Genomic DNA, 60,948 nt, shown 5'->3' with positions numbered 1-60,948 from the left:
TGGAGCTAAGGGAGTGCTGTCTGCTGTGTATCTGTGGCAGCATGGCCCTGTAGTAGAGTCAGTTCACTGCGATGGGTCACAGTATGGGAGGGCGACTCTTGTCCCTGAAGCAACATGATTTCAGCAAGTGTTAAGAGTTCAGAAGAGTCTCTCTATCAAAGAGTGACAGAAGTGCAGTGTTAGTGTCAAGCACTGTTTGATGTCAATATGAAGCTCCTGGGTCACAGTTAAAACATGTCACACTGTGTCACCACAGTACAGGCAGTTTCCATCATCAGTAATGTGTCTTGTGGAGGTAGTCAAGGATGCAGCCATACCTCCTTGATTTCGACCCCTCAGAGATTCCCATCATGCCCAGGAGGTTGTTCGCAGCTCCAGTCCCCACAGGCATCGTTAAGTTCCCGTTCTTCTTACTGAGCCCGAAGCAGACAGAGGCGGGGGCGGAGGCCGGGCGCCCCAGGGAGGCGGGCAGCGGGGCGGTGCAGCCGGCCCGGCCCGCCCTGCCACCGCCTCTGCTCAGCCGACCCGGCCGCACGGAGCGGTAGGAGGGGGTCGGGGCGCCACGGGAGGGAGGTGAGGGGAGACGGGGCCGGGTCGGCCGTGGCGCTCTGAGGGCTGCTCTCGGCGTCGGACGGGGGTCGGTCCCCGGGCAGCCCTTCCCCGGGGCCGGGAGCAGGACCGGGAGCAGGCGCTTCAGGGCGCCCCGAGGCGAACGCCCGGGTGTAGCGGCGCTTCCTGCCCGCCCGGGGAGGCCTCGCCCCAGGCCCGGGGGACCCCAGGGCCGGAGCCCCGCTGGGCCCAGGAAGGACTGAATGGGGAGGCCCATCAGGCTGTGTCAGGAGCCCAGGCCCTCAGGATAGGGCAGGTCCATGGTGACACCATGGAAAGTCAGCCCACGGTTGTTTGTCAAGCTCTGGCCCAGCGAGGGCAGCTGGGATCAGACATAGCCCCGTGATCAGCAGGCAGGGCCACGGTTCCTGGGGCGACGGCGTTGCTGATGGAGACCGGCACTCCGGCAGCCCTGCTGCGGCTGGTCCTGGGCCGAGCTTAAACACACTCGGGAGAGGCCCAGGCTTGGCTGATTGGGACCATCAGGGCCCTGACAGCAGCCTACCCCCTCTGTACTCACTCCCTAGAGAGGTATGGGCTCAGGAGGGACTTGCTGTATTGTGATTTAATTGCTGTGTGGTCTTAGAGGGCTTTTTAAGGGAGCAGATACGCAGGATAAGTCACTTGGAAGGGGATATGACATGAGAGAATTGGAGATAGGGATAGTCAGGTTTCCCGTGGCTTGGGGATAAAAGGGAAATGTTTAAACCACCATTGGAGGGTTGCCAGAGGCTGGGTTCACTCAGGAGCTGGTGCTCGAGCAAGGGTCTGTGATTGCCAGGTGGATGAAATGGTTTGAGGTCGAGCAAGTGCCTGGTAGGTGTGGCTCTGTATCCCATGCCAAGACCCCTGGCCCTGGGGGGTGCACAGGCGGGTGGCAGCCGTGACCTGCTGTGCAGCACAGAGCCAGCTGCTCTCACAAATGTGCCAACCAATTGTGTGAAAGAGAAGCACCAAGGTAAAAGGGGACAAGGTGGTAACAGTCTAATGCTGGAGGCAGCATCCTTATTCCCCAGACTGTCTTTTTGGTACAGGACAGGTGCATGGCTGACTGCAGCTAGCTAGGGGAATTCTACATGGTTCCCTCTTGCCAGATCTCCTGTGCCTTCTGGTTGAGTTGCAGCTGCTGCAGAGACAGAGAGAAGGCTTTCTCCTTCTGCATAGGGAAACCTTATTTCTTCCTAGGAGCATAGCTAGTACGTGCTGGGAGGAGGATTCCCCAAACAGGCAGCTTGGGATGTTGAATGGGGAGCTATAAATCAGCAAGCTGCTAATTAAGACCACAGGAGACTGGTGAGTTACTAAAGACCTGTATTACTCTTTTCAGAGCTCTAGACCATTAACAAGACCCCTGGGATCTGCTCCAACTACGTGACTCTCCAAGGACATCACCCTGTTTTGGGCATGTTCTCAGAGCTGAAGTTCCCCGTGCCCTGGGGACATGTGGCAGCCAAGGCCTGGGGACCCTCGGAGGGGCACCCTGTGCTGTGTCTGCATGGCTGGTTGGACAATGCCAACACCTTTGACAAGCTCATTCCATTGCTCCCCAGAGGTAGGTCTGGCTCATCAAGATGGCTTGTGTTGTGCGGCCAGGCTGCACATCTGATACTCTTTCCATTTCAGGTTGTTATTATGTGGCAATGGATTTTTCTGGCCATGGTTTGTCATCCCACCGACCTGCAGGCTGCCCCTACCATTTCCTAGATTATGTGACGGATGTGCGCCGGGTGGCAGCAGGTGGGTAGTTGAAGGAACCCTCGAGGGGGTGCTGTATTGGTCCTGCTCCTTCCAACAAGCAAGCAGCACTTACTGCCAGGAAAGGAATCGGTTCCCCCTGCTTCTCAGTTTGATGTAAGCCAGTGCTTTGTGACTGAATAAGCATCCCCCTTTCTCACTGTTTTGGGAAAGGAAGAAGCTGTAAGCCCTGGGTGTTTCTGTAGTGTTCCTATACTAAAAAAAAAAGCAGTAGTGGTAAAGTGGGAGATGCAACTAAATAGTTTTGCCAGACTGGCTTTTTGTAAGTAGTCGGTGACCCCCTAACCAGTGTTAGGACGAAGTTGGAAACTTCTGGTTCTCCCTGATGGCAGTTTGCTACTTGCTTTAGTATCATACTGAGAAATCTGAAAGTCAAAGTGTCTTGTAATAACTCCTGATGTAACTGTCCATTTGTGTACTTGGCATGTGTGGTTTTACATCCCCCCTTCAGTACACAAAAGAGCATCTAGAAGCTCTCAGATGTTCCCATCTTTCAGTGAGGTATATTTCAGATGGGCAGCACTGATAAAGCTGTATTTTCCTGTAAGCCTCCCAGAGTGCCCTAAAAATGGACTGAAGAGCCTGATGTGCTAAATGGTGCAGAAAGCTTTCACTTGGAATCATACTTCCCTCAGTGCAGCAGATGTGGCTCTGTGTCCTCACACGTCTTGCAGAATGCCCTGCAGCAGGATGCTCTGTCAAGGTTTCTCTCTTCCACCAGATGCTACCCAGTCAGGCTCTTCTGCTTCTTGCCAGTCTCAGGTCTGGCAGTGAATGGGACTTTGCTGGAGTTTGTTTGACATACAGAGAGAGCTTGAGAGCTGAATGACTTAACTACCACGGAAATGAGGTGGTGAATGCTCTTTTTCTTCAAAACCGGCCTACTTGGCTGATTAGTTTCTGGATTAAGAAGAGAATGTAGCAGTGCAAAAGCCCTCCTGGGAGAAAGGGCCCCTGTCAGTGGAGTAGCAGCAGGATGCTGCTGCTCTGGTTTCTAATGTAGCACTATCTGCTTTTCTCTGTTGCCATTTAGCCTTGCAGTGGAGACGGTTCACCCTCATGGGTCACAGTATGGGTAAGTGTTTCCAGTCCTCGCAAGTGGTGAGACTAACAGAAATCAGTAGATAATTAACTTCCAAGACATGCTGTTAGGAGCTGGGTTGGAATATTTATTATATTATGCCAAGTACGAGGTTCCTGCATGAGTGATTCAAAAATCTGTGCCCGTGTTTGAAATGCCTGTTTTCAAGATCCTGTAGTATGGACAGTGGTAACTCTTGCTGTGAGCATTTCCCCCACTCACGGAAGGGAACAGAGATTGGCAAAAAGGCGTGGTCTACACGGGAGAATTCACAGCAGGCCTTCCTCCCTGGTCCCCACAAAGCCTGGAAACAGACAGCCCATTTGGTGGGCTATAAAGCTGGCTGAGGGGAACTGGACTCCAGGATCCATCCCTTTGAGTCTGGAGTATGATTTGATTTTGCCACAATTTGGAGTTTGCTACCCAGGGCTGCTCTGGTCACAGCTAACAGGACCTGCACACCAAGGCATTTTAAACAGTAACTCCTCCTTGGCCTTTGCTGCTTGTGGGATGTGGGAATGGCTCAAGTTGGGGAATACCGCAGGTCAGCAGCTCTGGTCTCTCCCTACCTATTGCGGGCTGGGAGAGCTCTCCTCTATGCTGGGGTTTTATCCCATGATACAATGCACATTTTTATTTCTGAGGCACCTCCTACTGTGGGGAAGGTGAATCTCTGTTACCAGGGGCTGTTCTGTGCATTACTGAGCACCCTTTTCTCCTTTGCAGGTGGGGCTGTGGCAGGAATGGTGAGTAAAGCATAATTTCTTCATAGGGTTGTGATTTCTGCAGCTGCAACAACAAATGGGATAGGAATGAAGGGACAGACCTGGATCTCAGGGGAGGAGAGGCTCTTCCCTGACCCCTCTCCTATACAGTACAATAAAGACATCACTCGGTGCTCAGCTTTTCGTTGTTATTGTTTCATCTCTCCTCAGTTCTGTTTCCTTTATCCTGAGATGGTGGACAAGCTGATCCTGCTGGAAAGTCTTGGCTTTCTTCTAGCTCCAGAGGTTAGATCTCATGTGTCCTTCCCTTCACTTTTTAAAAATACAAAAATAGATGCTTTTTTTTTTTTCCCCTCACTTGTTCAGAGAAAACACTGATGTGACCACTTCCTGCTAGGTCAAAGTCCCTTGTTGCACAGACTGAAGTCTGTCCTTAGGGTGGTCCTTGGGGCACACTTGGTAGAGATCCACATCTTGTAGTCCCTTAGCACTGAAATTTGCTTGTCTGTGCCAAGCCCTTGTACAAAGGAAACTGGAACCTCTGTCCAGGCAACTGCCAGCTGAGGTTATCTTTTTGCCAACAGCTTGTTGGATGACCTGGGTACAAGATTGGTGGATTTCTTTTTCTGTTCCTGGCAGCTCATAAAGCTACATTTCCAACTCGCCATCATTGCTACCAGGTACTGGAGCTTTTGTTGGCAGTAGTGGGACAGAAGCCATAGGTTAGATACAAAAAGTACCAGAGGAGAGTTGTCCTCAACTCGGAAGTGAGGTAGGAAGGGTTAGAAAAGATAGCAAGGATAAGAAATTATTAAGTTCATTACAGCAGTATTGATGTTCCCTTTCTCCCAGAAATGGACATTTTTAATAAGATACCCATAACTGGTACCACTTCTGAGGGATGTTGAAGGGTGAAATTCCCTCTTGTACTCTCCAATAAGGGGGAAAATCATTCAGAAGAAAGGGTTACTCCTCTTCCCTACCTCTCTGTGTTTCAGGACACTGAGGAATGGCTGAAATCAAAGCGGAATGTGATTGACAGACTACTGAGTCTGGAAGCAAAGCAGCAAACTCCCAAAGCACGGAGCCCCGAAGCAGCATTGCAGAGGTGGGTTCCCATCCATCCTCTTTATTTACTGCCTGCCCTCACCTCAACAGAGTTACAGCTGCACAAATGAGAAAGGAAAACTGTCCCTGCATTTCACCTTTCAAGTCCTCTTCTGGAATCCCAGCAAGACCTTTTGCTTCTGCTGCCGGAAGCTGATGCTTCTTCCTGAAGCAGCTTGAGAGCTCACTGTTGCCTTGTGATGCCATTTTTGCTTCATGTCCTCCCTTTTCCCAGCATCACAATCTCTCTCCCATGTCTCCCTCAGGCTTCTAGAAGCAAACAGCCATCTGACAGCAGAGGGTGGGGCAATCCTGCTGCAGCGAGGAGCAACTGAGACACCCGCTGGTAAGGGGCTGTGTGATGCTGGGCCACTGCTGGGTGTGGGAAGGGACTGGTGCCAACAGCCATTGTCTTCTGCAGGGTACAGGGTGCCCTAGCTACAGATTTACGCAGCCTGAATGGCATCAATTAAGTCTGGAGGCAGAGTTCTCCATTCCCAGCAAGTGGGTTTGGTGTTCAAATCCTAGAACAGCTAAACGAAAGAAATTTAAAAAAGAAGAAATCTGTATCAGTCCTATTCCTCGCATCTCAAAGTCTTGGGCAGACCCCAGAAGCAAATTAAAACAGAACAACTCCTGCTCCTATGAAACATGAAAATGTTTTGTTTTTTCTTTCCAGGGCTGGTGTATAACAGAGACATGAGAGCCCGTACGGTGAGCACTGCTCTTCTGATGTGCCCCCTTGCTACTTTGGAGCCCTGAGCTTACAGAACATCTAAATAGAGGATGCCTGCTCACTGAGCTAGGCCCTGCCTCCACCCAGCCACTTACTTTCTGCTTTCTTAATTCCCATGTGTCCTTTAAATGATGCTTTTAAAAGAGTCTGCACTTGATCATGGATTCAGCTTACAGAGTCACTGGAAAATGTTACCATTTGTTTTTTTAGAAGTTCCTCTGCCCCAGGGCCTCCTGGCCACATTTTCCTGCTGTTATAACTCTTCAGGCAGCAGATGGATGGGTGCTTTCTGTCAGCTTCTTTGTCAGATGACCTGAATAAGAAGGGGAGTGGAGCAAAGTCCTTAGGTTTGATATTTTGATAGTTTTGTGCCACTTTTGAGCAAATAGGGCTTCCTCTACCTGTGCTACTGCCAGGATATGGAAGCCAGGGTAACGTACTCTCTCCTTTTTAGTAAAAGGATTTTTAAAGCTTTTCTCCATGAGATCATTCCCATATGTGCTGCAGCTCAGCAGGCAATGTTGTTGGCAGCCCTGAAACACAGCTGGAGAGAAGGAGCCTTTGCAGAGCCAGCTACTTCTTTGTGCAGCCTGGATGCTTGTCATGTCCCAGCATGGAAGCTTCAGCTACTTCTACCTTCAGAACCACTTGTGCAGGAGGGCTTGGGGAGGCCCCTCCCCCAGCTGCTGTCCCTGACCTTTGAAACTTTCCCTCTCTTTGCACCTGCAGCAAAGTCGAGAGTTCTTCACAGTGGAGCAGTGTGTGAAGCTCCTGCAGAAGATCCAGGACCGTGTTCTCATCATCGTGTGAGTGAGGCACAAACCAACCCTTGATTTCTCTCAGTGGAAGGAATGAAGGCTAGGAAGGAGTCCTCTACTACCCCTTCCTCTGCACCAGTCATCCAGACTTTTGGCCAGCTAGGGTAACAACTACAAATGTGAGAAGTATTTGCCAGTTCCTCACCACTGCCCTGAGTTGGGCAGGCTCCTGGAGAAGGCAGAGAGCAACTGGAACATCCACCCAGCCTGGCACTCTGCTTTCAGGCTGGGACTCCCTGGTGGAAGGCTGACTGAGGATACAGTCCTGCCCCATCTTCCCTATGCTTCACAATCCCACCTCTCAACTTCCCATTCCTTGGCACTACAGCAAGGGACCATCCTGGCAACTACATGACCCTCCACAGCACCACCCATACTTGCTATCCTCCTGACCTGACTACTCAAGTCAGCAACCCAGCCTGCCCCCTTCTCCAGGCCCAAAAACCTCTTGCCTGAGCAAACAGGTGAAACTACAGCTGTCTCCATCTCCTCCAACGGCTCTTGAAGCCCCTGGTCTGACTGAGCTCCTGCAAGCTCTTTTGTGTGGCACCTGGAGCAAGCAGCTTTGGGGACATGGCCAGTAGCTTGCAGAGTCCAACAAGCTGTTAAGCTATCTGGGTGCACAGCATGTTCTATGAGTTGTCCTCTGCCTTTTCCCATCTCCTCGGAGGGCAAGGTGTGCAGGGCTCTTGGCTGGTGGGGTGCTGTTAAAAGATTGTCTAGAAAACAAGAGGAAGTGCTAGCAGTTGAGAAAAGAGGTGCAGTTTTGGTTTCCCTGACCTGTTTTAGTATCATAAGAGGTTCAGGTTATTCCTGCTTGTCCAGAAATGTAACATTGTGATGAGGTCAAGTCCTCTGGGCCATAGAAATGCCTTTGAGCCTGGGATGTCACCTTGTCCCATCACCAGCACAGTAGGAGACAGCATCATCAGCTCTGCGGGAGATCTAATGCTGACTTCAGGGCAACTGCCCTGGTAGCTCCCTCTCTGAGCAGGACAAAACTTGGTTAAATAAGCAGGAAAGAGAGGCAGAAGGGACTGAAGGGAGATATGAAAACTCTAAGGAAGGAAAAAGTAAAGATCACTAAGCAGAACAGGACAGGAAATTATGTTCTCAGACCAGTTACAGAGCCAGCCCAGGGAGGACAATATTTAGCCAGTCTCCACTCTGATACCACTAGGCAGTCACCCAAGGTTTTACAGAGTCTGACAGAAAATAGCTGCTTATGCAAGCTGTGTGGTGCATTCTGACTGCCACCTAAGACCCTGCCACCCACCTTTTAGCAGCAGCCTGGAAAGAGCAGTTGGGTCTGTCACCCTACTGTCTTGTGGACACTGCTTCTGCCCAGGACAGCCACAAAGAAAAATGGAGGCACACTGGGTGCTGTACTGAGCCTCACTGTTGTTTTTCAGATCACAAGATGGACTCTTGGTACCACACAACCTACCCAGCAGAAATCACTTTGTGAAAGCTCTGCAGGAGGCATTTGAATCTACCCTCAAAGAGGTGAGAGCAAACTTCATCCTTGCATCTTGATTTGCCACCAGCCTGGGAACAGCAGCTGGGAAGCAGCTGACCTTGGTGGGCACCATCCACTGGGTGATTTGTCTTGAACATCACAGCTCTCACATCGGGTGGAGAGGGATGAAATGGGGGGAGGAAAACAACTTTGTCCTTGCTGCCTAAGTCCCAAGTAAGTACTGCCCTCTGGACTCAGCTCTTCCCTGGTTCTCCCGTCTCTGTCCTGCCTCACTTGCCCTGTCCCTTCCCACAAGTGTTGTAAAGCAAGCAGTGTGTACCTGAGGGAACACTTTCCTGGTCCACATGTTGTGTCCTTTCCCTCCAGCACATCCAGTTAGCAGAAGTGCCTGGAAGTCATTTTGTGCACCTGAACGAGCCCAAAATGGTATCTGGAATCATCAGCAACTTCCTGACATCACAGAACACCAGGGCCAGACTTTAGGAAGCGCTCACAACTGCAGCAGTCCAGGAAAATTGGGAGCTAACAAGCAAGCTCCAGATTTATCACCATTCCTACCTCGCATCCAACATCAGATTGTGATAATCTTTCCTATGCTTAGCTCACTGCAGGGTGGAAGCAGGTCTGCCAGGGGTTCTCTCAAGGAGAGCTGAGTAAAGTACCTCATTTGCCAAAGGGAGAAGGAATCCTTGCTCTACTTCCAGCTCTGTGAGTACAGGGATAGAGGCCCAAAGTGGCCTTCCCCTTGGCTTATTCCAAACTTGCACCCTGAAATGGAGCAAACACAGGCAGAAGCATCCTCTGTGACAGCAGCAGCAGCTTTGGCACTGCAAGAGAGGAGACTCCTCTTGCCTCCTCCCTGCGGATGGTACAGACAGGCTGCTCCTAGGATTTAACCTGCTGAAAAACAAGAAAAGTGTTCTGCTTCTCTTCTTACTTCCATAGATGCATGAGCTCAGAGGGCCTCAGTGTCTCTGTTCCGCTGTGAGAGCTACTGGGTTTTTTTTAAGAATCAGCTTAAATAAGAGCTCACCTGTGCAGAGAAGGCCATTTTAATGAATGCTAGAGAATGTCCCTATCCTCTAGCTGAAGCAGCTGGGAGAACTACAAATTACGGAAAAGTTGGCAGAGATGATTTCTGTTCTAAATAAAGATTAATGTTCTAATGTTAAGTATTTCTTGACACTACAGAAGAACAAACCTCCTTTCAGGCCATTCACCCAAGCAGCTAAAATGCATCTTGGGAGGCAGCAATTTTTACACACTGTGTGCCTTAGGTAAGCCCTACCAAGGATCTGCCTCCCAGTTACATTGATGCAAACAGCTCACTGAAGCAGCCAGGCCTGTCATCTCTGCAAGCAATGCAAACTGTATGTGCAGTTGGTTTTTTAGGAGAGGGTAAATCCATTTTATCTCAGCTCTCTGGAATTTACCACCACTTCCACCTTACATTTATGGTCACATCTCTAATGAAGTTACAGGTAGTAAAATAAAAGTTTAAAAGCCTGGGGCTGGGTGGGTTACTTTGATCACAGAGCTACCAGTTACTTCTAAAGGTGCACAAATGCTATAGGAGCAGTACAAAAGCACTGCCCCACACCTAAACATGCCTGCTGCCATCCTTACCTGCCTTCTGTGGGCTGGGGACAGGTTAAGTGGAAACAGGGCGTGGAGAGTCTAGTTTCTCTTTCCAAACCAGGCTGCTCAAAGTGGCATTTGTTCTTGCAACAGTTCTGGGTATCAGGAATTTCCCATGGCCTAGACATAGCTGCAGACTCCATGCACACAGCTGGATGACTGGGCACCACGATACTTGGCCAGGGAGGGAGTCACCAAGATAAGGGGTAGAGCTCTGTACCAAACCACTGATCTTTCCTTGTGACAACAGGTCAAAGTTAGTTTTTTTCCTAAAGTTGCTTTCCTCCTCGTTCCTTCAATAAAATGTGCAAAGGAGCATTAGGTTACAAGCCATAATTTTTAGCACCACCCCAGCACACAAGAAGCCGTTTCCCACAGGGGACTGGGGGGAAGAGAGAAGCATTCCCATGTTCTGAAAACAGTAGCAGCAGTTTATTTACAGTTCTTCAGCCATTCCCTGCCCTTCCAGAGGCTGCACTAGGTCAATCCCAGTTCTCACCAAGCTTTAGGAGGTGTGTTTTTGGGTGGCAGGTTGTCACAGGATGTGCTTCAGCCCCTTGACCTGAGCACCGTGAGAAGTGCTGCCATGGAGCTGAATGACAGAAGAGCAGGATACGGGTGCAAATAAAGGGAACTCTCCTCCAGCAGCAGTTGCTGGGATCTCCCATTTCAGATCCAAAGGTAAAGGCAAAGGCAATCCAAAGCTGCCTCAATTCCCCAAAATCCTTTGGCAAATGGAGTCAGTAGGGATCTCTCCTACCCAGCGCAGGCACCTGAAGAACAGCTCAGCACAACCTAGTATGGCCGAAACTTGCGCTGGGCTCGCATCAGTGCGATCCTCTGCTTGTCCTCCTCAAATTTCTTCCTTAACTGGGCAATGTCTAAAACACAAAGAAAGAACAGGTCACACGAGAGCAGCAGACCTCCCTCTACTGGGAGCTTCACTTCCACACACCGGAGGGGCTCAGTCCCAACAGCCATACAGTTTCCAGAGGGAGTCCTTTTACACCTCGGCTGAGTGCCAAGCTGGGGCTCCAGCCGTTCATCTCTGGCGGTGGTGCTGCAGCTCCCTCTTGGGGAGGAATTGGCTAGTTTCCCCCTTCAATCACGGCCTTTGTGCAGACTGAATAAGCACCTCTTGGAAAATCACAACCTACACACCCTCCCACAAAATATTCCATCAGCCCTTGCTAGGACAGGTGGTGGCAAGAGGCCGTTCAGATCCAGCCAGCCAATTGCTTACTGGCAGCAACGTAGCCTCCCCTGAAGGCAGAAGGACGCTCTTCGGGCCACAGTGTGACACAAGAGACACGGGCAGGGGTAGGAGGAGACTTGCACACTCACGCTCTCTCTTGGTCTCGCGGTGCTGCCAGGCATAGAAATTGAGCAGCTCTTTGCGGGCCCTTTTCTGTTTCTCCTTCTCCAGCACGCGCAGGTTGGCAGCCTCTGTCCGCGGCAGGCCAGGCTTGCGGCCCTTCCGGGTCACCTTCACCCAGCCCTCCTCATCTGGAACACCCTCCTCCTTGGCTGCTTTGGCTTCTTCCTGTAATGGCAGGAGGGTGAGGCAGCCCAGTGCAGATGTACAGCCTAATGCACAACTCCCCCGCAGCCCTCCTTTAAACAAAGTTACAGCTCCTGCTTCCACACGAGATTTAAAGGAAGCCATGGGATCAGGACTACAGGCATTCTCAGTCCTCCATAACTCTCAGTCACATTGCATGTCAGCCACAAACCAATTTATCTGGGGATATCCATTGTAAGCCCTAGGGGAAGGGTCAGGTGTTACAGACCAAACCACCAGCAACTGGGAGTAAAAAACCTCTGCCAAAGAGAGGGATCCTCAGCCCTTCCCAATATGGCCAGAGCACTGAGAAATCTCTCTTCTTTCCCTCTGCCCCAAGAAAACTGCTTAGCTTGGTTCCCTCCCTAGCCTGGCCTCACCTCTGCCATCTTTTTATCATAGTCTTGCATGTAGGCATCCACTTCAGCCTTCAGCTCCTTCGGATTCACAATGGAGGCCTCATAGCTGGCGATCCACTCTGGAAGAGAGAGGGCACAAGTCAGCAGTAGCTGCTGTTAGAAGCAGGCTAGCGTGGTACTTTTGGGCAGCTCTAGAGTGAACTCGAGTGGGGGAAGGACACGTTGTTCCCATTTATGTTCAGCTTCCCTCCACCACAGCTCAAACCAACTTGGCTGCGAGCACAACCAATACGCGATGGGAAGACTTTGCAACTTGCCCAGGCAGAAGTGGGCTAGCCTTATAAGCCCAGGGGTACAACATTCAGGGCTGTGCTTCTGTCAAGGGGTTATATTGTGAAGTGCTGTCAACTTGACAGACATCTGGTGCCTGCTGCATGAGTCTGGTCTCCATTTTGAGGACAAGATGCAGACAGTATCTCTGAATCTATGCAATACTGAAAAGATGTCAGGAAAAAGGACCCTTCCAAGTGTCCCCACTCTCCCATAGGGTCACCGGACCAGACTTCAATACCTGGTTCAATAAAATTGCTACCATGTAAATAATAAAAGCACACAAAACACTGAACATTCCTCAGCTTAGGACAAAATGGGACATGCACGGTAGAACTCAGCAAACAACGAGTATAGTTCTTCCCTGGCATTGGCCCATGGAAAGATAGCTAGAGCTGACATACTGCTAATGCCGGTTTTCACAGGGTGGCTCTTTGTTGATATTAGCAAGGGACCTTCCTTTGATAGAGCCTTGGCTGCCTGGACAGCTGCTGCTTTCCTGAACACCACATATGCTACTTGAAATCCCTAGAAGAAAAGAAACACCCAGGTGACTAAGATATGTTAGAGACACTGGTGATGGTGCAAGCAACTGCAGTACAAATAACTTTAAAAAATAAAATAAAAGTCAAACCACAAGTGGCAGTAGGATACCAAAAAAAAAAGACAGTGTCAATTTAAGTAAGTAATCATGTCACCCGATGTCCCATACGGTTTCCCATGCCTCATGTTCTGAAGAGAACCATTTAGTATTTGCCATCTTTTCCCACTAAAGCATCAGTATTCCACTCCCCTGTCCAAGCTTTACCTTCGGAGTTTTGTGATCGAAGAATTTGGACGTCAGTTTATCTTTTTTCTCTCCTGGACCTGGCTTATCACACATGTCCACAGACTGCACATGCCCGCAGCGAGAGAACAGCCTAGACAGAGCGTCCTTAACACGAAGAGAAAGTACACAGTAAAGCAGGAGCGATGCCTCCCTCAAACAGCCTGCAGAGCTCTCCGGGCAGCTCCCCGAGCCCCAGCCCGGCCCTCCGCCCGTATCAGCCCCGAGGCACGCCAGCTCCCGGGCCCGCAAGGCCCTGTCCTCGGCGCCCAGCCGCCCCCACTCACCGGGCCGCAGTACGGGGGCACGTTGAGGACGAAGAGCGTCCGGCGAGGCGGGTGCGCAGTGTCGGCCCCTTCCCGCACCTGGTGCTCCTTCACCAACAGGCAGTGCGGCGAGCGCTGCCGCTCCGCGAACTTCACCGCCAGAGCTGCGAGGGACGCACCGCTCTGAGACGCCGCTGCCGCCCCGGCCCCGTTTCCCGCGCTGCCCCTCACCCGTGTATCCCGCCGGCGCCGCTCCCGGTACCCCGCGCTGCCCCTCACCCGTGTATCCCGCCGGCGCCGCTCCCGGTACCCCGCGCTGCCCCTCACCCGTGTATCCCGCCGGCGCCGCTCCCGGTACCCCGCGCTGCCCCTCACCCGTGTATCCCGCCGGCACCGCGCCCGCCGCACGCCCCGTGGCGGCCGCCATCTTCTCTGTGCGCGGCGGCGCGGGGGCTGCCGGGAATTGTAGTTCCCAGGGCGCCGCGCGGCCCGGATAATGGCGGCAGCAGGGGGACGCGCTGCAGCCCTGGGGTTGAGTTTATGTTTTTGTAAAAACAGTGTAAAACTCAGGCACTGTCCTTAATCTGAGAGAGGCAAGTAAATCTTAAAGAGATGTAGAAACATTCAAAGGCAATTGCTTTTAAAGACTGTTATTAAAAAAAAAAACAAACAAAAAAACCTTTACAGACGAATTTGTAATGGAAGACAGGACCATTTCAAAAATACTGAAGCGAGATTAATGTAGGAGGTGACAAAATATGACATGATATGGAGAGTTGATCCAACCAAATATCAAGTTAATGAACATTATTGGAAGGTACATGCAAAAGCCATGAAAATATACCAAACTTGCACATTGTGGCAGCATTTCAGATGTCCTCACATTTTTGAAATAAAAGAAACCCAAAACAAACAAAAGAAACACCGTTACAAATAACCTACCACCTGTCCCGGCCAGGCAATTTAATGTCTAAATTAATGCACATTAATTCAGAGTGCAGACAATTAGTATTTCATATGGAAGTTCGCCATTTCTATCAGACCAGAAGGGAAAAAAAAAACAAAACCCAAACAAAAATATAACCATGTTGCATGAGGATAAATGTAGACAGAAGGTGGTAGGTTCGAAATCATGATTAGCATGACAATTGCAGGATGTCCATGAGAAACTGGAGAGCCAAGGTGAACTACCTGAAAAGGACTGGCAATAAACAGTTACTTTTGATTAAGAAGCCATGCAATGGTGCATTAAAGAGCTGACCAAGACCAGAATACCAGTGTACACCAAGACACTGCTCTAAGACAAGCCATGGAGTGGTGTTTGGACAACCACTTCATTCACCAATTTGTAAAAAGTAAGAATATGCTGCCATAGATAACAGAGCTATGGAACAGACCAGAAAGTAGTTCTTCCAAGGAAGTACATCAATGCCATCAAAACTCTGAGATAACCTAAACATAATGCAGAATTTAGCAGTAAGTTAAAATGCATCTTGCTATTTGGCTTTTCCAAAGGACATGAATCTATTAATTTACAAGATCCTTGAGTCTCCCCATTCATTCAGAAGAGGCAAGAGATGCACTCGCAACACGTCTTCACATTTACACAGCTTTCTGTCTAGCTGGTAATGAAAGTATCCCACTTCACTTAGAACAGGTACCCTGATTTCAGAGCCGTTTTTGCTATAAAATTACTTTTTACATTACTAGGTTGTCAGTAACAAAGGCCGCTTTTTTTTTTTTCCCTGTAAAAAGAGAATTTGAATTACATGGACACAAATGGCTTCAATTTAGTAGCAAGAGTCAGCTGCTAATTTCTATGATCCAGATTAAAAGGTGGAGGAATAACAGTTCTCTCACCCATAAGCTCCACTTGCTCTTCATCACATTATCAGTTTTGAAATTTCTATGTTCACCTAGAAAGCAGGATTGACTCAATATTGGAATATTACCACTTAATTTTAGTTACTTCACATCATCTAAAAAGGCTTAGAATCCACTCTGTATAACAAATGTTTATTCAGAAACAGGTAATACATTATCTTCTCCAACCCCTAATGTTTTCTCCTCCTCCCCCCCCCCTTTTTTTTTTTTTATTAAAACACAGGTATTTGGTGGGCAATCTATAAAAGGAGAACAATAGCTGTCTTAGGTCCCCTCCCCTACAAACATCTGCTGTTCACATGAAGCACCCTACCAATCATGGTGTCACTGGCCTTCAAACCAAAGAGTACTCCAGAAAAACAAGTCCTGCCAAGTCCTTATTATTTCCATGGCTAAAAGGGATACAGTGAGATAGAGGAATGGTCTGCACAAGCTAGATAGAAGAAAGAGTTCTTACAGAACAAGAAAGCAAAAGAAACAGGGGGTTGTCCTAGAAACGGAGTCTGAACTTAGAGAAGCTACTCAGCAGAGCTGAACAAAATGGATTAGGTTAGTCTCCCACCTAGTAGGATCAAGTTCAAACCCCAACCAGATTCTGGAAGTTGCTCTCAGCTTTCGTCTCTTCCAATACGATTTGAACAAACACAAACGAGTGGACCCACTGGGACTTTGAACATCCAAGGCGCCAATGCAGGACAAACAAAGATAAGTACTGGAAGTGCCACCTAGTGGCCTGTCACACACACTCGCTGGCCCACGCCACGTCCTCGCCGCCCTGCACCGGACTTGACCTCTTCTCCCGTGCTCCTTACACAGCACTAACTGCCCTCTGCTCCTAAACCTCTCCCTGAAGCCACACACTGCAGGAATCATCCTCCAAATCCAGGCATGCCAGCAGCATAACTGCACAGCAGCCAAACAATGCCCAAATTGCATCTCTCAAAGAAAGGAGTTCTCAGACACAAAACTTTGTGTATATTAGGATCTGAAATGGGTCCCAGGTCCTTCCATTTTATAGGAGACTGGCTGAGTTAGAAGGCAAGAAAGAAACTCATGTCCATGCAACAGCAGCAGGAGGCAATTTAGTCTAATGGGAGTCAAACAGCTGGGTTTCTTCTACCTCTGAGCATGACTGGTTCTTAATTTTTCAGTCCAGAAAGAGGAGAGCAACTGAGCCTGACCCTCCAGAGTAAATATATTCCTTATACAAGTGCCAGAATAACCCTCCAGCACTACCAGAGTTGAAACACCCCTGCCCATAGCACAATGTCTGGTGCACTTGTGCATATGTCCTTTCTGCCTGATGCCTCTGTTGGCACACACTGCTGGCAGCTCAGCTTTTCCTGCTTCGTCTCAGTGTCCCAGCTGCTGAGCAGGAAAGTGTCCAACAGCCAGAAGGAAGAGTTATGCCACCAAATGCATACAAGTCCTTTCTGGATGGAGCCCAACCTGCCTGTGCACCCAGCGCAGCAACTTCAGAAAAAACGTGGTGCTCTTGCCTGTGGACAATCAAGGAGATGCACCTTTTAGTTAAAGGTCAGTCAGAAGAAAAGAGAAGGAGATCACCACTCCTTCCCTCGAAGTCTATGTGCACTTTTAATGGCCACCGGGGGCTTTGGAGTAAAGGATGGAGTTACATGGTATATGCTTGGTAATACATTACTGGCAGAAGGGGGAGGTTATTCTCTTGGGAAAAAAAATCATGGAAGAAAACTCCAACTATGAAAACAGAAAGTACACACACAAGAGAAAACACTATTGTACAGTAAGGTAGCGATCATAGAAAACAAAAAATTTCAGGATAGGCAAATGCAAATAACATCTGCACTCCTGCACTTTCCTCATCCCCCAACTTATATGAGTTTTCCAGTCCACTGCTTGCTCCCCCCTCTCAGAGTTTAATTTTGAATTCTGTGGGCTGCACAGAGGCAGAGACCCCTGAGGATTTAAAGAGTGCCTTCAAGATAGTTTCAGGGTCCACTTCAGCTGGGGGATTTGAGGAGGCGCTTGCACTTGACCGGCGTGGTTCTCCTTCCTTCTTCACTGAAGGGGTATCACTCAGTCGGCTGGAGAATTAAAAAAAAAATTACTAAAAAAGGCAGTATTTAACCTCTCCTTATGATAAATAACTTTTAACACTGTGTCTGCATTTACTGTTACCAGTATTTCCCCCTTACCAATATCAGAGATAAAGGTTCTAAATATCCTTTTCTCACAAGAAAACATCCTCATTTCAGACTATTTTTGTGCCTCAGGGCTGAGAACACTAGGTAGTCAAGCTACATTGCACTCCACTCATCATTTTGTACCACAGAAGGGGAAAGAAAGAAAATTCATGGGACAATTCTCAAAATAGAACCTGCAAAACCATTTGGACTCTTTCCCCACTGAAGGACACTTACAGCAATATAGGCTGGTCTGAGGTGATGACATTCCCATTCATATGAAGATTGCATTTCATTGGTTGACCTAAATAAAACCAAAATACAAAATGTTCTGTCAGAATTGGCGTAAGGCAAGATCCTTGAAACATCACTCAACAGTGCAAGCAATAGCGTTCTACAAGCTGGGGAAACATGAGAAAGAACAGCTGATAAATCTCTTGTTGCAGAATCAGAGCAACAGAAGAGCCACTGAAACACTCAGTACTGTATGAAGAATCATACTAATTAACAAGTTACACTGAAGTATAAAGCCCTTAGCAGAGACACAAGAGGATCTCCCAGTCTTAGCTGTCTGCTCCTCATCTGACTTCCATAACATGTCACTCATCTAAAGAAAGAAAAAACACCTATTTCCAGCTAAAAATTAACAGTTCAACAATAATTTCAGTTTAACATGGTCAAAAAAAAAAAATAAAATTGCATTGCTGAAAGTTTATGGAGAATCTGATACTGTTTTGCAAATCCAGTTCAAAAGGTCTCCGAGTACACCCTGGAACTATTGCAAATACTAGTTTTACTTGAACTTTGCAAGCAGCTCTGTAAGCAGGTAAAGCCTTCCTAAGGACTACCCAGCTCTTAATACTAAATTAGAAACACAAGAAATTTCATTTGAAAGTTAGACCAGACTCAGACTGATGAGGACCCTGCCTCCAGCTCTGAACCTTCATTTTCTAGGAAAATGCGGGTGGGCTTTTTATTGCATTTAAATAATCTGTGCATATATTCAGCTAGTTACACAGCAATTAGTATCTTATCTAGCTCTTGAAATGATTTTCTGGTATTTCTCTCTTGCCAGCATATTAGCATCTAAGATGCTTTTAAACCTTCCAGTCAGGTGATCAAGTCATTCTTGATTTATTTATGCTAAATGCAACTCTGGCATCAAACTTACCATCTAAGCACCTGTTGTTGTATTTCTTATATGCTGTGATAGCATCTTCTTTCTTCACAAATACTACCTCAGCCACTCCAGGGTGCACCAGCCTGGCTCGCTTCAGAGCGCCACACACACAGAATAACTCCTGAGGGCAGAGAGTCAGTCCATGGTCACACCAAAGGCACTGCATGAGAAGGGTTCACTCACTTCATCACAACACCCATCCTGCTTATTAAATACCTGATAGGATCTGGACACTTTTCTTACTGCGTTTGTTATGGTGTAAGTACTTGGCACCATTAGCAGAGACTACACAAGCAGGGAAGTTTAGGGCCAGTACCCAATAATGTTTTTCACACGGGAAGACCAGATTCATGCTCAGCCTGGTGAGAATGGAAGCCCCTAGATAATTTGGACAGGGGCATAAGTTTGGGTAGAAGAATCACTTGGCATGAACTCTTCTTCTAAGTGATGTATCTCAATATACTCTGCGGGATTTTGTCCTATGTTCTTAACTACGTGTTTTTTTAAAAAACAGTGTAAACAAACCCCAATCAATCAGGAACCCTGGAAGATTTTGCACAGACAGTAGACCCACATCATACCCCTCTTCACTGCATTCACCATAGATCAAGTGATTTATCAAAAGAGGAAGAATAAGGAAAGGAAGTGTCACTCATGCACAGTCTGGCAGCAAGCAATACTCACAACAATATCTTCTTCTGTAACTCGAGGGTGCAGATTATTTACGGTCATCTTTGTGCCTTCCAAAGGACTGAATGCCAGCTGCCAACACAAACAAATGCACCACATGGAAAAGGTCAGAAATACAGCACACAATATAGCACAGCAGAGAAAGCAATAAAAAGTCACTAAGGGTATGTCTGGAAATTTCTGTACAAACACACAAAGGAGAGAGCTACAGCTAGTAATGGGAAATATCAATGTTTACTGAAGCCCAGCTCATCTGATGGCAAAAAAGAGCTCCTTTTCCATGCTAGTTTCTCTCTGAAGGAACTTTTCCACTCTTATTCCCAAGAATAACACTAACTTAATCTGCATACCCAGTACTCTGGTCATGCCCACACTTTTAACAGCCTGTCTCTGTTGTACTCTACACCAGCGAGAAAACCCCAAAATACAGCTCCAGCCTCTCAGGAGCATGCTAAACTCAACACACCTAGGAACACACAGTGGGCTACTTGTACCCAACATCAGGCAGTTTGGCAAAGCAATTCCAGGCAGGCTGTCTATAAATTGCCTGGGAGGTCTCATGTGTACATGAGAATGTGTACATTTGGAAGAACTCATTTTTCTCCATGCTACCTGCAGTCAACATACAACCTATCAAATAGTGTTAAAACACTACTCCTGGGGACATGAAGGGCACCAAGAAGTGTCCAAACAACAACTGCCATCTCCCCATAATACAGATTCCTCCAGGACCATGTGCAGGGAAAGGATGTTTAGACTAGTTTCAAATTCTTGGGACATGGACTGCAGTTATCAGAATAACCTTGATGATGTCCCAGAAAAAATGGTGCAAGGCAGGCAGAAATAGGCTGCTCAAATGTCCAATGAACAGCAAGTTTCAGATGTTTCAGAGACTTCTATAAGCTGCATTTTCCCCTTCCCTGAGCTCACCTCAACAGGTGCTGGCTCTTTCGGAGGCTCTTCCTTTGTCACTAAGGTCCGGGACATGTTTGTCAAGGCCTTTGTCCGCATAGGAGGGGGAGGTGCAGGTGGAGCTGTGTATGTATCGTTCTGGACCACTTTAGTCAGGGGAACAGTCTTGGACAGAGAGAATTTATTGCTGCTCAGACCAGTCTACAGGAAGAAAAAAGGAAGTATCTCAGAGCTGCAGCCTACAAAAGCCATCACATTTCTTCAAGCACCACCACCAGAGTATTACTAGTATGCACTAAGAACTGCATGCCCTTCCCAGTGTCAAAACCACTACAGTGCTGGAGACTTTCAAAAGTCTCTGAGAAAAAAATAAGCGAAAAGTTTCTGGGCATAAACATAAAAAGGTATGTTTATCCAGAAAGAGCACTTCTCTCATAGGCACTTTTTGGTTTCATACTTTCCTTAAATAAACTTTAACAATGTAATCTGAATTTGAAAAGCTCCTTTCATCTGAAGATTTTCAAGTACTTTACAAAGTGTTCACAAAGATTGCTCATTAACAGTAAGATTGAGAAGCCCCAGAACAAAAAGCAGTAATTCCTCACAATCACCAAGTTAGGGCACACAGAAACATGGAACTTAGGCTGAAATACATGAGTTTAAAGCCAGACTAAAACTTGTGCTTGGAAGCTGCTGTGAACACTGCAAAGAACAAATTTACTCCTCAAAAAACCCTCATAAGATTATTTGAGAATCACAAATAGCCTGAAGCTCTATTCTGAATACCTACATGAGGAAATAAATTCCTGGGGTAATCACTGCACTACAGTGCCTTCGTGATGGTAAAACCACATGAATTTGTTTTTCTGAAACCAGAGAATAACTTAGCCTAAACCTATGCCAGGGCTAACTTCAAAGACACATTACGTTGGCAAGGGTCTTATCCAGCTAAGCACTGAATATTCAAGAATGATGACTGCACAACCTCTTTGGGTCGCTGTGCCAGATGCTGATCAATAGTGTGATAATTTCACCAACGAGAATTTATTTTGCTGCAGCACTTTTATTAGTCTTCTCCATGGTCTATCCTGAAAAGGATCTGGGCTTTGCCTTTTCTAGACAGTCCTGTCCACTCTCTTTGCCCTTTCCAAGCAGTGAGTGTGGATGGATCTCACTACGGACTTCACAGCCACTCCTCATGCATAACATGGTGCAGCCCTCTGACCACCCTGTTTACTGGTTCCAGCCGTGTCTTTCTTGTACTGCAGAGCCTCGAGATAGGCAAAGAATTCCAGATGCATTCTCAAAATGTCAAAGAGGAATAATTATCTTCCATGATTTGCTGGCTATGGTTTCACTACATGTACAGCTGGCCTCTGTTGCTGGAAGGATGCACGACTCACTCAGTCTTAGCAGATCACACAGGAGGACCCCCAGGCTCCTTCCCAGAACGCTGCTTTCTAGCCAGTCAGTTCTCAGTTTAAACTGCAGAGGGTCATCACGTGCCAAAAGCAGGATCTTACATTTGTCTGTACTGAAATTCCATCTACTCCAGAGCAACAGTCCTCCCCAATAAGATGCCTACTAAGATTTTTGCACAGCAAGAGATTTCCTGCTTTGATTTCCAGTCTCCAGAAGCAGCAGAAAGCTTCCCTTGCTGGTTTACTCAAACAGTAACAAGACAGGTTCAGTGCCCTTCCTCAACAAGAAGAAAGTCAAGAGCCAGGATGCAGCAATCTGCCAGCAGGGCAGAAAGCACACATTCTGGCTGCTAAGAGCCTTATCATAAAACCAGTTACCCTAAAAGAATTCTGTTCCAAAAATAATAGTATAAGCATTGGCACAAAGGAAGGGTGGGGTGAAGAGCAAATATTTGAGGAGAAAGCATCATGTACAGATTTTAAAAGAACATAAGCCCTGTAAAGACACAGCCTCTGTGTCCATGCAATGTGAGCATGGCATGGTGGGGACTGTTCAGATGATCTCTTACTGAGTTGTGCAGGAAACTGTTTGTGGTGGTGATTTTCATCTGTTTGCTAGGAAGGGGAGAGACGCTTTCATCATCATCTTCTGCGTCATACAGACCCTGAAGTGAAGAAGGTAATAGTTTACATGCAGGTAGATTTCATTGAGACATTTCATAAATAGGTAGTTTTCTCCTGCCTTCAACCATCTTCAGCTAATGAACATGATTACACTGGATTTTAGTTCTAGATATACAAGTCCATGTCAAAACATCACTATGAAAACTATCATTCCAAAAACACCACAGCAGTAGTTTCCCTAGATATACTGAAATTACATACAGATTCTTCTGCTCCTGGACCTCACTAGGACTGCTGAAGCTACATTAATGGAATAAAGCCTCAATGTCTTCTAGCACTCTCCTACCTTTGCAGCTGAAGCCTGTGCATGTGATTTTTTAATTAGTTTGGGAGTGTGTGCGGTGGATTTGTTTTTGTTTGGGTTTTTTTTTAATTAAACAAATTCCTCCTGAGTACACCTAAACTGAACATTCCTTTTGAATAGCCTGCTTTCCTTAGTACAGAACATAGCCATCTGGCCCTAGAAAACACTGCACTACGAGCATTACTGAATGAATAATTAATTTTCCAGTTCAACTTAACACTCACAGCCTTGCCTTAAAATACTGAGCATGTATTGCTCAACTACACAAGCAGTTTTTTCACTGACTCTAAATAACATGAAGAAAACATCTAGACATATATAGCAGTGCCCAGAACATAAGAAATCACAACTGCAAACAGCTTCCCATTGATTCAGTAAAAAGGTAAAGAAAAATGGAGGGATTAGCAGTAAGAGCTTGCAAAATCAGTGGGTTGTCACAGTCAGCAAGATTCTGGTTTACAAACAGGGAAGTTGTTCCAGTCACAGAAATGCTATAAAGGGAAAAAAAAAACCAAAAATGGACAGAGAACAGAGGAGAATTGTGGAGAAAATAAAAGAGCTGGGAAAAACACTAGGCATCAGGACAATGGACTTGAGTTTGCGACAAAATGAAATGGATTCCACGTTTACAGTGATGAGGTCAGAATAACGAAGACACTTCCTTAAACAACAGCATCTGCGATAAGTAAGGGTAGCAGAGTAGCAGGCCAGCATAAAGGTAACATACACAAATAGCTGAAGTTACTATTATCATGGCAAAAAAGTCACCTGACATGATACTGTGAATGCCAGTTTTCCAGTATTTCATGCATTACTTTACATATATATGCATGAAATAATTTAAGTAATAAAAACATACAATTTTTCCCTGAAAGCACCCCAAGTAGTAAGGTGGCTGAATGGATGTGGGCAATGACAAAGGTCTTTAAAACTGATTCCAGAAAGACAGTACTCTAGGGTCTTTCTCAAAATCTGCTTGATAAGGCCCAAGGCAACTTTGGAAGTACATCAGAATGCTAATTAACATCATTCCCTATCAGGATTCCAGCAGTGGCCCACAGCTGGGATTTCACAGGAAATCACCCTCTCCCACCTCACTGCAGCACATTTGACTATGTACAATCACATCCACTCTCCTAATCTACTTAAGAGTTTTCTTTGCACCTGCCAATGTTTATGGACAGATTTTCTTCCCTGACAAAGGTAACAAACAAAATACAGAGCAGGTACACACCTGTTTATGTGTATGATTGTTCACCACATTAATCCTCATTCCTGCTGGATGAGAGTGTCCAGGAACTGCTGGATGAGAGTGTCCAGGAATGGCCTTCTGCTACAGTTAGAGATAAAGAACCAAAGCATTAAGTGCTACAGTCCATCAGGTCCTCATTTCAGAAAATCAAAGTTTTAGTTGAATACCCTGAGATCACTTAAATGAAACTCACCTTCCTGCTTTGAAATATATTACCTAATATGCTCTTAGGTAACACCTGTATTTCCTGTGATATGGTCAGCATGAGACAGCTTCACTTAAATTAAAATCTAAGGCCACAGGAAGAAAAGGAATCAAATTACTTAGGGTTCAGTCCAAGATTATAGGGAAGGGAAGATAAATTCAGTCCTGTCAGGACCGACTAGCTCCACATTTCTGCCAACACAAAACCATGAATGGAGTAAGTCAGAAATGGGGTAAGTATCTCTTCCTTCATGCTACAGATAACTAAACATACATATCTCCATCAAACAAAAGGAGAAGTGTATACTGCCCCTTAGCACTAGAGCTGGAATAAAATAATGCACAGGGTAGTGTAGCTGCCTCTTCTGCAGTCCATTATACCATGAAACAGGGAAACCACCACAGAAGTAGCTAGGGAATGCAGCTGTACTAATTGATAACTGAAGTCATGTAACAACACCCTTAAAAACGTTGTCCTTCTGCTTTCTGAAAAAGCTGGAAGCTGTCCACTAAAGAATAGGTATTCTTACAAAAATAGTCTACACAGGTAGTAAAATCTTCAGATTTGCATGCTCTCTAGACTGCTACTTAGACCACAGCACCTCACGTTTCAATTTGCTAATCAATTCAGAAAAAAGGATACCTATCTTACAGGAACAGCAGCAGACCTACAGTCATTTTTTGGTTCCAAAGATATTTCCTTCTCTATAAGAAACAAGACTTCAGGACAGCACATTTAGAGCTGTGTGCTGAACCTTGGATCAAGATATACTAGTTTGATTCTACTTCCACATTTGGGAAGATAGGAGGGTCAGGGGCAATCTGGAATTTCAGTACAAATTTAAAACATTTTTAGGTAATTGCTCATGTGCAAGGTTCTGTCTACAGTCTGAGCTGCCATAATATCCTATATATAAATATATGTTTCCATGTATAAATATCACTGTTTGCTCAATGTCACTGTCCTTGTGTGTGTATATGTACATATATATGTATGTATAATGCATGTGTTTGTAGAGTTAGAATATATATTAGTTTTGGTAATAAGTTGACGATATGGGGATAAGGGGTGGAATGTGCTGGGAGGACTTTATGATGCTTGTATCCCAAATCATCTGTTCTGTTTACGCTACATATTAAGCTCTGCACCTTTAAAACTAGCTTTGAGAGCAAAGGGGAGGAAAGAAGAAGCACACAGTTTGTTTTCAGAAACAGCACCCACTCCCCTGCGTGCTTCTCCGGACTGTGCTGCCTGCAGCAGACAGACAGCAAGACAGAGCTTTCCTTTGTTTCTAGTTAGTTTTTAGCTAGCTGAGGCAGAAAAATTCCCTGGACTGTGTTTTGTTTCTTTTTTCTTAAATCTGTTCAAACCTACTCTGACTGAAAACCCAGAGCTCATACCTGTGGCCCACCAAAGCCTGGGTGTCGGCACTTTCCAGCACTACAAAGACTGGTAAGAGATGGAGTGAGCCAAGCTACACCCCACAAAAAAGACTTTTCTAAATTTGCCATCTCTTCAAACAGCAAGCCGTTTCATTGTTTAATACTGTACCTTTTTTTTATGCTTGTAGATACTTTGCTTGTTAAATAAACAGTTTTTCCACTTTTCTCCACTAAAATCTTTTCCCAAACCAGTTGCAAAAAGAGCTGTTTAAATTTACTTTCTAAAAAGATCCCATTCTGAAGTTTTCTCCCAAATTTGCCCTAAACCAAGACACTTGCACTTTGTTGTCTAACAAACAGAAAATACTCAAACCAAGTAACAAAAAAACCCCAAAACACCAGGTTAGAACAAATAGCTACTGCACCAAGTCTCTGGAAACTACTTTAATTCCTAGAAACTTTGTAGAAAACGGTCCATTCCTCATGGCTGATGCTGGTGATTTGGCTTAGAAGGACAGCAAAGAGTACTAATCATCCTCCTAATTAATGGCTGCTGAACAGACTGCTCTACTGCTCTGTGATTAGCCCCCCTTACTGCCGCAGGAGTCCTTTCTCTTTCTTACATCAGCCTGGCAGTAAACCTGCAGAGTAGTGGGAAACTTCCTAGGCTAATCTGCAGAAGAAACATGTTTGATGTTCTTCAGCAAAACCCACAGCTGAACAGAAAGCAGACTCATCTAGGCTCTCAATCTGATGACAATAGAACATTGGTATGTGTAAGCACAATGCTCATTTTTGGGAGGATGAAAATGGAAAAGGTAGGTTAGGAACCTCAGTTATGTGGTAGTAGACGTAAGGAGCAAAACCACTCAAACAACAATCTTCTGATTCTACCCATTGTACTTAACAGACACAGTTCAACAGGAGTTGTTTCTCAGAGAAGCTACGAATCAAGTTGCTGTGCTGCAAAGTGAAAGCAGAAAACTGGCCCAGGAAACCAGCAGGTCAGGGTGATTATAACACAATTGAAATAAATCTTGAGCCTCAGCAGGAATGCTTCATGTGATCAGGCAACTCCCTGGAAGTCAGGGCTTTCCTGAAAACCAGACAAGTATAAAAGGAGAAAACTGTAGAATGGCTCATTGAATTTTAAATTTTCTTAGATACAAACACAGCTGCATATTCTAAACTGTTATCCCACCACTAGGATAAACCAGTTATCTATACAGGACAATCCACTGCATCAGACTTGCAAAGAGGGGCAGTACGACAAAAAAAAATCTGCATCATTTTGTTTGCATTCAGGTAGGAAAGAGAGTACTTAACCATTCAAGAAGTCTCCTTTAATGCTGACAGGAGCTCTGCCTTAGTCTTTCTGGGCCCAAAATTGAAATGAAAATTTAAATGCAAGGTGTGATTCTACAGAAAGTCCCAAAGAGCTGCAAGGACACACAAAAGAATCAGAATCCTACCCCACAGGCTGGAATGAACTGTACCATTGTTGCTTCTATTGTAACCATATGAACATATTATGAACTGTCTTATGTTTACTGAACTGCTGTAGAGTAACTGTGAAGCTCAGAGGTGACTCACTTCACCTACTTGGATAGTTTTGGTGATTTTCATGGCTGGATTTACTGTCCCCATAGCTGGGCTGATAACAGCTGGAGTGCTCCTTTTTAAGCTGATCTTCTCTCTGGCATCCACCACTTTGGTCACCTTTTCAGCAGCAACACTTTGCTGCTTACGGGAATTCAACATCTCTCGAGCATCCTGCACCTTCCCTTTGATTTTGAACCGAGCGTCCTTTTGAACCAGTTTTTCTCGAGCATCTTTAACCCCCAGTTTGTGCCGGGCGTCAGTGAGTCCTATCTTCTGTCGGGCATCAAATGTCCGCTGGAAGCTCACAGCTGGTGATGATCTATTCAGAAGGTTTTGCTGGATCCCAATGCGAGATCTTACACCCCCAAACACCGGCCTTGTGTTAATTCTGGGAGGAAAAAAAAAAAAGAAAAAAGAAAAAAGAAAAAAGTTTCAGGCATTATAAGATGTGATACAATGTCAATAAAAGTATTTGTGTTTCTGCAAACAAAAGTTCATTATTACTGTGCAGAAATCCACTCTGGTTGGATGTCTAAATACAAGAGTAGAGCTCCTAAGCTGTTTTATGCTGGATTTTACTTTCTGTATAAACAGCTAAGGAACTTTACAAACTCCATCCTTAAGCTCACGTTTTCAAACTAAAGGGTCTGATTTCAGCTGTGCTAAGTACATTTAAACAAAATTCAACAACTCAGATACTTTGGGGAAACTTTTGAAGACAAAGAGGAACAGGAACAGACTTTCTAGCTTTACAACTGAACAGGTCTACTAAAGCATCTTCTGTAATACAGTAATACATCCTGATACGAAGGAAACATGGAACTACACATGATTTCAAGAATTTTGGGCAGCAAGTTCAGATTTGTGGGAGCACAGCAACTTGAATTTTAGGATGTACAAGCACCAGTAACAATCCAAATTCAAAGCCACCAGTTTCAAGGTTGATTAGATTCAAGAACAGTCATTATTCAAATTACTTTTTAACATGAGTGCCTCTTCTTTAATCTACTAAAAGAACTACTGCACTTGATGGCCTTCATTTTCTAAGCACATCATTTTCACAATACTGAGCACAGAAAGACAACAGCCCTCTAAAACTACAGTATTTGTACTTGTAGAGAAGTATTCCTAAAAAGCAGCATAATATAGGGTGAAAGCTAGAACTACCTTCTTATTACAGGTCTGATACACTTTTTCAAAAACTGCCCTAAGAACAAAACCAGTTTATCTATTTTTAATGGAGTTCCTTTGCTAAGTATTTTTAAAGTTGTTTTTTTTTTTTTCCATTGGGTTTCTTTGCATTAAAAAAGAAAAAAAAAAAAAAAAGAAAAAAAGTAGATAGAAAGAGCAAGAAAAAATATTCTTGCTGTTGACTTTTTAAAAGTCAGAATAGAGGGCTACAGCGTTCATCTGCTTTCAGAAATGTGTTGCCCAGTTTTATAAAGTCTAAGAGTAGATACCTAGAATTTGTTGTAATACTCAAAAGGTCAGTATCACAGTATCAAATGAGGATGTAATTTCAATTCTTCATACACCTTTACATCAATATCTCCTGATCTAACTCCACAACCTTCACATTATTTACAGTCTTGCATTTTCAGTGGAGAGATCTTTAAGGAAAAAAACCCCAACCAACCAAGAGATGAAAGACTTAGCCTCTGCTTCTGTCTCTTTCATTCTTGTGTCCAGATGTCAGGAAAGCTGGGACTGGAGTCCCATTTTATTACCTATCTAAGAGTCCTATGGCTGCTCTCTCATACAGCAAAAGCAAGCCAGCTAGAAAAAACAGGATTATTAAGACCATCTATGAAAATATACCCAGAATACAGAAGACTAACAGTATCTATAAAGCAACAGACACAGAGCAAGACCTTCCTTGCAATTTTAAAAAGCATTTATTTAGCCATGTTGAAAGCATTTAGCTGAAGCACTGCAAAGGGCTGGATGGGAGGCTCATGAGAGAGGTCAAAGTAAAACCAGCAATGTACATACCAGTATTTAAACTACGATTAGTTAAGGCTGCTGATGACAAATCCCAATGTAATAGGCTAAGAAACTGTATTGAAGATTACACCATTTGTGAAGAGTTGTCTTTATTCTAATAAGCAACTGTCTTTCACAGACAATTGCTTACCCTACAAGAGCATTAACTGCTTAGGTATTTGTGCCAGAGCACCTGAAATAAAAGCTCAAACATCTAATTCACTTTCCAGGATTCCAAGCTCTGGCTTGAATATGTTATGCATCAGTACATTTTAGTACATTAGTACATAGGTGAAAATTTTCCTGTTATTTCAGCTAGACTACTGAACTGCATGAATATAATGATTTAAGTTTATTCAGTTTATCCAGCCTTCACAAATCCAAGTTTGCTACCTCAGATATTTATAAAGTGAAGTAAACACAACATACAAGAGGAGTGCGGGGCACAACAATTTTTACAGTGCTACAGAGGGATTCAGTTCATTTTGCTCAGCAAAAAAAAAGCAGAAAGAATTTCTGAAAGAAATGAGAGTTACGGAAAGATTTGAAAAGGGATAAAGGAGGTACTTAGGGCATAGTAAGCAGCCTAAGACTCTTCCAAATATGCAGGATAACATGAATGAAAGCACAAAGCCAAGGCCTTGTCTAGACTACGATTTAAATATGTTTGAATGTTTGGTAGTATGCATTAGCAGGTAACTTTCAGAATATTACTCAAGACGTGTAAGTGTATACACATTCAGAGTTAAAAACAAAAACCAATAAATTAATAAAAAACCAGCAATAACAACAACAAATCCCCAACAAAGCAAGAGCACACTGAGCTAACAGAGATGGGGGACAAGATAGATCTTCAGAAACATTAAGAGACTATGGCCAAAGGGAAAACGAAAAGCTACCGAAGGAGAATCCAGGTAAGAACTGCCAACTGTGGCAGTAAATGGCCCAGCCTCCACTGGAAACATCTGCCATGCAAAGAAATAATCTGACCTCGCAGCTCTTATCTGCAACATGCTCCGCTTCTTCTCAACTACTTCAAACAATCTGTCAGAGCACCACTAACTACGCTAGAGGGTCGACACCTTCCGAAGCCCGGGCAGCGGTGCAGCCGAAGCCCCAGCAGCCTCACCCGCGCGGCTGCCCGGCGGCCCCGGTCGGTTACGGCTCCCCGAGCAGCACCAGCGCTCCCGCGGCTCTCCCACAATGCACCGAGCCGCTCCCGGGAGCGCGGCGGCACCGGGCACCCCGGGGCACTGCCGGGAGACCAGCTGCAGCCCGGCTACCGACGGGGTTCAGGGCCGCCGACCCCATTACAGGGAGCAGGGCTGGGTTAATCGGCGGGGACAAGCACGAGGCAGCGGGGACAGGGCAACTCGGAGGATTCAGTGAGACAAGAGACGGCGCCAGGAATCCCGAAAAGACCGAGATGGGATGGGCCGGCGAGCGTTCCTGCCCCACCGGGGCACCGCCAGGCACTGGGGCCGAGATGGGGGCCCGACCCCCGCCCCGGCCCTGAGTGACGGCCGCCGCCGCCAATCGCATCACAGCGCGGCCCCGCAGCCCCGCGGCTCAGCCAATGGGAACGCGAGGGCGGGTGCAGGGCCGGGCCGCGCCAAGGCAGCCGCGGCCCGCAGCCCGCGGAGCGGAGCCGCCCGAGGGGACACACGAAGAACGGCGGGGGCCCGCCGGGCTCGAGGCGCTGCTTCGCCGTCCCAGCCGCTCACCTTCCCTTCACCGTCACACCGCGCTTCCGTATGAGCTCGTCCAGAGACAGGTCCGCCATCTTGTCGCGGTCCCGACGATGAGACGCAGCGAGCGAGCCCCGGAGGTGACACCGTACGACTTCCGCTCCTCGCCCCGCCCCAGAGGAGCGGCGGGCCCCGCCTCCGGCTCCGCCCGCTGCGCCGGGACGCCCCACAACCCCCCGCGGCCCCCGGACCGTTCATTTGCATACTGCGCGGCACGTCGCGGTCCGGTTCGGCCCGTGGCAGCGGTTCCGCGGCGCGGAAGAGGACAGAGGCAGTGGGCAGTGGTGGGGACACTGCAGGCCAGCTGGAAGCGGCGTCAGGCGGGGTCAGGCGTTACTCGCCCTGACCTTTGGAGTTAGTGCAGAGCAATCTCCCAGCGGCGCGGCGAGCTGTACGTCATGCCTTAAACTTATGAGTAAGGAAAATAACGACCCGGGGTGACGCCCGGGTCCTCACTCCGAATGTGAGAGGAATTTTTGCGCGGGTACAGGTCGCCCCTGGGTGCCCCGCTTACTTCGCGGGATGCCCGGGTGCCGTGATCTGCCCGTCCCTCCGTGCCGCCCGTGCTAAGGACAGAAGAGCCGGCGCCGGGAGGCGGCGCGCTGCTCCGCTGAGCCGCGGCGGGGCGGCACGGCGCCGCGTACCGGAACTCCGACCGTTCCAAAGGTCAGGAATATTCCGACCTGTGTTTCTCTTCGGCTCTGTTCGCTGAGTTGGCCGTAAGGGTCTTCACGACGCTTAGAAATAAATCACCAAACCTGCCTAAGAAATGCTTCATGTGTCTGCAGGAAGCAATTCCTTTTCTGTTCTTCTGAGGGAGCAATGACACCGTTTAAAATCAAGCTAAGAATGAAAGGGAAATGGTGCCAACTCGAGCAGCAGCATGAGCTGCACGGCTGTGGCTCTGGGCCTCACTGCGGGCTGCGGTGCTGTTGGGGGCTCCCTCAAAAAACCTTTTTGCAGCATATTACAGCCACAGTCTCTCCAAAATGCAGTTCTGCTTCCACCCGCAGCTCTGTGACAAGGTCCATTTGTGACCCCTTTGCACCCCCGCTGTTCCCCTTCTGCCGCGTCCCCAGCACTGCATCCTGACCTGCAGTAACCCTGAGGCATTGCCGTGTGAGCTGCAGCACCCATCGTGCTGCTGTGGAGCTGGCGGCCCAAGCACATTCCATGTGAAATGCAAGGGAAAACTCCTGGCGGACTTCAAGAGTTTGGGAGCTGCCAGGGAGGGTGAGGAATGCAGAGGAGACTTGTGCAGCTGAGGTGGCTGCTCGCAGCCACACAGGCTCAGTCTCCCACAGCACTGATTTCCTCTCAAGAAGCCTTTGTGAGCCTGAAGTCATACCAGTGGTGATGCCAGGTTCCTGCTTGGTTGTGCACTGGTGCTTGCTCCAGCTCCAGGGTGGCACATGTCTGAGGTGTATAAATGAAGGTACACAAAATACAGCCCTTTTTGTGCGGCCTTTCTGCAGCTGCTGAGCTTGATCAAACTGAGGCGATAGGGTGGGTAATGTGTGACATTTGTTTTGCTGTTGCAAAACCAATAGGCAACATTTGAGCAAATTCGTTTGACTTTTAAGAGCAGCCCAAGTGGTTCCTGACTAGAGGGCCACCTAGCCAGTATTCTGTTTCCAACCTGCAAGGACCCCTGTGGAGGTCACTTCCAGACACCCCACCAACCTTAGTGCCCTTTGTGCAGCCACGGTATCTTCAGGCAGTACCTCCACTCTCTGCTTTGTGGTGAGCCACATCCTGCTGTTCATTTTGCTTCCATCAGCCTATTTCTTGCAACTGAATGGAGAGTGCACGTGTAGCTGCCATCCGTCCTCTCTTCCACCTGTGATCCCTGAATTCCTCTTCAGTCCAGGCAAAGAATTCCAGGCCTACTCAGACATTCCTTCAGTGAAGCTCCCTTCCTTCCCTCTACAGGCTCCCACCTTCCCCTGTTAAGTCTTTAACTGGGAGGCTGATTAGGGGGCATGAATCATGCTGTTGTGGGAAAGGAGGGGTTTAAACCTAATGATCTTCCTCTTTCTGGGTTTCTGATTGTTTTGCTCTTCCTCTTAGACACAAGCTGTAGCTGAATTTTCACAGGTTCTTCATGGTGCCTTCTCTGAGCTGTGGATGAGAAGACAAATATTTCTTCCAGGAAGGGCCTGGGCCTCTGCTTCCCCCTTTGTGGCTGGGAGAGGGGGAAGGGTGTAAGCAGCAGCAGAGATCTCCCTGTGTAGGGGTCTCCACAAAGGGCTCCTTGTCCCAGTGTGCTGCAAAACTTTCAGGCCTGCTCTTGCTTTTCCAGAGGCAGATTCCTTGAGCGTGTCTCCTCCATCTGCTGAGACCCCACGACAGGGAAGTCTGAAGGAGCTGGAGGAGAGGAGACCATTTTCCCATCTCACACCAATTTCCTGTTAAAATATTTCTTAGGAAATTATGCAAAGGGCATCTGGACATCATATTAGCCTTGGGATGGTATGTGGTAAACTATCTGCTTTAAAATATTGCCTCAACCTCAAACATCAGAACTGGGAAAAGAAGTTGTGTTGGACCATGGGCAAGATGTTGTCCTTTGCACCAGGAGATGCGAGAGTCTGGCAGTAGGGGAATTTGATGCACAGAGACACTGTACAGTGGCAGTCAGTGGATCTTTGTTGCTAATGGAGAAAGTATCTGGTTTGTAGTGAGAGGTTAAAAATCCTCTGATTATAGCAGTTTGTTCACTGTTTCAGGACTACTGCACCCTAGGTCTTTTAGTCTTCTGAAGACTTTAAAATCAGTGTTTGAAATATAAGGTCTTGCAACATGAGTATTTTAGCCTAGCAAAAATGATGCTAAGGGGAGAAAAAATAAAGGAAAGGACACACATGAGGAGAGGCAGAAGTGATGAGCTTCAGAGATAAAACTGATGCACAGCATAGGACCAGCAGACCCAGGGACCTACAAAATAAACTTAGACTAAAATTTTTCTAAGCAGGTAACAAATAGAGCATGGCAGTTTGCCATATGTGTAGTATTGTATCTGCATAATCACATGGCATTTGGCTTAGGGTCATGCTGAAACTTCTGCTTACATGTACTGGACAACAGCCCTGTCATTTATCTTCTACAGCCTGGAAAAGTGAAATATTAATGCAATGCTCATCTGAATCTGCAATATTAAAAAAGGTATGAAAAAAGAGAAAGTAATTCTTTCTTTTTGTGAAAGTTGTAGGAAATACGGTACATATGCAATTTTTACTTTGCATGTTCTATTCCATAATGTATATTTCTAATAAAGGTCTTTTACAGTCAGTTTCTCAGAATAGTCTGGTTTTCTAAAAGCCTATTTTCTTGCACACACCTGGATCCCAGCTCATGTTGTCTGTGACCTGCAATATGCTTAGGGAATACTGAATTCTTGAGAGAAGCAAAGCAATTTACTTGCAGAGAGCTGCACAGAAATCTCCCTTTCTTTCTGGAGGCCCATTGAGAAAATCACAGGGAGTTTGGGCAGCCAAGGAAACTGAAGGACTAGAAAGAAAAACTGGAGAAAAAAGGACTTGGCAGGCACACAGTAGAATTTAAAGTCTCTTTTTATTTGGTTGTTCTTAAGTTGCTTACAGAATACTGTGTCACACAAAATCACATAAACATGCACTTGCCTCACTGCATCCCTCTTATGCCATGGAATACAACTTTTAGAGCTCTTTGGCCCAGAGCTGTAGCACATGTGTAGCTGAAGGACTTTGGGAGAGGTAAATTGTACAGATGTGGGAAAGCAGCTGAGTGCTAACAGGCACGTGGCACTGGTGAGGAGTGGTGAGGAGACAATTGGAATAGCTTCAATTTTTAATACAGGTTTGTTAATGATGATTTATCCTAAGTGTCCCGTATGGGGGATGTCTAATTACTAGCTCTGAAAAGTAGGCAATTCATGAGAGAAAGAAAAGCAGAGTATTTCAGAGCAAAAGTTTCATCTTCTTATGTCTAAGCAAGTAATTAGCCTGACTGTCAAGTCATTCTCCCTTAATCCCAGACTACACCTTTCACAATAATTTTTTCCCCGCATTTCATTATGGGCCACAGAAATGATGTTTTTTTCCAATACACAGCATCTTTCCTGTCCACGTGCTCTAAATACTGTATGTCCATCTTCCAGTCAGCTTTAACTGGTGGGTCCTGAAGAAGCAGCAAACAATAAATTTGGCAGCACTGCAGCAAGAACTGTGTTTCATTTCCACTTCCTGTGTTAATGGCAGCTTCCTGAAAATCAAATGAGAACAGCTTTCAAAGCTTTGTAATGTTATGTTGATGTGTTGTTACGCTACCTCCCTGCTCTCATTCTGTGCAGCTGCTCCACAGGAAATAAGCACTCAAGAATTTCACTTGTCAAAGCTGCTGGTACTGTTCGAATGGGACATGCAGGGGTCCCAGTGTCACTTTAAAGGTTCTTTTATTTACTAAGTCCTGACTTCTGGATTGTGCCAAGTGTCCAGCACCTTTCTCTATTTCCTCCTAGAGAGATCTGCAAGGAGTTTGGTAAGATGAAGCTCTTGGAAAAGCCCAGCAAGCTGCAAAAGGAGGAAGCTCCTCTTTGGAAGTTTCGTATATCTGTGCTATAGATATGTCATATCTTCACAAAAAAAAAGCCCACTAGAGACTAGTCCATGTGGATAGCAGGTGTCAGGGCTCTGTGCACATCAACAGCCTCTGCATGCTTTCCTCTGCCTTCCCAGGGGTTTGGCTGCCTGTGATCCAGGTCAGCTCAGATTAAGCACGAGAATATGACCTTGTATTCAACTCCTACAACAGCAGCCACGCTGGCAGAAAGGGTGGTGTGAGAAGGAGTTATGAGAAGCCTCATCTTCACCCACCAATTGACCCAGCAGCTGAGTGGTGGCTAGGTGCTTGACTGAGCTGTGGTGGTGGGATGCCTGTGCCCAGTCTTGGTGGTCCTGACCCACAGACCAGCTTCAGCTTGGTCTTGACCTGGCTGGTCACTGTGAGCTTGCCCAGTGGTCACTGGTTTGTGGCTGACCCTGACCACCACCACTGGCCCTTTGCTCTTTGCTCCTTGCTTGGGCCCAGTAGGGCTGTGCCTTTGTTTGTAGGGGCACAACCCTGCCTGTCCTGTTGTACCTCCCTTACAAGGTTACATGTACTTGAGAATATTTTGGGAGTATATCGGCTGGAAGGACCTGGCCACAAGTGGAAAACAGCCTCATGCAGAAGGGAGACCTCTCATTTTTTAAACAACAAGCTGCACAGACAATTGAACCATTGCCTCGTTTCCTGGGCTGTATCTTTACTCACTTGAACAATCTTGTAAAGTGCTGAATTTTCGCGATAGCGTTGCCTGAGCAGCTTCATTATGTCTTGCATCATCACCTACAGACCAATCAGAGCACAAATCAGACTGTTATCGTGTGGTAAGGCAAGCACTGGGAAGTTTTATTTCTCATATTGGGTCAATCAGTAACAGAGAAGTCACTCATTTCAGGCTTTGGAGGAAGGTCCCATAAAAGCAACACAGGGCTTGAAAATGCTTTCTGCACTCGTGTGTGCCTCATCCAGCTGGACAATTCAGATATGTAGTGTGTGGCTGTGTATCATGGGACAGAACCATTTAATTTTGGAAGGCTCCCACAAGGATCCTCAAGTCCAGCTCCCTGCTTCTTTGTGGAATAGCTTAACTCTTAGAAAGACCTGGTTTTTATCCAGTGCTGCTCTCATACCTAGGGTTGCTAGAGCTTGGCTTTCTACACACCCAGCCCTCTCAGCTCAGAAGTTATCCAGTGTCATTGCTGACAGATTTTGAGCAGTGCCCTTAGTAGAAGCAAACCTCTAAATGAATGGTAGATGCTGATGGCTCTTTTACACAGAAACATAAAATACCTTGGTCAAAGTATTATTCTCTTGTGGAATGTCAAAACCTTTAATTATGGCATCTGTTCTCTGTTGTATATCTTTCTCACAGGCATCAAACAGCTTCTGCAGTGCAAAAACAAGAACTGATTACAGCATCAATCACAGTGAAAATAGAAGTGCAGTGTGCAAAGCATGTGCTGAGAAAACATCTGCTTTAGAGTAAATTGTAGGGCTGCTGATTGAAATATGTCTTCAATAGCTGGGAAACAAACTGTTTCATCGAGCTGCTTGCATTTTGGAGCCCATCCTTCAGCATCTGTGGGGCCTTATCATTACAATCAATGCTAATAATGGCCTCATCTCAGACTCGTCCTTTAAGGTAATACCACTTTGGTATTTTCTTTCAGATCTCTCCAGCATCACAGCAGTGAGTAAGACATGAAAATGAGGACTCCCAACTATCAGTTCAAGCACTAACATAAGCAAATCATATTGTTTTCCCACTTGTGCTTAACAGGTGCAAGAGATGGGACTGGTATTTGAGTGTGTGTGCCCTTCTGAAAGGCAGGAGGAAGAAGGTCACTGTCACTTTGATCCCTACAGAATTCCACAGGCCTAGCTGGGCTGGAAAATCAGAGACCTAAACTTAGGCCCCAACCCTGTCTGATACAAAAATACAAATGCTCAAAGGCTGCTATATGGCTACATCATATTGATCTGATTAAGAATCAGATGGAGAAAATGGATGTGAACAAACCTTAATGGCACGGCTGCCTTCTTTATATGTCCAACGGTGGGACATGGAGCTCCTGACTTTTTCCCATTCCCGTAGCCGGAGCAGCTCATATCTGTCCAGCACAGCAGACAAACGTGAAGGGTCATTGATGTCCTCAGAGTGTTGGTGCATGACTATTGCTTTAGCCAAGAGCTCTTGGATTCTAGGTCAAGAAGGATATTAAAAAATGTATCCAAGTCAAGATGAAATAATGAGTGAATGTAAATATTTTACTTATGAAACTGTTTCATGAATCCCATGTTTTCTACAGTGCACTTCTCATTTATATTATATAGCTGGCAAGCAGCTTTTCTGTGGAAAATAGTGCTTTCTCAGCTCAGTTTTGCATGATCACAGTAGAATCTGACCAGAGTGGCATGTTGATGATGTCACTGTAGACTGGTTTCTTTTAGTCTTTATTTAACTGGTTACCCTGAGAATGTCTTCTTCCCTTTGCAGAACAACCCATGCCATCTTCCAGAATTCAGTTACAAAGAGATGCTGGCAGGTTGAAAGTCTGGAGAGAAGGTGTCTAGGCTGTCTGGTCAGAAACAGAGTCCCCAAGGATTGGAGAAAGCAAGAAGTATGTGGCTTTTCAGTGTAGAAACACACACTACGTCTGAAATATGAATAAATACTTTACCTTGCCTCTAGTTTTTTGATCTTCTCTTTCAGCATCTTATTTTCCTCTTTCTCCTCATGTATTTGGATTGCCCTTCCAGGAAGTGCTCTGAAACAGATTTGTGAGATCTCTTTATTTGTACTTGGACACTGGCACAACAGTGGACATGCCTCCATTGAATAATCTGAATTCAAGGAAAAAAGCTCTGAGGTGGGAAAATGCAAGAGCATCCAGGAAAAACTCCATGGGAGCTGAACACCTCCCCTAAAAGCTCCCACCCAGAATTTATGCTCAAATCAAGTGGGAAGTTATCTACAACAGAAGAAACAGAGGTATGGTTGTGAGGATCATCATGATTTCCCCCTCTCACAATGATTATTAATATAAAGAATCACACCACCTGTTGTGACAATCCAGAAGGTGAGTATAAATAGTGTCAAAGAAACTTCTGATCTCATCGTTTTTCCATCTGTAAGGGGAAGAAAGAAAGAAATAATAAACCACAATGCAATCAGTGGGCAAGTATGCAATAAAGTATTTAAAAAATGCACAAGCTAAACTTCCTCCCTCCAATTTCCGATCAGCCCATGGGGAAAAGAAATCTAGAGACCAAAACTTGTCAAGGCTGTTCTTTGCCAGAGGGGTGGTTTGTGATTCTGTGAGTCAATACCAACAGTGTAAATAAAATACTCCCAAAGTGTAAGATCTGCACGTTACATGGTGCAAATCCAACAGCTTCTGTAAAGTGGCCCTGGGTTCCCAGTACAGCCTGGGCAAAAATTGTTGCTAATGCAGAGCCCTCCCTGTGTCTGGCTGATTTGTAATTTTCTGTCCCAGCCACCCTAGTGTGCACCAGCTACAGTTCACTGTCAAAGGCCACACTAAACAGTGTCATTTCTGGTCACTGGACTCTCACATTATTTTGTTGTCCATTGCTTTCAGGAATTCATCTCTTTCCTTTGTGTTCTTGTTGTCCATTTCTTTCATCATTTCAAATATTTCCTCTTTTTGTTTATTGTTCACCTCTTCCATCATTTGCAACGTTTCCTTTTTGTATTTATTGATGATCTCGTCCATTATTTCAGGCATTTCCTTCACGTTGGAAGTCTGGTCTTCATAGGCTGATGGCTTCTGTGAGGTGTCAGATGTATGTCTGAGGGAAAAAAAAAAAGGGAACTCTTACAATGAAGGGTGGTAAGAACACATCCTCAAAAGAAGTACTTTATAATAGCCAGTCCTGTGTGCAGGGCCTTCGTGGCTACATCCATGCCCGCAAGCAGATCAGAGACAGGACAAAGGGTGCGCAGGGGCGCAGGATTGGCACAAGTGAGTTAGCACTCTCCCAGATAATGCCTGATACAGCTCAGAGGACTCCACAGGCCAGGGCATGCCAAAACCAGGAGAGTTTGACTAATCATTAGTTCTGGATAAAGTGGGCAAGATACGAGGACAGCTTCTGAAAAACAAACTCAACCCAGACCTGCAGAGAGTGGGGAACAGCAAATGCAGGTAACTGTTCTTTAACTGTTCTGCTAAAACCAATTCTGCAATTTAGAAGTGTGGGTTTTTTTAATAGAGGAGTACAAAGCTCTGTGTTCTCAAGGTAATTTTTTATTTGTACAACTGCTCTGTGTCCTGTTTCCTCACAAGGATCCCAAATGTCAACTATTAACTGTACAGAGACAGTCCCAGATTAAGGTGCTCCTGCAGCTTGGATCCAGGTGGAACAGAGACCAAGCTTGTCCCTGCAACCAGAAGTCAGAGAAAGCCTCAGCATGAGGCTTTACCTTTGTTTTATGCCAATAGAAGGCTGCACTGCTGCTGCAAGGGACTGTGCTGCCCCTCCAGCTCAGCATCACTCCCTCCCACTGAAGTATATTTTGGTTTTGTTTACTTGGATTGGTTCCTTTCCAGTTAAACAATTTCAGTTTCAGTCTTTCGCTGAACACACCATCTTTTTCTTTAAAGTCAACAATCCAGTAAAAAATTTACATTTTAGTCTGCCTTTCCCTGCAAAATTGATGAGCTCAGAGTCAGAGCCATGAAATCTCAGAACTTGTCACACTCTTTATACTGTTCTTTCTAGTTTCTCTTCCTCTTGCACCACTTTAAGGTCTGCCTCACACTTTGGAGTTGTTCTTGAGCTGAATTTGGGGACAGTAACCATCTCTGTGATGGCTGGAAAGGTTAGGAAGTAGAAAACAGAGCTCTTACTGAAGATTTCACAGTCAGAAAATGTTTGCAATTCAGCACTCATGCAACCCTTCAGGAAGCTTCCTAGAAATTTTCAGACCTAGGGAAATTAAAGAAGTTTACCCAGAGACACCCCCTGTGTAACCTACCTGCTGCTTTGTGCAGTCATCTTGCTGGGATCAGTGTCCTCGTGCTGACCTTCCAATACTTCTGTTCCTCTGTTGCCAGAAACATTGTGTGTGTGCTGTGATTCTATTCCTCTGGAGCCAGAAATGTTGTATGTACTCCACATTGCTCCTCGAGTGAAGCCAGAAATATCAGGTGTATCAGACATTTCTGTTCTTGTGGAGCCAAAATCGTTGCCTGTATTCCACGTGTTTCTGTTGCTGGAGTCAGAAACATTTGGTGTATTCATGCCTTTACAGCAGAAGCCAAAAATGTTTGCTGAAATGAGTGGGCAGCCCTGAGGACTGTCAATGCTGTTGGGAGTGCAGAAAGTTCCCTAACAAAGGCACTTTGCTGTTAAATAAAAACCAGAAGGAAGCCCTGCCTCTTTACAGGAAAAGTTACCACTTACAGTATGTCTAGAGTCACATTTCTCTCTAGCCAATAAAAGCAGGGGAGGTTGCCCCTCCCTGTGCTATATCAGTGCTTTCAGTTTCAGTCCCGTCCCATCCCGGTTCACCCTTTCTCTGCTCCCAGAGCTGTGCTCCTCTGCGCTGCAGTGGCCATGGCCAGCCAGTCAGTCTTTGTTGTTGCTATAGATTTTGGCACATCCTACAGTGGGTACTGTTTTTCTCTTGCTTCAGGTACAGACCAAATCCGGCAGGTTAACTGGGGAGTAGAGCATGGGCTCAAGACCCCAAAGACGCCTACGTGCATTTTGTTCAACCAGAAGCAGGAGTTCAAATGTTTTGGCTATGATGCTGTGATGAGGTACAAGAGCCTGCCCTCCAGCCAAGCTGACAGCTGGTACTTCTTCGAGAACTTCAAGATGCAGCTGTACAACACGGTAGGTGGGCAAGTTACCACTAATGGGGGTTGGGGCTCTTCATTTACATGAGGGGTGGGGCTTAGAGAATTCCTGAAGAGGGCTGAGTAAATCTGGTTGATGAGGATGAATTTTGATGAACAAACGAAGAAATTATTTATTTTTTTAATTGCTGAAAGCTTCACAGGTCCTTCCTTTATGATGTTTTTTATTTGTCTAAAGACAATAACAACCTGACTGCATACCCTGGGTGAAGGCCACTACCTGTTCCTAACAAAAAGCTGTGCTGTTCCCGAGCTTGACAGAGAAACTGATCTCCCTTTGGGACTCCTTGCTTTAGTCCTCAACAAGAAACAGGGATCTGTTGGGAAGGTAGAATTAGAAAGAAATTATAAATATGACTTTGTAGCCAGAAAGGCTAAGGAAGAAATACAAATGATAGCACGGTTTGAATAATTCAAAGAAACCGGGCTGGTATGCCAGAACACATTCTTTCCTGCAATAAAACCAAGCTGAGACCCCTCATCCCAGCCTTATAAGGAAAGGTCTGAAGGACCCTGAGATAACTAAAAATATGCAAAAATAGTGATTTCTATAGGTTGCACACAAATGTTACTGTATTAGTATACTTAGAAAGATTGGTCAGTGAAAGAATAGAATATTCATATGTATAGATTATATAAGTAATTGTAAAAGAGAGTTTGCTCTCTTGGTCTCTCTTAACTCTTGGTCTCTCTTGGTAACTCTTAGTCTCTCTTAACTCTTGGTCTCTCCTGGTCTCTCTTAACTCTTAGTTCTTTTGTTTTCTCTTGTTTCTCTTACTACGTTCTCTTGCTGCTCTTTCCTGCTCTTCTTTATCTCTTTTTCCCGGCTCTCTCACTTCTGTTATGTTCTGTAACTCTCTTTCGTAGCAATCTTAAGTCTTAAACTCATGTATTCGTATCTTACCCTCTTTTGTATTGTTCTCCCTGAGCCCGCCTTGAGCTCTATCTGTTGGCTCATAGCAGGCTCTCTCTCTCTCTACCCCACGCCCTGAAATAAACTTCTAACACCTAACTCGATTATAGAGGTCTTTGCCGTGTCTCTGACTGTCCCCAGAAAGTGTCTCCTACAGGGATCAAGTGAAATTCCCTGTAATTCAGAGGGGATGGGCAGTTTTGGGATTATCTCGAATCCCATCCCGTGTTACACAGCTCTCCCTAGCTCTCCCTCCCTTGAAATGTTACTCTGCAGCTAATTCAAGGATGTCCAGCTGTCTTTGAAGCCTGCAGTGGCTTTTTTCAGATTTCTCTCTGAAGGCTCTGTGCTGGATCAGAACAGTTCACAGCTTTATCTGTGTTTGCTTGCTGAGCCAAACACCAGGCTGCCTTAAGGCCTTCCTGTCTGTGCTCCAGGGTCCCCCAGGGCCTCTCAAGCATAGAATAAATCAGAGCACAAGGCCACACCCAGGAAAAGCACCATGTCCTCTCTTTGGTGGAAGGGAGGCTTCTGTGAAGATTTTCCTCCCCAGGACAGCTGGGAATGATATGGTCTGTCACAATGTCACCTCTGGAGCAGTTGGTTCTCATTTGCTTTCAGCAGGAGCTGGAGAGAGGTTTTAGATCAGAACTATTTCTCTGCATCTGAGGAGCAAATGGTGAAGAAAAATTTCATTACAGAATCACTCCCCACTGTATCTTCAGGAATCCACAGGATCTACAGGGTCTTTACAAAATTTGGCCTAGGAGAAACAGGGGAATTGTCAACCATATTGACATTTTGCCTGCTGCATCACAGGCACTCTGGGTAAGCAGTTTGGTAGTTGACCTGTCCCATTTGTACTCATTTAGCCACAGTAGTAAAGGCAGTGCTGGGAGTTTACTCAGGTTTGGAGACAAGGGTGTCTGGGTGTCTTACGTTGTGCAGTGCTTGGTGTGAAGGGGATGGGTCAATTGAGAGAGAGCCTGGGCCTTTTCTTTTGTAGAGTGTCACAGCTGGCATGCAGCTGAAAGCCACCAATGGAAAGACGCTTCCTGCTCTGACAGTCTTTTCTGAAAGCCTGTGCTACCTGAAGAAACATGCTTTGAATACCATTAAGGAGGCCTCTTTCCAAACTGTCTACGATCCAGAGGAGATCACCTGGGTCCTTACTGTCCCAGCCATATGGAGTGCTGGTGCCAAGCAGTTCATGCGTCTCGCAGCAAAAGAGGTAAAAGCAGGGGTTACTCCATTTCCACAAATAACCTTTGGAGGTTTCTTTGCCCATTGAGGCAAAGGAGCTCCTCAGTATGTAAACAACCTGTATTTCAAATTTCAGTCCATTGGGCAGAGAAATCTTCCCCATTGAGGGTGATGAGGGAGAAGATGTCCCCAAACGGCAGTAACAACAGCTCTGCTCTCTCCCACCACTGCCATGTAGAAATGAGCCCCACAGAGATCAGCAGTGCTAGAACCAGCACTCCTGCATGAGCTGATGGGGTGAGAACAGTCTCCTTAGCAGGTGGTGTTCATGCAGTGGAAATCTCACACCCTTGCCTCGAACTAACTCCTCTCTCTTGTGATTTTAGGCAGGAATTATCTCTGACATGCTCTCTAAGAACTTGATCATTGCCTTGGAGCCAGAAGCTGCATCACTGTGGTGCAAGCAGCTTCCACAGGAAGGGTTTATGGCAGACAGCAGTGACAAGATGAAGTTTGAAGACTCCCCTGGGATCCAGTACATCGTCGTTGACTGTGGAGGTAAAATTTTCCCCGTTTAACAAGTATCATCTTTGCTGGCCGTGGTGCATGGCTATTTCAAAATATGGCCAAAGCTCCCAGAGCTTGGTCTCCACTGGTGTGCCCATCATGGGTTTTTATGTTTATTTCTCACCTAATGAGATCCTGTAAGCAGGCAGAAAAATAAGAGGAAAGCAGGAGTGTGTCTGACGCTGCAGTGCTTTTCAGCCAGATGGTGACAACACGAGGTCCTGCCCTTGCACCAGATCAGCTGGCACGATGTCCCAGCATCAGCCACCAGCACGCACCACGTGCTCCTGTGTAGCCTGAGCTCACAGCCTCCTCTCCAGAAGCAACTGTAGTTAGTGCCCAGTGAAGTGACCAAAGAGATGAGATAGCAGGCACTGGAGAGTAAATCATTAAGAATATTTGATGAAGCACTTCTCAATAATTTCTCTAGTTTCCTGAGATTTTTTGGTGTGATGTGAATTTTCTGCCAAGAGCAGTATGGTGGTTGTGAACAAATAGCAAAAAGGCATCAAGAGGACCACAAGTTCTTGGGAGTCTTCTCACCACTGCTCAGGAGCCAGCCACCTATGTAATCAGACAGGAGATTGGCTTCAGTGAGTAAGTCAGAGCATCCAGCTCTTATCAGAAATAACTGTAGCAGCTTTGTGAGACCAGGCTTTTAAACAAAAGTTTAAATTTTCAATTGAAGTTTAAATTTTTAAATTGAAGAAATCTAGAGAAGTACAGGCAATAGCAGAAGAGTGAGGATGAGGAAAAAAAGCAGCAGAAAAGCACATCTGTGAATCAGGAGTTCAGAAGATGATTGAATTCTGTGGAAACTCATGTACTTTAAAGCAACCAGTGCAATTAAATTGAGTCTCTTTGTGTGAATGTGTGTGTGTGTGTGTGTGTGTTTAGGTGGCACAATAGACATCACAGTACATGAGATCCAAGAAGACCATTACCTAAAGGAGCTACACAAGGCAGCTGGAGGTGGATGGGGAGGCAACAGAGTGGATGAAAACTTCATCAATTTCCTCAAGGAAATATTCAATGATGGCGTATGGGATGAATATGTAAAGAAGCACCCTACTGAATTACAAAGTATGATGTACAACTTCAGCCTACAGAAATGCTCTGATAGAAGGGAGGCAGTCTACATGCATTGCTACTACAACTTGACCAAAGTGGCAGAGTCCAAGAAGGACATCTCCCAGTTCTTTGAAAAAGCAGCAGGAGCTGTGTGGTGTAATGGGACAATCAAGATTACATATGAGAAAATGAAAAGCTTTTTTGAGTATAGTATCAACAATATCATTTGTACTTTGAGGGAAATTCTTTGCAAACCTGAGATGGACCAAGTCCAGTACATTTTACTTGTGGGAGGCTTTGCATCCAGCATCATCCTGCGAGATGCAGTCAGGCAGGCCTTTAGCAGCAAGTATCACATCCTTTGTCCCATGGAGGCCCAGGTGGCCATTGCAAAAGGGGCTGTTTTATTTGGAATTAATCCCTGTATCATTACCTCAAGAATCAGCTGTAGGACATATGGCTTAAGAATAAGTCAGAAATTTGATGATGCTATCCATGATCCCCGTAAACGGAGGGTCTCAAAAACTGGTGACTATATTTATTGCACAGATGTCTTCCGTAAACTGGTGGAAATTGGGGAAGCAGTGAACATACAGGAAGTTGCCCACTATGATTTCTATCCGACAGAACCAGATCAAACAAAGGTAGTCTTTGCTTTCTATTGTACAAAAAAACAGAATGCTCGGTATGTAGATGAGGAAGGGATGGAACAGCTTGGCTTCTGTGTAGTGCCATCGCCAGACACGAGGCTGGGGAAAGATCGCAAGCTGAAGGTGGCTATTAAATTTGGGCTCACTGAATTTGAAGCCACATGTACTGATGTTACTTCCCAACAAAGTCAGACAGTTATAATAGATTTTTTATCTTATAATTACTCCTCATATTGAACAGATCTTAGATGTCTTTCCAGCCATTATGATTCTAACAATTCTATGACTTCTACAACAGAGGAGACAATTGGACCAATAAGTCCATCATGCAACTTTCTATTTACACAGGATAACTACAAGTCTGATTCTCTGGTTCCTTCCATTCCTCACCCACCACCCTTTCAGTCCAACACCTCATTTTCTCTTGTATCTGATAACGTGTTTGTCTGCTGCTTTATCTCATGTCCTTTTAGCTTGCATCTCTGTACACAACAGTCCATACCACCAATACAATCATTTGTGACCTACCTGTGTTTGATGCAAAGCCTCTGGACTGGGGTCTAACTTCCACATAAAGCAGCCCATAGCTGTTTATTTTAGCCTGGTGTCTTCTTGCAGCTACATCTTCTGACATCAGGTCACTTTATCTGAAGTCCAGGTTTAATTCTGCTGGGGGTGACATTCAGTGGATTTCTCTTTTCTTCAGAATATCATTTATATAAACTCTGTGTAATTAAAGCTCCAGGGTCCCAGACAAGAGAGCTGAATGAACCAGTCTAGGGGCTTGTGTCCAAAACCTGTGGGAGTGTTGTTTCCATTAAATGATTGGGTGGTTTGATCTCATTAATTGGGCAGATATGAATGCTAGATTGTAACTTTACAGATATGAATAGTGCATATGCTGCTGCCTGATGACTCTGTCCAGCTCTGGGTGCTCTCTGCATCTCTGATTTGGGCATGATTATTTTCTACATCACCTCCTCCTGCTTGCATCATCTGTGCAAAAGTCCAGCACAGTGTAGACTTCCTGGGCCAAAATTTGTCCAAGAAAAGGGTGCAGACCTACAGTGTGCTGGGTCTGGCTGAGGTAGAGTTAACTTTCTTCATAGTGACCCTTATCCTGGTGTGTGGTTTGGGTCCAGAATGATGCTGATAACACACAGATTGTTCAGGGGTTGTGAGGAGTGGGTTGGGGTTTGTGGAGTTGGCTTTCTTCCCCTCCACTAAGGATGTAAAGTTTCTCTGCTGAACAGCAGCCTCCACCAATGCAAATTCTTGGTTAGCTGGATACCATGCAAGAAAGCTCAGCACTGTCATCCTTATTAGTTGAATGATTGCGTTAGAGTTACTGCTGGCCAGGTACTGAATGTTGTTAATCACTAGAGCAGCATTCAGAGGACTAATCTGCATATATGCTATGTCCTATGATATGTAAAAGTGGGATTTTGAAGTTACTGCCTTTGCTTTCACATTTAAAATGTTATGTATGCAATAAAAATATTCACAGCAGACACCTGTGTGCATTTCTACTATGTCAGGTGGTACGCTTTGTAAGGGCCATTCTGGGGGTTAGGTCCTAAGAAGCTGTGTAGTCCTGGTTTTTTCTTACCCTTTGCATTTGGTATTTTCACCAGAGGAAAGCCCAATACAGCTCCACCCAAGCCCACCAATGCTCTGGAATGGGAGAGAGAAGTAGGGTCTGGGAAAGTGGCAGCGGGGAAAGCCTTTCCCACCCATGTGCTAGGTGGGCTTTAGGTTTGAAACATTGCCACTGACAGTCGTGAGTGCAGCTCCTTGTTCTGCTGGTTTTGATGAGCTGGTTTTGTTGCTAACCTCAGACACTGAGCATGGGCAGATGCAGGTGTTTGTCCTTTCTGTGAAAGCAGCACTGAGTGTCAGGGTCTCGGGCTAAGCACCCCTGAAACCTGTCAATATGGGGGGCTCTTCCTTCAGCCTGACACTACCAGGGGTGTGGGAAAATGAGTTACAGCTGCTGAGCCCCTGGCAGCCATCCTCTGAAACAGGTGCATCTGCTGAGCTGGGGATTAACCGCACTGAACAATAGTGTGGGTTGTTTATGGTAAAAATCACAGATCCCCAAGTTTCAAGGATAAGAGAAGGCAGTGAGGTTTGCAGTGGCTGTAACCAGGACATTGATAAGCTCTAGGGCTGTGATGGCAGCCGGATCCTAAATGGCTGGGTGAGTAGAAGGTGCCACCCACTTCTGTGGCTGGATCTTGCCGACTGCCTTCTGCCTAAAGCATGTGATTTCTCGGAAACTGACAGAAAGCAGTAGTGACACCGTTTCCTGGCAGCGAAGTGGGAGGCACATCCTCTCTCCCCTGGCTGGGATGGAGATGGGAACAGCTTGGCCACAGCCCAAACACCGTGGCTGTGCTTTCTGTTCCAGATTTCCTAGCGCCATCTGGCTCCCCAGCCTCACCCTGCCTGCTCGATGTCAGAGGAAAATAAAGATTCACAAAAAGTTCACATTAACTCTAAGCTTTGAAACCATGACAGTGGGATGCTGGAGTAATGGAACCATGAAGAAACCCCAGGAACAGAATGCTCTAAATCCTTATGCCCTTGACAAGTAATGATTCAAATAGATTCAAGTAGAAACGGCAACAGAGGTTTAACAAAATAAAGTTTAACAATAACTTAGCAACAGGTGACAGGATGTAAAGACAATTTCAAGTTACCTGAGATGATTATAATGTTAAAGAACACATTCCCAGGGGAATTAATATGTGAAAATGATAGGATAATGAACTGGACGGAGATCAGCACATGCACATTAAAAATTTTGTTACACAAGTGTGAGTGGCCAATCTCCTGATTCTTTTTTGGTTACTTTTTTGTAAGAAGGATTCTGCTTGTTTTCCAAAAGGTTGGAAAAGGCTTGGCCTAGCCTGGCAGCCTATTCTTCAGATTTGTAATAAAATCATGTCTCAACTCAATTGATTGGCTTTTGCACACCAGGATTCCCTTCTTTAGGGATAACAACCTAACATCCTGAGGAGCTTTACCCCATATTAGAAAATAGGTCTCTTCATACAATAGAAATTATGATTGAGAGGATTCACTTCCTTTGGCATAATAAAACAAACCATGGGAGAGGAAAAATAAATAAACCAAGCACTCATCCTCTTGCCCACGTGTGGGAACGTAATGACTTCATCATTAAACAGCTCATTTTTCATAGCTCTTCCATTTCCAGGCCAAAATAAACAGGTTTCTGGAGCTTTTTGGTTTCAGTTTCTAGAGATTGCTGAGATGTAGCATAGATGTGTATAGCCCTGAGGGGTATATTAGATATGAGCTCACTCTGTCTATCTATCTATCTATCTATCTATCTATCTATCTATCTATCTATCTATCTATCTATCTATCTATCATCTATCTATATCTATCTAATCTATCTCTAATATGATACATATTAGAGATGTCAAAACTTTATGTGGGATCATTGTGTTCATCATAAAAGGACTTGACAAATCATGCCAGGGGAAAACAGAAGATAATTTTCCAAAACAGTAAAAGTAACACCAGAGGATGGAAGAATAGAAAAGCATGTCACAGAGAGAGCATAGTGACATGCTTGAGGGAAGATATCATTGCTTTGTCTGGTCAGGGATTGCACTGTGCTGCTGACACTTGGCTTGGTCCTAGACAAAACTGACCCAATTGCACCCCAGAACTGGACCAACCAAGTAAGATTAGGGTGCCTCCATGGAAATGTGTTTAAAAAAGGGCAGGGAACACTGAAAAGGGGGGAGACAAGTCTGTGCAGGTACAGTATCCAAAAGGATGAGGACTGCAGCAAGAGCAGTTGAGCACAAGGCGGAGCAAGAGCAAGGGACACCCAGACACCAACCCCAGCTTGTGCACCCCCCATGGTCTCACCAAAGGGTCTGGCTGTAACCTGCAGCATGGGGTGGGGAAACAGGACAGGGAGAAGTGAGGCATCGAAGTGTTGGTTAGTTGGTTTGTTCCTTGGCAATAAATCAATTCAATTGAAATTTCTCAACTCAAAATAGGTATTTTCTGTCCAATGACAGGATGTCTGACTGTATATCAAGGGATGGAGCCCGTTCATAGTGCAATGCCCCAGAGGAGCATGGGGGAGAGCAGAGGAGAAGTCTCCTAGGGAATCCTAGAATGTTTAGGATTGGAAGGGGCTTTAAAGATCATCTAGTTCCAACCCCTCTGCCATGGGCAGGGACACCTTCCACTAGACCAAGTAGCTCAAAGCCCCATCCAGCCTGGCCTTGAATTCTTCCAGGCATGGGGTACCCACGTCTGCTTTGCAGGTTTCTATCAGACTGCTCTTTCTTTGCTGTGTGGTAAAAAGGGAGAGGGAGGCAAGTGGGCACAGGTTTAGTGAAGTCATTTGAGGCCTCCCTCAGCAGCAGTGGGACACAACCCCACCAAGACCAGTCTATTTCTGTGAGTTTGCAGCCAGCACTTTCCTTCTGCCCTGGGGTATCAGGCTGGTTTTTCTCCACATGCTGCATATTTTCCCCTCACACCTGTTCCTTCCCTCCTCTAAACCATCCCAAACAATATGAGGTTTTGTCTGCCCTCAGCATCCAGCAGCAGTTTCTCAAGCCCCTTAGCCCTTATTTAGCCTGTGTGCCCTGGACTTAAGCAGAACATTCCTGCCAGAGGTTAAGCCCAGGCATTGCATGGATAATCCACAAAAACTTTTTGCCTCCAGTTCCAAGTGACTGTGACTATAACAAGACCAGAGATGCTGTCTGCAGCTCCACCCTGGCCCTTCTTTGGCCCCTTATCTCTCTCCCAGGCAGTCAGGGCTCAGAGATAGGACAGAGATGGCAGCTGCAAGCCAAGAGGGTTAGAAAAGTGAAATGGCCTGGCCTGACTGTGCTGCACCGTTTATAGCCAGTGCTAAAATGAAGTGGCTTTGCAGGGCACCATGGCCAGGGATGCTGTGCCACGCTGCCACCACCATCCCTGCAATGCTGTCATTTTCAGCCTCCCACCCTCATGGGACCAAGGCTGGGAGCAGCTGTGGGGTGAGCCCCTGTTAAACAAGAGGGCTGCGGGGAAAGCAGTGACCGTGGTGTGAAGGCAGGACTGGAGAGAGTTGCTGGAGCTAGAAAGAGGATCTTTGACTGAAGGACCAAAGAATGCCAGGGAGAGGGGATGGCAAGGCACCACAGTGCCCTCAGCACAGCAGCACTCTTGGGAGAAAACCAGGAAAATTAGTGCTTGGGCAAGGATCACCTTCAGGAAAGAGAAGTCAAGCACTGGATTTGGCAGAGGTGAGGGGGGAAGAGAATTGATCTTTTTTTTTCCCCCACTGAAAACTGCCTTTTTTCCCTTCTCTCCTCAGACGGTGAGACCTTTGCTTTGGCACCTGACCTACGACTACAGGGCTAGTCCTCCTTCTCATGTGGTTAGTTTCTTTCCTGATTAAAAGCGATTAGGTAGCTCTAAAACCTGCAGAAATGTGACAGAGGGGAACAGAGACAAAGAGACCCTTCAAGATCTCTTAAATCCCCAGGGCAGTATTTAGAGAGCCCTGAGGAGAACTGGAGCAGAAAGACCCTGCCAGGACCTCCCTGTCCTTCTCCTTCCTGCTGCAGCCTCCATTGCCAACATCTCCTCCACCATGTCGCTCTCTGAAGCAGAGGTGCAAAGTGCCCGTGGTGCCTGGGAGAAGATATATGTGGATGCTGAGGACAATGGGACAGCTGTGCTGGTCAGGTAAGGAAAGAGCCCATCCAGCTGCTGCCCCTCAGGGGTGAAGGAGGAACAGCAAGGATGGCGTTACTGCTTAGGAGCATGTCTTGATGGTTTTCATGCAGCCCTTGCCAGGAAGAGGAGCGATCCACACAAGGAAAAATGAAAAGAAAGGGGTAAGGGGGTGGGAAAAGAAGAAGAGACAAGAACAATATCTCCACCCATAAGGTAAAGGAAAGAAAGTGTGGTATGAAAGAGAACAGGAACAAAACATGGGCCTTATTTCCATCTACCTCTAAACTCTTTTAATGCTCTTTTTAAACTCAGTGTTTCACTTCTGATTCTCCTTCAGCCTCAGTCCATCTGTTTCACTGTATTATATCCTTTCCTCTCTTAGCTTTCATCCTGTTTCCCTATCTTCTGTTCACTTTTCACATATTCCACTCTCATCTGGGACTTCCATCACTCCATAAGCATGGATCAGCTCAAATACTATTTCTGGTTACCAGAACTTTAGCCCTCTCTCCAGCTTTCTTGTATATCACACCTTGTGCCTGGATTACCCTCATGAGCCCCTCACCTGACATGCTGCTCTTTCCTTCTACAGGCTACACAACCTGAGCACAGTTAGGGTCCAAAGTGCAGCCATAAAATGTTGTTAGCATCCAGTAGCTTGTCTCCCTGGGGTAATTTACCGTAGAAGGTTTTGCTTTAGTGTCCTACAGCCCCAGACCTGCCTGTAGAGAAATCCAGGGTTTCCCAGGATGGGAAACCCTGAACATGGAGAGACATGACCATACTGGAAAGAGTCCAACAAAGGACCAGGAAGATGATGAGGGGACTGCAGCATCTCTCCAATAAAGGCAGAGAAAACTATGACTGTTCAGCCTGGAGAAGAGAAAGCTCAGAGGAATCTTAGCAATGTGTACATAAAAACTTGAAGGGAGAGTGCAAAGAAGGCAGAGCCATGCTCGTCTCAGTGGTGCCACAAGACAGGACCAGAGTCAATGTGTTTCAAATTGAAACACAGAACAAGGTTCCCTTGAACATCAGGAAAGACTTCTTTTACTTCTGAATGCAACTGAGCACTGGCACAAGTTGCCCAAAGAAGTTGTTGAGTCTTCACACGCGTAGATAGTCAAAAGCCATCTGGCCGTGGTCCTGGGCAACTGGCTTGACCAGTGGTGTTGACCCAGGTGGTCTCCAGAGGTTCCTTCAAACCCAACCATTTTGTGACTCTGTGAAATGCAATGAAAGAAAAAAAAGAATTTGCTATGGATATTTCAGATAGGTAAGCAGTTTACCCAATAGAGTAAACTGCTTCTTTTTAAAAGTTTTACCAAGATGACTGTAATTGATCAAAAGATAATTTCAAACACACTGAATTGTGTTACTTTTGAATAAATTACATGAGCAGTACCCTATACTCAAGCAACAATCCATCATAGTCAGGAAGAAGGCTTTGCAGTGGACAATAGGAAGGGGTTAATTAACAAAACCAATAGTAGGGTTTCTCTATGAAGACATCCACCGGTATCACAGCAGTCATATCTGCTGTCCAGAGCATCTTTGGGAATATTGAACTGTCACAGTCACCCCATGTGAACCTGCTCCCACTTCTCTGTGAAAGTAACACAGCGTTAACACTGAGAAAATATTAACTTTAGAAGCAGTGGCATAAGTTCATTATAGGTTTTAACATCAAATGAGCAAAGGAAATGCCCTGGGGAGAGGCAAGGGAGAGAGGATTGGCTGCTATGTGCACGGGGGTTAGGCACAGGTGCAAAAGGCAACAGAGAAACAAGGAATGCAGAAGTGTCTGTTCTAATAAAGAGACGGGGAAAAGGGACATAAATGCATAAGGCAAGGCTGGAATGTGTGGCCATGTCTCATTGATAGCTTGGTCCACAAGTCAGAATGTCTCTCATTCCTCAACAGGATGTTTACCGAGCACCCAGACACCAAGTCCTACTTCACACATTTCAAAGGCATGGACTCTGCTGAAGAGATGAAACAGTCAGATCAAGTCAGGGGCCATGGCAAGAAGGTTTTCAGTGCCATCAACGACATGGTGCAACACCTGGGCAACTCTGAGGCTTTTCTTGGGATAGTGACCCCACTCGGCAAGAAACATGCCACCCAGCTGAAGATTGACCCCAAAAACTTTAGGGTGAGTGAGCAGCCCTATTCCCAAGGAGTGTAATTGTGAGGAGGACATGGTTTCCCCTTTGAGAGGTAGAACTGAGGAACATAGGCTTTGTATGTAGGAATACATATATATGCCTCAGAGAATGGAGGTGGTAGAAGGTGAGATGGTTGATGGTGGAAGATGGCAGGAGACATCTGGCACTGGTGGGGAAAACAGCTGTGCAGCAGATGTGGTGCAGGCAGGTGATGTGGTGCTCAGGTGGGAGCTGCACAGCTGCCCATGAGCTGTAGAGGGTTTTCTCAGTGCAATATGATCCCCACACCTGCCATTTAATAGCAAGATACAGAAAAGCATTTCAGCCCTGGACTTCAGTCCCTGATGTATTTTTATCTTGTAACAGGAGCTGAGCTTTTCTACAACAACTAAACCAGCTGTTATTGAGCAACAGTGTCATCATTAAACAAACAAGCATTGTCATAATGAAACAATAAAACCAGGATCAAATTACTTGTCCAGATCCACCTAAGGTCACTAGCAGACTGCATTTATAACTGTTTTGTCTTCCTTCCATAGCAAAAAAGAGGCACCTTCTAGCAAAGATTATTTCCAAATGAAGGTGATTTCAAAAGCAGTTTTTAAATTTGGGCTCAATTTTCAATGAGTGGAAAAATAAGTGATGATTTCTGGCTGAAAATACTTTTTCAGAGTAAATATGCACACAGAACAATAAATGCTGCACAGGAAAGGAGTTGGCATTTCAAAGTATACCACCTACCTAGTGACTGCAAGAACTCTGGATAGCTAATGAGCAGGAAAGATGAGGGAAAAACTTACCCCCCAAGCCATATATTCCATCGGTGTCCAACAAGGGGCTGATCATGGCCTCTAAATATTTGGGACAGTCTCCTGCCTGGAGGATTGCAGTGGATGTACAAAGCACATCAGTCCTATACAGCCAACATTAAGTGACAGGTGCAGTCAACATTAACTAGATACAACTAGGTAGTTAAAAACACCAGCAGCAGTTTTTTGTGAATTCTATAATGCATCTTATTTTCCATGCCCTGTTACAAGCTCTGCAGGTCATGTGCTGTGAATTGTTCTTGTACCCCTTTTTGCCCTCCAAGAATCCCAACTAAAGATATATAAGTTCTTATGCCTCTAATGTGGAGAAAAGTTCACACTGGTTGTTTCTTCTCTTCTCCTTGTTTAGATTATCTGTGACATTATTTTACAATTGATGGAGGAGAAATTTGGCGGAGACAGCAAAGCTTCATTTGAGAAGGTGACCAATGAAATCTGCACCCACCTGAACAATATCTACAAAGAGGAGGGTTGGTGAGGATGTGCACCTTCCAGGCTCTTTAAACAACTTGCCAGCACTGATTTGCTGCTTTTGGGCCCCCAGCCACAGCTGGAAAAATTAAAATTTAAAAATAAGAACAGGCAAGAAAAAAGGTTTACACAATATAGATATCAATGTCAATAATTTTCTTAGCAAACTGAGTTTCTACAGCTAAACAAAACCCACAGATACATCAAAGTCAACCAACAAATCCCAATATGCTTCGCAGTTTCAGCATTTCAGGTGGGTTCCTCTGGCCACCATCCTTGAAGATTACATTTTAAGATGGTGACTTTAAGATTTCTATTCCTAAAAGAAAGACTTGCTCCTTCCAGCAGCACCAGCAGCTCTTTGGCTCACCTACCACCTCTCCATCCTCATGGATGACCTGAAGGAGACCATATTGAAGCATCTCCAGAATCTTGGTAGAGGTCATTATTTAAAAGGCATGAGTATTGTTTTGTGTTTGAACTTAAACAAGTGGGAAGTGGTGTACAGGAATGACCATCTGAGAGACATGAGCAAAGTCCCATCTTGCATGAACCAGGAGAGTCACCCAACCTTGGTTTCTCAGAGCAGCTTTCAGCACAAGGGATGACGACATTGAGTGTGGTCACCACTGGACACCTCTGGGCAGGGATGAACATCTTCAGGCTGTGGATTTCACTGTGTTACTCCCAGGAAACTACTTGGGTTGCATTCCCACATGAAGCAAGAGTCAAGTTCACTGGCTCTTGTGCACTCAAAATGCACCCAGCTGATGGAGACTGCTGTCTCGCTGCATGGGCAGCACGGGGGGGGCTCAACCTGACATGGAACTCATCCTGTCCAGTCAAACAGCCTGAGCCTCCCTTCAGAGCTAACTGGGTCCTGAAATATTTAATTATTTTTCTTTGTATTACTTAGACTCGGTGAAATAATCAGCTAATAACTGCAAATAACCACATGCTGGTTTGCTTCAGTGTAATGCAATAAACACAGAAAAAGCAGATGTACCCTCTCATTTGCTTCACAGAAAAGGTGATGTGCAGCAGTGGCAGCTGGTTACAGTGCACTTTTATTGGTGGTTCTGGGGGGGTTTCCAAAACCAGCTCAAGCTCTCACCCAGGCACCCATCACACTTGTGGCAGTCAGGCTTCTCATGGTTTTCACTTAACCATGAAGCAACAGTTTTCTAAACAAGTTAAAATGCAGTTTTCCTTCATTAAACATGTAGTTTTCCTCACCCACTGCATTTGGCAAAGGATGCTAAATCCCAAAGTCCAGAAGAGGAACTGTAGCCAGAGAGGAAAATGGGGCAGGCTGCTTTATTTGCTTCAGTATTCTGTTCAGCTCGGGGAGAAAGGGGAGTGTATTGTACAGCACTGGCAAGGACTGTAAAAAAAGAACAAGATGTGTAAAAAAATGTTTATAGTCCCAAATCCCTCTGAGGGAGTACAAGTAGTTAAAGCTCTGAAAAGATGTGCTGGCAGTTCTTTACTCCCATTGCTCTGCTGCAAACCAGGCTGAGCTTAGGAATATTTGAAGGCAGCAGTTAAAAAGTTACAGTGGTTCCAAAGAAAAGTCCCCACCCACGTACCACCTTCTAGAGATGGAGACAGGCTCCAGCCGGCTGAAGGTGCCTGAGGGGTGTAAAAATGACTTCTTTGCAGCCTCTCTGAGCCAGCACCTGGAACGGTTCCTAACCCTTGTGCACTTAACTGAGCATCATCATCAATGCTTTGCCACAGCCAGCATTTGTCAGATCATTTCATCCTAAGAAAGGGCTGTACAGCCACGGTAGCTCCTGCTGCTCTCAGGCCCTTTGTGACCTTGCTGGTGTCCAGCCCTGCTTTGTTGCTAGTTAATGCTGCCTTTCTGATGGTGCATCTCCTAGAACTCTGCTTGCCTGCGGTGCTCTGGCAGCATCACTGAGCCTAGAGGAAGGGATCTGGGACAAGCCAGAGCCAAGAGAGGTAAGTCATGAGAGAACTTTCTAATCGCCTGCTGACTCCATTCTATGCTCACAGAGAGGGAAGCAGAGATAAAGTGGAGAGCCAGGGCTAGAAGGAAACATTTTTTCCTCTTTCCTTCTATTTCCAGCTGCTGATACAACTCCTGCCCAGCAGTCTGCTGCTTCCCAGTTTTGCAAACTGCAGGGAAAGAGAGATTTCAGGTCTTATTGAAAAGAATAAATCATTACGTAAGGAGCAGCAGTGCAAGAATTTATTAAGCAAGTGGAAAAAAGTGATCAAAACAAAAAACCCAAAGAACAAAAGAACCATCGTGCAGGACTGGACAAAGAGTGCATTAACATTTTTTATAAGGCTCTGCATCAGAAGAAACTACTCTCTACTGTCTGTGGAATAAAAGACAACAATGTTGAGGAAGGTGGCAGTGAAATATGGGACAGAGAACAGTAAACTGGAGTGGTTATCAGGTGCTGCAGGCCCCTACGCAACACTGCACACTGCCATAACCTCTGAAGCGTGGCTCAGTCTGCATTTATACTTAGCTTAATGCTGACTGCCACCCCCATCTGCTGTGTCCCCACAGCTAAACCCATCTGCTTGGATGTATCCACCTGCTGAAATGCATGAAACAGAAGCCTCTCAGCGTCCCTCAGAGAAAGAAAGGAATGCAGGGATTAAGTTGGAGCCTTTAGAGAAACTGAAATATATTAAGCTGCACAGAAGTGAAGCAGGAGTGTAAGTTTCAGTTTTAAGTAAGTAGAAATGTATCTTAAGTGCCTTAAGAGAGTGTGTTAGCTAGCAAAAAAGCCCTAAAGCCTAGTTTAAAGCTCAGAAGTGCTCCCTTTTACAAAATTAACTTGGTTCCAGACATAACAAACACATAGCAGAACATAGCTTGTATTTCTAGATAGAACAGAGAACTATATACGTAGATTTTGGGCAAGAACTGACACTACTTTTGCATATTGGAATTAAGCTCAGTTTGGTGTAAGAAGAATGTTTTAGAATCGTGTTTTTAGCTGACCGGGTGATTTATGAATAAAATCCCCCTGTATTGGGGTGAAAAAAAAAAGAAGAAAAAAGGTGGGGGAGAAGCTGCTGCTTCTGCTCAGAACATCGGGACTCTATGCCAGAAAGCTTTTAGCATGGATTTTAATACTCTGAGCCCTTTGCCTTCGAGACTGATGTATTCATGCAATAAACAACTTTACAACAACCAACAACTGCTCTTGTCTCTTTGAAGACCTAAGACCCACGCAAAACTCGACACCCACCCATGCCTTTGGCTGCCTTGCACTGGCCCCAGGGGTCTGAAGTCTTGCTACCATTCTCTCTTCAGCTACATAGATTATCTCTGCTCCAATATTTAACACTTGCTCAGTCATCCCTTTGCACTGGTTTAGAGAGCTGGTTTACCTCTTTTCTCCCATTACTCCTGGGGATAGGTCATGCACTGAAAGAAGGGCTCCAGGGCAGGGCTATCCATTGTAGCAACAGGATGGTAATTCTCAGATTCAACAACAGGTGGAAGGCAAGGGGACAGAGGAACAGCCTCCTCTGCCAGCTCCACTGCCAAGTCTTACCTTGGGTGATGGGATACAGTGACACCAGGCCAAGCACCTCTGCTTGGAAATGTCACCATTTTACTGTGTGGTTCCTCCTGCTGCAGTGGGAAAGGCAACACAGGCTGTGCGTCACTAGGCCAGACTGCCCAGGGAAGTGGCCAAGTTGCCATCCTTGGGGGTATTTAGAAGGTGTGAAGATGTGCACTTAGGGACGTGGTTTCGTGGTGGGCTGGGCAGTGCTGGGTTAATGAATGGATTTGATGATCTTGAGGGGCTTTTTCAAGGTAACCAATTTGATGATTCCATGTTCAGAAGAGGATCTCATTTCTGCTAATGTGCCACCCTCCAAGTCCTTCTCATCTTAACCTTTCTGCTTTGCACTCCCCTGAGTAATCTGGACTGATCATGAGATACGGGAATGATGCTTGTAGGTTCACTGCAGTTCAAACACTTTACATCAGTTAAGTAATTTACTTTTTCTGCTCATATTGTACATTTTCAGTCTGATAGAATTGCTATGGAGCTACAACTGCATCAGCAAAATTTCCAAGATCTCAAAAGCTGATCCTGAGCTACAGTATCACTAGGTTCCCTCAAGGGCTCCATTTCATTATCTGTTTAACCATGAAGACTAAGGTCAGTTCATACCACTCTTCAGCTGTGCAGCAGGAAATTTACATGTGATGAATACCTCAGTTTTACACTCCTGGAAATGAAGGTCATTGGGTTCTGATGTGTGGAAGATCCATATTTAGGTACAATTCTCCTCTTCCGATATCGATGCTCCAAATCTTTTGCATCCTAAATGTGTTTCATCAGTCATCTTTTCTTCCCAACTGCACTGCAGTCCTGGATTTCCACAAGTAATTCAGATTATTTTATGAGGGAATCAGAGATAAGCCTTACCTTCCTGCTTAACATTTAGTCTGGTACTTCCTCTACATAAGGGAAGGCCCAAACCCAATCGCCCTTTTGTAATTAAATTTAAAAGCCATTTGTAAAATGAATGGCATATTGTCCAGAATTTGCTAGTGTGGAGTCTAGGCACTTTTTAGTCACAGTATGCAAATGTCATCCACCCTCCCTTCCTCCCCCTTTTTACAATACAAAATTTCCCGCTGCTGGCTGCAGGGGGAGACAGGTCCTCATTATTTCTGGAATATCATTATTCCATAAAAGAATTCCAAAAGAATCACTGGCACTGGTGCTACGTAAGATATATCTAGAACTGACTGCTCACCTTTTGTCACACCACTAGAATCCCATTAACAACTATGTGACAATCAATGTTACCAAGCACTTACACTCTGCTGTACCAGATGGACAAAACACTCCTAACTTCCATTCATCAAGCACCTGAGCCATCCACGAAATCAAGAAACAGCCCCAGGAAGGAAACTCATGCTCAGAATTCAAATGGATAAATGAATAAATGAAAGGGTTAAGTAGTTAGTCATCATCACTTTGGGAGCTTAAAGTGATATGAATTCAAAGTGGAATGTGCAATGCTGGATCCAAGTCCTCGCAGGAGTGTAAATGTCCTACTGGAAATGCCAATGAATCATTACAAACGCTGCTCTTAAGCATCATTATTAGGTAACTTGGTGGTGTGATCACAAGGAGGAAAATGTACCAGTATCTAAATTCTGTGTGGGAGTAGGGCATATCAGAGTAGTTTAAATATCCCAAAGAACGTTCAGTTGAACAGACTGGACAGCAACCCCTTTGTGTTTTGTCAGCAACATGGACTTGGATCAAGGGCACCCTCAGCGAGCTAGTGCAGTCAACACACTGGAGGAAAGGGATACCATCCACAGGGATCGCAACAGGTTTGAGGGATGGGTCTGTGCAAAGCTCAAGAAGTTCAACAAGGCCAAGTGCAAGGTGCTGCACCTGGGTCAGGGCAATCCCAAGCACAAACCCAGGCTGAAGGACAAACAGATGGAGAGCAGCCCTGGTGAGAAGGACTTGGGATGAATGAGGGGCTGGACATGACCCAGCAATGTGCACTCACAGCCCAGAAAGCCAAACCTGCACCCAAAGTAGAGTGAGCAGCAGGGTGAGAGAAGGGATTCTGCCCCTCTCCTTTGCTCTGGTGGGACCCCACTGACCCCACCTGCTTCCAGCTCTGAGATCCTCAGCAGAGGAAGGACATGGACCTATTGGAGTGGGCCTACAAGAGGCTACAAAGATGACCAGAGGGACTGAGCACCTCTCCTATAAGGAAAGGCTCCAGAGTTCAGGTTGTTCAGCCTAAAGAAAAGGCTCTGGGGAGATCTTATAGCATGCTGTAGTACCTAAAGGGAGCCTACAACTGGAGAGGGACTTTTTACAAAAAAGGACAGGACAAGGGGGAATGGCTTTAAAGTGAAAGAGGGTAGATTTAGATTGGATATTAGGAATCAATTCTTTGCAGTGAGAGTGCTGAGGGCTGTCCACAGAAGTTGTGGATGTCCTATCCTTGGAAGTGTTCAAAGCCAGGCTGGATGGGGCTGTGAGCAACCTGGTCCAGAGGAAGGGGTCCTTGACTGCAGTAAGGGAGTTGGAGCTGGATGATCTTTAATGTCCCTTCCAACCCAAACTGTTCTATGATTGACTCTACATGTTTCTGCTTTTGAAGATTTTAGAACAATCAGGATTGTAAGCGGA

The 60,948-nt window shown here is 45.7% G+C and overlaps 6 protein-coding genes, 1 long non-coding RNA gene and 1 other non-coding gene across 20 annotated transcripts; 5 read left to right on the top strand and 3 right to left on the bottom strand.

The window, feature by feature from the left end:
* The first annotated feature begins 440 nt into the window (after positions 1-440).
* Positions 441-9,483, top strand: SERHL2 (serine hydrolase like 2). 4 transcript variants are annotated; one of them, XM_015627228.2, is made up of 13 exons: positions 441-541; positions 1,937-2,161; positions 2,233-2,346; positions 3,398-3,439; positions 4,172-4,191; positions 4,381-4,455; positions 5,169-5,278; positions 5,544-5,623; positions 5,957-5,991; positions 6,743-6,819; positions 8,244-8,337; positions 8,454-8,524; positions 8,678-9,483. In XM_015627228.2, exons 2-13 carry the CDS (start codon positions 2,014-2,016, stop codon positions 8,688-8,690), a joined length of 879 nt encoding a protein of 292 aa, XP_015482714.1. In that variant the 5' UTR covers positions 441-541; positions 1,937-2,013; the 3' UTR covers positions 8,691-9,483. The 4 variants fall into 4 exon arrangements, with proteins under 4 accessions (XP_015482714.1, XP_015482711.1, XP_015482712.1 ...); XM_015627225.2 differs by lacking the exon at positions 8,454-8,524 and having other exon boundaries at positions 442-541; XM_015627226.2 differs by lacking the exon at positions 8,454-8,524 and having other exon boundaries at positions 499-573.
* An 874-nt stretch (positions 9,484-10,357) lies between these two features.
* Positions 10,358-13,735, bottom strand: RRP7A (ribosomal RNA processing 7 homolog A). Its single transcript, XM_015627229.3, has 7 exons — positions 13,667-13,735; positions 13,313-13,455; positions 13,008-13,133; positions 12,604-12,727; positions 11,891-11,988; positions 11,294-11,492; positions 10,358-10,830 (listed from the first exon to the last, which is right to left on the bottom strand). Exons 1-7 carry the CDS (start codon positions 13,716-13,718, stop codon positions 10,745-10,747), a joined length of 828 nt encoding a protein of 275 aa, XP_015482715.1. The 5' UTR covers positions 13,719-13,735; the 3' UTR covers positions 10,358-10,744.
* A 232-nt stretch (positions 13,736-13,967) lies between these two features.
* Positions 13,968-30,814, bottom strand: POLDIP3 (DNA polymerase delta interacting protein 3). Of its 7 annotated transcripts, none has more exons than XM_015627211.2 (9): positions 30,680-30,814; positions 26,964-27,360; positions 23,766-23,864; positions 22,113-22,208; positions 20,141-20,323; positions 19,205-19,282; positions 18,512-18,641; positions 17,578-17,644; positions 13,968-17,241 (listed from the first exon to the last, which is right to left on the bottom strand). In XM_015627211.2, the coding sequence occupies exons 1-9, from the start codon at positions 30,736-30,738 to the stop codon at positions 17,067-17,069; spliced, it is 1,284 nt and encodes a 427-aa protein (XP_015482697.1). In that variant the 5' UTR covers positions 30,739-30,814; the 3' UTR covers positions 13,968-17,066. The 7 variants fall into 7 exon arrangements, with proteins under 7 accessions (XP_015482697.1, XP_015482699.1, XP_015482702.1 ...); XM_015627213.2 differs by having other exon boundaries at positions 26,973-27,360; XM_015627216.2 differs by lacking the exon at positions 30,680-30,814 and adding an exon at positions 29,946-30,144 and having other exon boundaries at positions 26,973-27,360.
* LOC117244408 lies at positions 30,809-34,007 on the top strand. The gene is made up of 2 exons (XR_004497424.1): positions 30,809-32,209; positions 33,006-34,007. It is a non-coding gene; the product is annotated as an uncharacterized LOC117244408 (long non-coding RNA).
* Positions 31,102-31,250, top strand: LOC117244508. Its single transcript, XR_004497717.1, has one exon. It is a non-coding gene; the product is annotated as a U12 minor spliceosomal RNA (small nuclear RNA).
* A 250-nt stretch (positions 34,008-34,257) lies between the features above and the next one.
* On the bottom strand, positions 34,258-40,730 carry LOC107204320. Of its 2 annotated transcripts, XM_015627218.2 has the most exons (8): positions 40,290-40,722; positions 38,864-39,100; positions 38,348-38,416; positions 37,969-38,055; positions 37,308-37,488; positions 36,578-36,673; positions 35,996-36,070; positions 34,258-34,945 (listed from the first exon to the last, which is right to left on the bottom strand). In XM_015627218.2, the coding sequence occupies exons 1-8, from the start codon at positions 40,553-40,555 to the stop codon at positions 34,709-34,711; spliced, it is 1,248 nt and encodes a 415-aa protein (XP_015482704.1). In that variant the 5' UTR covers positions 40,556-40,722; the 3' UTR covers positions 34,258-34,708. The 2 variants fall into 2 exon arrangements, with proteins under 2 accessions (XP_015482704.1, XP_033370151.1); XM_033514260.1 differs by lacking the exons at positions 35,996-36,070; positions 36,578-36,673 and having other exon boundaries at positions 40,290-40,730.
* LOC107204317 (heat shock 70 kDa protein 12B-like) lies at positions 38,051-47,090 on the top strand. 3 transcript variants are annotated; one of them, XM_033514257.1, is made up of 5 exons: positions 38,051-38,279; positions 40,950-41,152; positions 43,095-43,319; positions 43,678-43,849; positions 44,756-47,090. In XM_033514257.1, the coding sequence occupies exons 2-5, from the start codon at positions 41,072-41,074 to the stop codon at positions 45,814-45,816; spliced, it is 1,539 nt and encodes a 512-aa protein (XP_033370148.1). In that variant the 5' UTR covers positions 38,051-38,279; positions 40,950-41,071; the 3' UTR covers positions 45,817-47,090. The 3 variants fall into 3 exon arrangements, with proteins under 3 accessions (XP_033370148.1, XP_033370147.1, XP_015482696.1); XM_033514256.1 differs by lacking the exon at positions 38,051-38,279 and adding an exon at positions 39,129-39,456; XM_015627210.3 differs by lacking the exon at positions 38,051-38,279 and having other exon boundaries at positions 40,830-41,152.
* Positions 47,091-50,953: 3,863 nt separating this feature from the next.
* On the top strand, positions 50,954-55,773 carry LOC107204322 (cytoglobin-like). The gene is made up of 3 exons (XM_015627223.2): positions 50,954-51,312; positions 53,227-53,458; positions 54,651-55,773. The coding sequence occupies exons 1-3, from the start codon at positions 51,218-51,220 to the stop codon at positions 54,777-54,779; spliced, it is 456 nt and encodes a 151-aa protein (XP_015482709.1). The 5' UTR covers positions 50,954-51,217; the 3' UTR covers positions 54,780-55,773.
* The last annotated feature ends 5,175 nt before the right edge of the window (positions 55,774-60,948 follow it).

This window comes from Parus major, chromosome 1A, assembly GCF_001522545.3.
Source record: "Parus major isolate Abel chromosome 1A, Parus_major1.1, whole genome shotgun sequence".
NCBI lineage: Eukaryota > Metazoa > Chordata > Aves > Passeriformes > Paridae > Parus > Parus major.
Note: the sequence above shows the minus strand (reverse complement) of the source record. Positions and strands in the feature narration are given on the sequence as shown.

Excerpts from the sequence above, each read along its gene's own strand:
- LOC107204320 (XM_015627218.2), bottom strand. The coding sequence starts at position 40,555 with ATGAATACACCAAATGTTTCTGACTCCAGCAACAGAAACACGTGGAAT. Across the intron at positions 38,056-38,347 it reads CTTCTGGATTGTCACAACAG|AGCACTTCCTGGAAGGGCAA; the intron begins GTGGTGTGATTC and ends AATCTGTTTCAG. Across the intron at positions 36,071-36,577 it reads AGAATAATACTTTGACCAAG|GTGATGATGCAAGACATAAT; the intron begins GTATTTTATGTT and ends ATTGGTCTGTAG.
- POLDIP3 (XM_015627211.2), bottom strand. The coding sequence starts at position 30,738 with ATGGCGGACCTGTCTCTGGACGAGCTCATACGGAAGCGCGGTGTGACG. Across the intron at positions 18,642-19,204 it reads TTACAGAAGAAGATATTGTT|GAGTTATTCTGTGTGTGTGG; the intron begins GTGAGTATTGCT and ends CTCTGCCCTCAG. Across the intron at positions 17,645-18,511 it reads CAACAACAGGTGCTTAGATG|GTCAACCAATGAAATGCAAT; the intron begins GTAAGTTTGATG and ends GGTTTTATTTAG.
- LOC107204322 (XM_015627223.2), top strand. The coding sequence starts at position 51,218 with ATGTCGCTCTCTGAAGCAGAGGTGCAAAGTGCCCGTGGTGCCTGGGAG. Across the intron at positions 51,313-53,226 it reads GGGACAGCTGTGCTGGTCAG|GATGTTTACCGAGCACCCAG; the intron begins GTAAGGAAAGAG and ends ATTCCTCAACAG. Across the intron at positions 53,459-54,650 it reads TTGACCCCAAAAACTTTAGG|ATTATCTGTGACATTATTTT; the intron begins GTGAGTGAGCAG and ends CTCCTTGTTTAG.
- RRP7A (XM_015627229.3), bottom strand. The coding sequence starts at position 13,718 with ATGGCGGCCGCCACGGGGCGTGCGGCGGGCGCGGTGCCGGCGGGATAC. Across the intron at positions 13,134-13,312 it reads TGCCCCCGTACTGCGGCCCG|GACGCTCTGTCTAGGCTGTT; the intron begins GTGAGTGGGGGC and ends CTTCGTGTTAAG. Across the intron at positions 12,728-13,007 it reads TCGATCACAAAACTCCGAAG|GGATTTCAAGTAGCATATGT; the intron begins GTAAAGCTTGGA and ends CTTTTCTTCTAG.
- LOC107204317 (XM_015627210.3), top strand. The coding sequence starts at position 40,871 with ATGGCCAGCCAGTCAGTCTTTGTTGTTGCTATAGATTTTGGCACATCC. Across the intron at positions 41,153-43,094 it reads AGATGCAGCTGTACAACACG|AGTGTCACAGCTGGCATGCA; the intron begins GTAGGTGGGCAA and ends TTTCTTTTGTAG. Across the intron at positions 43,320-43,677 it reads TGCGTCTCGCAGCAAAAGAG|GCAGGAATTATCTCTGACAT; the intron begins GTAAAAGCAGGG and ends TTGTGATTTTAG.
- SERHL2 (XM_015627225.2), top strand. The coding sequence starts at position 2,014 with ATGTTCTCAGAGCTGAAGTTCCCCGTGCCCTGGGGACATGTGGCAGCC. Across the intron at positions 3,440-4,171 it reads CCTCATGGGTCACAGTATGG|GTGGGGCTGTGGCAGGAATG; the intron begins GTAAGTGTTTCC and ends TCTCCTTTGCAG. Across the intron at positions 5,992-6,742 it reads GAGACATGAGAGCCCGTACG|CAAAGTCGAGAGTTCTTCAC; the intron begins GTGAGCACTGCT and ends TTGCACCTGCAG.